At 43.6% G+C, this 71,896-nt stretch overlaps 3 protein-coding genes across 3 annotated transcripts; all 3 read right to left on the reverse strand.

Moving 5' to 3' along the window:
- Window positions 1-2,994: 2,994 nt before the first annotated feature.
- On the reverse strand, window positions 2,995-4,856 carry CCRL2 (C-C motif chemokine receptor like 2). The gene is made up of 2 exons (XM_082637120.1): window positions 4,642-4,856; window positions 2,995-4,073 (listed from the first exon to the last, which is right to left on the reverse strand). Exon 2 carries the CDS (start codon window positions 4,059-4,061, stop codon window positions 3,015-3,017), a length of 1,047 nt encoding a protein of 348 aa, XP_082493246.1. The 5' UTR covers window positions 4,062-4,073; window positions 4,642-4,856; the 3' UTR covers window positions 2,995-3,014.
- A 21,523-nt stretch (window positions 4,857-26,379) lies between these two features.
- On the reverse strand, window positions 26,380-31,312 carry CCR5 (C-C motif chemokine receptor 5). Its single transcript, XM_082637463.1, has 2 exons — window positions 31,272-31,312; window positions 26,380-29,489 (listed from the first exon to the last, which is right to left on the reverse strand). Exon 2 carries the CDS (start codon window positions 29,476-29,478, stop codon window positions 28,420-28,422), a length of 1,059 nt encoding a protein of 352 aa, XP_082493589.1. The 5' UTR covers window positions 29,479-29,489; window positions 31,272-31,312; the 3' UTR covers window positions 26,380-28,419.
- A 9,338-nt stretch (window positions 31,313-40,650) lies between these two features.
- Window positions 40,651-45,843, reverse strand: LOC309812975 (C-C chemokine receptor type 2-like; the record flags this gene model as incomplete). Its single annotated transcript, XM_082637462.1, has 2 exons — window positions 45,661-45,843; window positions 40,651-41,783 (listed from the first exon to the last, which is right to left on the reverse strand). The coding sequence occupies exon 2, from the start codon at window positions 41,770-41,772 to the stop codon at window positions 40,651-40,653; it is 1,122 nt and encodes a 373-aa protein (XP_082493588.1). The 5' UTR covers window positions 41,773-41,783; window positions 45,661-45,843.
- Window positions 45,844-71,896: the final 26,053 nt, after the last annotated feature.

Genomic DNA, 71,896 nt, shown 5'->3' on the forward strand with positions numbered 1-71,896 from the left:
GGTAAAGGATAAAGTCCTATTGAAATTCAGGCTTGGTGTGGGAGCCTAAGACCAGGGAAGGGTGAGCAGCTCTTAGGAGGGAGGATAACTTGGGCTGATGTGGCCACAGCACATTTGTAAAAAATAAAAAGAACAAGATTATTTGTTGCTTAACTGAAATTCAAAATTAACTGGGCATCCTGTATTTTTTTTTCAATTTCAGGTTTTATTGCTTTCTCATTTACTAAATCAGTCACGTTTACCATTTTAAAATTTGTTCCATTTGTACCCACAAATACATAAATTGAGATGAATCAGAGATTTCTCATGAGATTTCAGTCATTCTCTCAAATGTCCCAAGTCAGAATTATCTTGACCTGATAGGAAAATTTTTTTTGCATTAGAAAATAATTTACAGGCAAAAACAGAAACACTGTCAAATTTTCTTAAATATGCTAGCTACCTTCTTTTTGGCTTTTTACTGGTTGTTAGTTTTCTAATGCAGTAGTTTGTAGAAAAGTGGAAAAGCATGTGTTATTTTTTAAATTGAAATATTGTTGTTCGCAATATTATTAGTTTCAAGTGTATAGCATAGTGATTCAGTATTTTTTATAAATTTATTTATTTTATTTATTTTTGGCCGTGCTGGGTCTTCGTTGCTGTGCGTGGGCTTTCTCTAGTTCTGGCGAGCAGGGGCTACTCTTCGTTGCAGTGTGCGGGCTTCTCATTGCGGTGGCTTCTCTTGTCGCAGAGCATGGGCTCTAGGCACTCAGGCTTCAGTAGTTGTGGCTCGCGGGCTCTAGAGCGCAGGCTCAGTAGTTGTGGCACACGGGCTTTGTTGCTCTGCAGCGTGTGGGATCTTCCCAGACCAGGGAATGAACCCGTGTCCCCTGCATTGGCAGGCGGATTCTTGACCACTGAGCCACCAGGGAAACCCACACAAGTTTATTTTCTATATCCGTGAGTCTTTTTCTATTTTGCATGTACATTCATTTGTGTTATTTTCTCGATTCCACATATAAGTGATATCATACAGTATGTCTTTCTCTGTCTGACTTACTTCACGTAGTATAATATTCTGTAGACCATCCACGTTTCTGCAAATGTCAGAATTTCATTCTTCTTTATGGCTGAGTATTATTCCATTGTGTGTGTGTATCCATTCATCCGATTTGCACTTGATAGGCACTTGGGCTGCTTTTATTGTAAATAGTGCAAGCATGAATCATTTTTATCTTTAGGACAACTGTCTTCTTCTTCTGACAGGGGAAGAAGACCTTGCTGCATATACTACTTATGTGTGTGGGCTATTGTAGCTGGATCAGCCATCACAAACTTTTGATTTTCAATAACTATTTCACTCTCAGTCACTGTAAGAGTTTATTCTCTATATGCTCCATGTTTTCATTCTGAAAATTCTGAAAGGGTTTGTTCTGTGAATTCATCACTGTGTCTATAAACATCCAAAAACGATGTCATTTTGCCTGAGGTTTCTGTCCCGTATGTGGTAGAAGTGAATGGAGAGTCCAGACCTACTCATATCTGGTGAGTATGAGTGTGAAGAAGATATCTCTGTCCCTTCTTCTCTTCTTTTCATGTCTGCTGGGGTACTTTCAGCTGAAGTCTTGCTCTTGACTTGCCATGGTGTTTTTATTTGCTATTTAATGTCATTCAGGGTGAGCCCCGTCTTACTCAGCTAAGGCTGTCACAACAAAATACCATAGACTGGGTGGCTTAAATAGCAGAAATTTATTTCTCACAGTACTCGAGGCTGGGAAATCCAAGATCAAGGTGCCGGCATGGTGGGGTTTCTGGTGCAGGCTCTCTTCCTGGCTTGCAGATGGCTGCCTTCTTGCTGTGTCCTCACATGGCGCAGAGAGTGCGCAAGTTTTCTGGTGTCTCTTCTTATAAGGCACTAATCCCATCCTGAGGACTCCCTCTCATCTAAACCTAATTACCCCCCAAAGGTCCCATTTCCACATACCATCTCACTGGGGCTTGGGCTTCAACATATGAATGTTTTGCGGGACACAGTTCATCCATAGCACCCGGTGAGGACACGGAAGAGCCAGTGACTGGTATAGACTGTGCTCCCTACAGGGTCTCCCCCAGGTGCCACCTCCTCCTCCCTCCTCAGTGATGGAGGTGAGAGATTGTGGTCCACAGGCATCCTGTATTTCATCTGTCACCTCTCCTTCGGATATGTAACAGAAAATGGGCACTGGATCGCCCCAGGCAAACTCTTATTGTGATGTTTTGTAGTCACAGGCAGTGAGGCCTGAGGTATAAGTTACACTGAAAAGGACAAAACATGCCTTGTGTTAAACATTTCTAGACAGAATCATACATTTGCTATTGTTAAATAGCAGAAAGTGCTAGAAACCTTGGGAGGCTCAGAGGTTGGGGGTATCTGGGGGCCTTAGGGGTATCTGGGGACTTTGAGGGGTGTGGCGAATAGCCAAGAAAACCCAGAGAACTTTCCACAGAGCAAGTCCCTTTTTCTCTTTTTATCCAGAGCCTCCAGCTAGCCATCTCTTTCAATTACCTGAAAGAAAATGTGCCTGATAAATTAGTTTTGTGTGAATGGGTTGCTTCTAATTTGGAATGTGGTCCAGTTGGTTTTAAAAGTGCATATTTGCTTTATGTGTCTTCTTGCCTGAATTTTAGAAGTTTGGCATGCTGGACAAAGCATAGGTTCTGGAGTGAATGGCACCGGGTTTGTGTCCCAGCCTTGCCACTCTCTAGCTGTGTGATCTTAGACAAATTTCTGAGCCTCAATTTCCTCCCTCAGAGAAATGAGACTAATTCCACCTACACCATGAGCAGTCAGTGAGGCACGGAGGAGCTCACGTTTGTCAAGAACCTAGCACAGCACCTGAGACAAATTCAGCGCTTGGGGAATGTTTGTTCACCTCCGCCTTTTCTTCCTGGAGCCTATTTTATGTACAAATGTGTAAAAACTATTGCACAAAACAATGCAATGAGGGAGAAATTATTGTTTATTTATCCCGCCTTTGGTAGGAGCTAGTTTATATTTAAGTGGAAAGGTGATATTCTTCCCTTGATGTGCCTTGGGCAGGTTCCTCAGTGGGTTGAGGTGCAGTGTCATTGCACAGATGGCAAAGTTGGCAGAGGTGTTTCCTAAATGCCTTGTTGAGAAACACGTAGAGGAGAGGGTTGATGCAGCAGTGGGTGGTGGCGATGATTTTCATGATATGGACACTTCTCTTCAGGTTGTAACTACTCTCACAGCCATGCAGGGAGAAATGTTCGTTGAAAGCAGACAGGAAAAGCGCAATATTGTAGGGTCCCCACATCAGAAGGAAAACAACCATTATGCTGAAAACAAGCTTGAAAAGGTCACAGTTCCTCGCTCCACACTTTAGTGTTTTCCTCATTCGCACGTAGCAAAATACAAAAAAAAACAGTGGCAAAAGAAATCCCAAAATGTTCATCTTTAAGGTCAGAAAATGCTTCCAGAATGTCTCATCAGCTGGTAGGAAGTGAGGTCTGGTAAAGAAGCACTTGTATTTCTGGCTTTCCATCTGAGGTTTGTAAAAAGCAAGTTCAGGCAAAGTGACCAGAATGGCTATGACCCACGCCAGAGCACTTGTGAAGATGCTGCCAGCCACCATCCTGCAGGCTGAGAAGAGCCTTCTCATGCGGAAAAACTCCTGGTACCTTTGCACAGTCAGAAGGACGTTGAAAAATGCCTCACTGTACAGGCCTATGGAGTAGAGTGCCACAAGAATTTTACACAGGGGGTCACCAAGAACCCCCTCACGTGAGGCCGTGTGAGCCCAGAACGGCAGGGTGGGCAAGAAACACAAGTTAGAAATTGCCAAGTTGAGGAAATAGATATTTTCCACTTGCTTGAGTCCTTTGTATTTTACCAGGATAAACACAACCAAGATATTGTCCAGGAGGCCAGCCATGAACACCATGGTGTAGAGGTAAGGCACCAGCTGGGCTGAGAGAATCTTGGGCTCATATGGGGTGCATGGTTCTATTTCGTTGTTACTCAGATTGTCTTCTATGAGGACATCATAATCATCCTCTGGTGCTGACGTGTAATTAGCCATCTTCAGGCTGCCCTGTGGAGAAATGAAAGATGATTTTCCCTTCATACAGCTTCATACAGTGTGGTCCTGGAGGAAACGGCACACAGAGCTAGAGCCCAGGCAGCCGTACTTGCCCTTTTCTGGTGTCTGATTTTAGCCAGAGCAGGTCTACAACACAGAAGACTGAAAATAAACATTTCGTTAACACGCCCTATATCCTGAGAGCAGCTGCTATGATTCATCCCTTCATTAAGCACTTAGGTGTTTAGTAGTATGCGAGCTACCACAGGCAGACAAAAGTAAGCATTACCCTTCTTCATATAACTTCATTCTCTTGGTAGAAACAAGACTTGCCTACCTGAAGCCATGTAGGAAAAAACACAATTAAAGAGAACCAAGTACTGGGGTTTAGTTTCACAAAATTGGTGTCAGTCGCAATTTCTGTGCATTTAGAAAGTTTGCTCACCCTCCGTAACAGCTTCCTGTGACAGGCGGAGAGGTCTGAGTTCTTCCCTTGAAGGATATAAATAAATGTTTGCAAAAGCGAAACCACCCTAAGCATCAATATGGACATAACTGGTTAAATACATTGAAGACTTACCACTGGCCGAGTTCCTAGGCGGGGAGGGTATGGCCTCCTGACCTACCATCGGTGTTGCTGTGGGAACCGTTTGGGCCAGTTGAAAGGCTGGCTTCCTTTGGAACAGCTGGCCCCTGACCCTTAGGGGCAAGGGAAACCACTGTTTATCCCCTTGATGGCTGTGTTCCACCGGTCACGCATCTCAGGGACTAACCAAAATAAAGCAACTTGAAAGCTCCCCCAGACCCCCCAGAGAGTTTCTTAAGCTGCAAAGAGAAACTGGGAAGTTGTTTTCTCCTGCTGCTTCCACCCCCACCCTGTACCCCGCCTTTGATTTCCCTGTGGCCGTCCTGCTGGCTGCCCTAGATAAGGGAACTAAGTTACTGCTGCTTCTCAGTGATAGGGAGGGGTAGGAAAGTGCTCTGATGTGTAACTCTGAGCAGGTGGTGGCTAGCAGCAGAGGAGAGAAGTGTCACATACGATGACTGTGCGTCCAGGCCCAGGAGCCTGACGCTCCCATGTAGCATTTCATCAGCATTAGCATATGGGGCTTCAGGAACTTGCAGTGAGAACCACTGCTTGGGTTTTCATTGTCCCTTTTGAGAGACGCTGTGTGCTTTGGCTGAGGAGTGGGGCCCCAGTAGGGTCCGCTCTGGGGACAGTGGAAGCTACAGAGTGATGTCAGTTGGGAAGGGGGTGGTGCAGAGACGGAGCCTCAGTACCAGTGCCTGGGGGAAATAGATGTGAGGGAACCAAGGAGTTAGGCAAGATGTTAGGAGCTGACCCTGCTCCTAGAAGGAGGGCCCAGCACAGGAAAATTCCATGGTGAGGATGCAGAGGCTCCATCAAGTCACGTGCAGAGAATGTGAGGGGAACAAGTTCAACCCCTGTTTGAGGCTGGGGTGGGGTGACGTTTAAGGCCAGAGAGAAAGGAAGCTGAGAGTCCAGATTTGGAGTGGTGGGAGGAGGGCGTGGGGAGGAGGAAGGGGATGGGGGCGGTTTGGAAGAAAGATGAACTGAGAAAAAGAACTTGAAATAACTGGAAAATCTGTATGAACTCCTCCTGGATCAACTCTTTGTACCTGTGATGGACCTAATTTGAGGACCAGTCTTGCATGTTGGCTTAGCGTTCATTTTGCTGGGTAAACGACATCTGTTAATGCCAAAGATATGTTTGCGGTGGTAGTTGGTGCAGAGTGTGGACCTGCCAAAATAGAAGTAGAACTGAGGAAACTATTAAGGGAAAGGAAAAATAAACATTAAAAGGGCCTGGACAAATATGTGATCGAGCATTAAATTTAACTCAGAGGGAAACTCATGATGTTCCTCCATATGGAGGGGTTGGGAGGGGTTGGTGCTGGTGGGAACCTGGCTGTGAATGTTTCCCAGCAAGTCTTCCCCCACCGCCCCACAGTATGGCTTCTGTGAGTGAGTGAGGGCCACCGTGCCCTGCTCCTTCCTCCTGGGGCTCAGCCCCCTGCGGCTGGGCTATCTATCTGTAGCCACGCCAGTACCCCCAGAACTTTGACAGAGGAAGTGATGGTGGCTCGTGGTGCTTTATTGCCTGATAGCTCACTGGTCAGTCCCAGGCAGGGGACTGAGGGTCAAGTCAAACTTTGAAACTTGAAAAACCCCATGAACATACACACTGCATTATATGGTTTAGTGGAGGAAAATGGCAGCAAGCAGGCGCCTCACCTGTGTCACAGAATCATGTGAAATTTGAAGTTTCCTAAAGAAGGCACTGTTTGGTAAATTCAGGATCACCCTAACTTCCTGATATTTGTATGGCCTTCACTTTCTGAATTATTTTATTTTGGCTTGATTCCCAGCATTCTGCTTATACACACCCAGACCATGGGATTCTTTTTTTTTAAAATTGAGATATAATTGACAAATAACATTGTGTAAGTTTAAGGTGTACCGTATTGATTTGATACATTTATATTGCAATATGATTGCCATGATAGTGTTAGCTAACAAAATTATCAACTTTTCTGGTGGTGGGAACAATTAAGGTCTATTCTCTTAGCAATTTTAATGTTTATAATACAGTTTTGTTGTCTATAATCACTGTACTGTGTATTAGATCTCTAAGACTGGGATTCTTGGAAATTCTAAATTTGTAGGGAGGAATGGTTTAAAGGTCTGAAGTTGAGGCAAGAGGAAAGTTTTATTTACCATTCTAATATCTGGAACTGTAATAGGGTCATCATTATTGGTGAAACTTTACCACATGCTGTGGCTTTGGCATGTAGCTCACAAACCTTACCTTTGAGGGTCTGAGTTCCTCTTTATTACTATAATTAAATCCCAGTTTTTTAAAAAATTAAAGTATAGTTGATTTACAATATTATATTAGTTTCAGGTATATAACATAGTGATTCAGTATTTTTATAGATTACGCTCCATTTAAAGTTATTATAATGGCTATATTTCCCTGTGCTGTACAATATGTCCTTGTTGCTTGTTTATTTTATACGTAATAGTTTGTATCTTTTAATCCTTTACCCCTATCTTGCCCTTTCTCCCCTTTCCTCTCCTCACTGGTAACCACTAGTTTGTTCTCTACATCCGTGAGTACCTTTCTATTATATTCATTAGTTTGTTTTATTTTTTAGATTCCACATATAAGTGATATAGTATTTGTAATAAGATATAGTATTTGTCTTTCTCTGACTTATTTCACCAAGCATAATACTCTCTAGGTCTATCCATGTTGTTTCAAATTGCAAAATTTCATTCATTTTTATGGCTAATACTCCGTCGTATGTGTACACACCACATCTTCTTTATCCATTCATCTGTTTATGGACACTTAGGTTGCTTCCACATCTTAGCTAATGTAAATAATGCTGCTATGAACATTGGAGGGCATATATCTTTTCATATTAGTGGTTTCATTTTGTTCTACCCAGGAGTGTAATTGCTGGGTCATATGAAGTTTTATTTTTAGTTTTTTGAAGAACCTCCATACTCTTTTCCGCAGTGGTTGTACCAATTTACATTCCCACCAACAGTGTAGGAGGGTTCCCTTTTCTCCACATCCTCACCAACTTTAGTTTCTTGTGGCCTTTTTGATGATAGCCATTCTGACAGGTGTGAGGTGATGATAATTTTATTGTGGTTTTGATTTGCATTTCTCTGATGATTAATGATGTTGAGCAGCTTTTCACGTGCCTGTTGGCCATCTGTATGTCTTCTTTGGAAAAATGTCTATTCAAGTTCAATCCCAGTTTGATTCTAGGAAACTGTCATGTTATAACTCTCATTCCCCCATACATGTAGATCACGCATTTATTCAATTCATTTATTCAACAAATGTTTGTAAAGTGCCTAGCATGTGCCCAGCACTGTTCCAGGTGTTGGGGACACATCAGTAGGCAAACATCCTGACCTTCATGGGACTTACATTACAGACAAAAAGAAAATAAGTAAGTAAATTGTAGGGTAGTAGGAGAGAAGTTCTGTGGGGAAAAGCAAAGCAGGGAAGGAGACTAGGAAGGACCAGGGTGGTTTGGGGGTTCACATTTTACGTAGGATAGTCAGAGAAAGCTGTGCTGACAAGATGAGCTCTGACAAGATGAAGCAGCAAATGATTAGGCCCAATCATTTATACTCCATTATCTCATTTTTTCTTGTTACTAAGTTCTTATATTAGGGAGGTTGGAAAACACACTGGGTGATGACTTTATTAATAATTTTACAGGAGATGCAGAAATATTCTTCATGTTACATTGGCCCTCAGTAAAAAAAACAAGCAAAGGATGCGGTGCACCTGTTAGTAATTTATTGCCTTTCAGCTCCTAATCCATCCTTCCTTGCCTTGCTTTGTGATCCTTGAGCTGAACCCTATAAACATTTATCCTTTGCCAGCTGATGTAGAAGACTCTGAGAATCACAGGAAGAGGCAGGGGCTTCTCATTCTGGTTACAGAATTTTGTTATTGTTTGTTTGTTTGTTTTTGCTCCTTGGGATGACCTGACAGTGCTGTGTGGAGACCGAGTGGTGCCCACCCTCCTGTGGGTCTCACTGGTACCCCTGCAGGCAGTTTCCTGCTCACCAGCCCCCAAGGGCCTCCCCTTGACAGACTCCCTGACCATCCAGTGGGTTGCAGTCACCCTGTGTAACAGGTGTGAATCGCAGCCCTGGGAGGGAGGGTCTCTCCTATGTGTGCCTTCTCGGGTGCCCTGCCTCAGTCTAGAGGCCTCTTCCTGCCTCTGCTTCCTACTCCCTTAGACAGTTAATCCCCTTTGACTAGTTAATAATTCTTTGCAGTAAATGCTCTTTGGTCAAATTACTGGTATGATTCCTGTCTTTTGACTGGATGCTGATTGGTAGATACAACATTAAATTAGTTGAGCGAAGGGGTGGGAGGGTGCTAGAATGCTGAATGCTAGTGTGATGACATTTTCAGAGGTCTAACTTGTTATTGAGAAATGGGTATTCAGAACTTTAGAATTACAATAATTTATCTGTCCCTTAAAATGGCTTCATCAAATATCAGTGTTCTCAGATTATCTATCTAACTAATTTTTATTAGCAAATATTACATTACAGAAAATTTGGTAAGTATAGGAAAAAAATCTATGATAATGATATTCCCACATAGCAGCTATTATAATTTTTAAATAGCACTACTTTTTTTTTTAACATCTTTATTGAAGTATAATTGCTTTACAATGGTGTGTTAGTTTCTGCTGTGTAACAAAGTGAATCAGCTATACGTATACATACATCCCCATATCTCCTCCCTCTTGCCTGTCCCTCCCACCCTCCCCATCCCACCCCTCCACGTGGTCACAAAGCACCGAGCTGATCTCCCTGAACAGCACTACTTCTTAATGGAAAGTGTGTAAAACCTACTCTTAGAAAACAATTTTCCTCTGGATTTGTTGTTTGGTACTGAGCAGTAGATTGAAGGGGCCTATACCTACATGTTATCATTTTAGGGATTCTGAGAATGTCTCATCCTGCCCCCACATTTTCTCCCACATCTTGGGTAAGCCTAAAATGTCACCTTAGTGCTTAGTCCTCTCAATACCTGGGCTACCTGGGAGGGCAGCGAGGGGGAAATGATACTTCCAAAAAACAATTGTATTGATGACCAACCCTGAAATACAGATTTTATATGTACTTGCTGGAAGAAAAATAGTTAACTATATCCTTAAAAAACCTTTCTGAATTCATGTCCGGTTTATTCTGCTTTGTGCTGAAAGGTGTAAAAAAAAAAGTGGGGGTGGACTTCACTCAAGTAGGTTTGAAAAATAGGTGGACTGAAAATATAAAGCAAGTTTCTTTATTGCAGTGCTTCTCAGAACTCTTCAAGTGCTAATAAGCGTTAGGATCCTAGAGAAAGTATGCAGCATTTCCCAGTATTGTTTGATCATGGAATCCCCTTTTAATTCTTATGCAGTTACTTATGGACCAAGGACTCTGCAGGCTGTATTTCGAGAAATGTTGCCTCAGACATACAAATATTGCTGTGTTGTGTGGCGGCCATGGGAATGAGCATAACTGACTGAGGATCCCAACTTCCTCACTCTGAAATACGTCCTTGCATCCATGCTGAGGCCATGCCGGCCACGGGCTGCTCCCAGTCAGTGGCTGTATTAGGGGCACTGGGACAGGCCCATTCCTGGGAGATGGACTGGTACTTCTCCCTAACCTCACTTCCTCCTTCTCTCCTTCCCTTGTGGTCAGACCTGCATTGTGATCTGGCAGCTTTCCCAGCTTCTCCCACCTCCCTTTGCAATCTCTCTCAGAGACGTTTCCTCTAATACATTTCTTTTATGCCACGTCCCATCTTAGCGTCTATATTTTGAAGAACTTGGGCTAACGCAGCCTTGGAAGGGAGACACCAGTCTCTAGAGAGTCTTGAGTCCTTTGCTTACTGGAGAATGATACGTTCGGCAGCATCTTAATACTTCTCTCATCTTCTTAACCACCGTCTACCTGTGGTCTGCCGGGGTCAATCTTTTTGGAACACATAAGACCACTTGATGTCGTCGTGCCCCCATCCTCACCATCTTCAGTCAGAGCCTCAGGTCAGGTACCTTCTCACATTTCTCATTGCCATTCTCCTCTGTGCCTCCTCTGCCCCCACCTCACCTCACCTCCTAATGTTCCTACCATCTGTTGTCCCTTGAGGATGCTCCTTCTCTCTCTCACCCGCCTCACTCTTGGGGATCAGAAGGTGACGTCCCTGGCCCCAGTGCCACTTGGTGACCATTACTCCAATAAGATCTAATAGGTACGTATATAAGAGACTACTGTGGTCTCCAGCCACTACCCTCTACTCCACCTCATCATTACCACTGTCTTCCTGATTGTCCCCTTCTTTTATTAAGACTAGTGTACCTGGATAAGGAGCTTCTCTTCACCCCAGTTTTCTCCATCATCCTGGTGACTTAATTGCCCATGTTGACCCCCATGCAGGGCCCAGGGCTTTCAGCTCATTTACTCAGCCTCACTGGCCTTCAGTTTCACTCCACTATCGTCCACACTCATGGTCAGATTTCAGGTTTGTTAAATTGATCCACCACTGGACTTTCACAGTAAAATAGCTCACTCTTCTGATCACAACGTCTACCCCTTTGGTCTCTCTCCAAGGCTGTCGTAATTCTTCATCAAGCCCTCCAGCCTCTGCCTCTCAGCCCCTCCTGTGGTTGCATCCCCCTAGTCTAGCTGAGATCTAATAGTCTATCACGTAGTAATTCTCTGGTCAGTACCCTGAGCTACCTTGACCACCAGCCTTAGATCAATCCATTAATCTGCTACTCCCTGCCATTCTTTCTTTGAGAATGTATTTCTGAGAATAGCTGGTTAAAACCACTTAGCCATGAAGACAAGATCCATCACTCATTTATGGTCTCCCATCTCAACTGGCTTCCAGAGATTTTTCTAGTTTCCCTCATAACTCTTCTGAATATCTCAAATTGTCACTTTCTCTCATTTTCCATTGGCTACTCTGAGCAATTTAAAACTCTTCCTGTCTCTTCAAATGCCCACTCCCATCACCTGCATTTATGCTCAGGAGATGAGCTCACCTTCTACAGTTTTCAAACTCTCTCACCTCCCTGGTCCCCAGCTTCAAATTCTCCATTCTTCCTCTTCCACGGACAGAGTTACTCCTCTTATATTGAAGGCTGGCATCTCCTCCTGCACTCTGGATCTCATTCTGTCTATCCTCCGTTAGTTGTTTCCATGTTTTGCTTTAGCTACAGCCTCTCTTTCTCTATTGGATTCTCCAAAATTTTTAAATGCTCAGGTAGGGCTTCCCTGGTGCGCAGTGGTTGAGAGTCCACCTGCCGATGCACGGGACACGGGTTCGTGCCCCGGTCCGGGAAGATCCCACATGCTATGGAGCGGCTAGGCCTGTGAGCCATGGCCACTGAGCCTGCGCATCCGGAACCTGTGCTCCGCAACGGGAGAGACCAAAACAGTGAGAGGCCCACGTACTGCAAAAAAAAAAAAAAAAAAAAAAAAAAAAGGCTCAGGTATCTCTCTTAAATAAAGACTGTAAATCCACCCTTACCCTCACACATTGCTCTAACTACTTACTGTCCCTCTTCCCAGGCAGCCTTCATTAGTTGTCCAGCTGCTTCACGTTGTTTACTCCCTACTGAGTCCCCTCCGGCCTGGTTTCTGTACCCACCGTTCCCCTGAGATTGGTCTCCCAGGGTCACCAACAACATCGTGTGGTGAAATGTAATCAGTTGCTCTGCTGAGTTGGGGCAAATGCCCCATAAACGAGGTGTCCAGTATCTCCCTGCCGCCCAACTGTAAACACCAACCCCACCAACAAAATTCTGAAGTCAGCATACAAGCACAGCTACATCTAGGGCTGCCCAAGTTGAAGCAGTGCTTACCCCTATAGAATCTCAAAAACATTAGTGTGGGGCTTTCTAGTAAAGATGGCAGAGTGAAGTAGGGTCAAGGACTCTTCCTCCTCCACTGCCTTGTAAAATGACTGAAAAATAGTTTCAACAAAAATTCTAAAAATTTGCCAGTAGCGACTGAACAAGAAATAGGGTACAATCTTGTACCACAACTTTGAAATGTGGTACATTTGAGCTGTACCTAAACCTAATCCTACTACAGATATGGTACTGAAGAAAGAAGGGAAATCGTTAAGTCCTGAGAATTATTTCAGTACTCTTCAATTAGGAGACAAGGGGACTCAGAGGGTGAGTATGTATCCCTAGGAAAAGACAGGGGAAACACCTACTGAGTAAAAGCCGCCATATTCCAGAAGCGTTTCTAGGATTTTTCATACTCTAAGACAGTGTGCTGAGTTAGGGCAATAAGACAGATTCTGTTAGAGTGGAGTATACCTTTGTATACACTGAGTGGGTTCTGGTAATAATATTTTGTTCCTTTTTTAGGATTTTGATTCCTTATAAAAATACTTTTAATCAAATCATGATTTAATCAACTCTTTCAGAGTTCTAATCCTATAGTTGTTAGGCCTGCCAGCTGTCACTCATGGTGGTCCATTTCCTTGTGTGTTTTGTAGTCTCAATGTGAGTTCATCTTTATTGGGGATGATTTTCTCTGCAGCAGCTTTTTCGTGACCTGAAGTGGGAACACTCCCTTCCAGAGGAGTTTTGCATTTGTTTCAGCCAGGAGCACTAAGATATCAATGGCCTGAGATGAGGTTTCCTGGCCTGTTTTGGGGTCTCCCATTTTGAGGGTATTGTAAAATTGAACCTCAGATTTTCATGAGGTGCAGGTTTTGGATTCTCAGAGATTTTCCCCCTACCACGTAGAGCCTAGGCAAAAACAGGTAAGCTTACTTATTGTTATCTGCCTCTGGACAAATTTCTTCTGGTCCACCTTTTCCCAAGCGCTTGCTTTTTGTCAGGACTTCTCAGTTCCAGATGCCCATCTCACATAGCCTAAGGCCTTATTGTCTGCCCACAGGTTGGAGTTACACTTAGTGGCCTTTTTATGTGTACGGCCTTTGATTTATCTACATGAAGACAGTGATCAGAATGATAAATATCCACTGAGTAGTGTTTCAATGCGTATTTGTTGAAAAACATCATTCATTTATTCATTTCCCATGTACTTAGTGTCTACTGTCTCATAAATCTTCCTTTTGCTCTTCGGTATCTACTCTCTACTTTCCTCCACCTTGATTTATGTCCAGGGAGCCTTATCTTGTAATAGCAGACTCCTCTGTCCTCTGAGTTTCAGTTGCGTTTGGCCAATGGGGAGTTTTAGGCAGGAGATTAGAAAGTGAGGTCAAGGGATTTAGCTCCCTGGATACTTCCTGGTGGCTCTCAGGGGTCACCTTCCCGGCGGGGCTGATGTGTCTCGACCTGTGAGCAGCTTTTGTCAGACAGCAGCCCCTGCCCCCTCCTTTGCCCTGTGCTCTTTCTTCCTAGCAGCAGGAATGGCGGCCTGCTCTCACTAGCATCAGGTACTGCACTATGTCCTGTGGTTTCCCCATGCCCTGTCTAAATCTTTGTAAAGAGTCCTTTTACCAAACTGTCCTCGGTTGCCCTATTTGCATGTGCCATTTGTTTGCTGCCAGGACCCCGCAGGACACATCTCCCAAGTGCCAGGAACTTTGCCAGGTCCCTGGAGAAAATGGTGAGCAAAGTAGACCTCTTTTCCGCCGTCGTGACATTGACTTTCCGAAGGGAGATGGTCAGGTGCCTACCTGGTTATAATTCAGGGAGTCATGTGCTGTACTAGGGGAGAACACAGGAGCTGTGGGAGCTGTCAGCAGGGGCACCTGGCCCAGCCAGAGGGACCAGGCAGGGTTTCCCGGAGTGGGAGTCTTCTAAGCCCACAGTCTGAATGGGAGTTAGCCAGACGAGGCGTATGTAGGCCTCTTCCCCTCTCCTCCCTTTTCCTCCTAGTGTCTTTTTTTTCAGGTCCTTGAGGGACCATCTACTTGGATGTCAGAGATGGATCAGGGGAAGGGAAAGTAACACAATTCAAGGTAGAGACATTTTATTACTTACTGGCATCTGTGATTGAGTTTCTGTGGAAGAGAAAGTTGAAACCAAGAATCAGACTACCTTAGATTGCGTTCCTGGTAATCCAGAGCTCTCAGGGGCGGAGGTCTTATTGGGGCAGCTTCCAGGAGGCACGCGTGTAAGGGAGTGAGCGAGGCAGGACCGGGCAGAGGGAGGAGCCACCACGATGTGAGTACAGCACACACCTCAGCACAATGTGAGGTCTCAGCCGATCCTGTGTGGAGCTCCGGGGTGGTCCTTGAGCGCCATCCCCACAGTGAGAGAAGGGCCCCGGCCTCTGCAGTCCCACATCAGCCAGTCATCAGCCTCAGCCACCCCATGGGCAGGCGGGTCTTGGTGGCTGAGGGCGGTTCCCAGTGAGGGGGGCAGCGGCCCTGTCCCCAGGACTGAAGTGGACATCTGGGCAGAGTGCTGCACAGGCTGAGGGTTCTGGTTTTCTGCACCTTTCATTTACCCTGAATGACAAGAAATGGAAACTGAAACTTTCAACACCACCATGTTGTAAGACCGTGAAACCCATGTGTACGATGTACGGAGGAGGAGTCATGGGCACAGCGAGGCCACACTGCCCGCTCACTCCACTTGACCGTTCCCTTGGCTACTACTCACCGTTGTCATCAGGGTGTGAACAGAAGAGTGGAAGAGGAAGTGGCTCGTCCCTCCTGCCCCCCACCCCCAACATCCCCTTCTCCTCCTCTCCTTCCCCACCTCACTGGCCACACTCCAGCTTTCGTAGGGTCGGTCGTGTTGGACAGTCACTGATTGGATACTAACCGTATCTTAATTAGATAAGAATTTTTTTCTTATAAACAGTGGTAAAAGGTAATAAACTAAGTAGCGTCTCACTTTAAAAATAGTTCCTTTAACAGAATTAAATCATGGCAGATTTTAATTGCAGGACGGGGTTTGCCTTGGTCCTCAGCCTGGCTGGTTGCTCTGGGCCCCTCCAAGGGCCAAGGCCCATGTGAGCCTCACGTTTTGGAGACTGCAGGCTGTGCTCCCTCCTGCCCAGTGCTCCCCCAGGCTGGTCCTTGAGTCTCCTCAGAGGCTCTGCAGCCATTTCCTTCCAGGCCCTGGGGCCTCCGAGGACTCTATTTGAGGTGGCTCCTATCTCTGCCTCAGAGTCCATGGTCCCATCCCTTCCTGTCCCATAGGATTCAGCCACACTCTCTGGAAAGATCATTGGAAAGGCACTTCCCTCTACCAGTAAACGAGGACCTTCAGACTACAAAGGCCAGTCCTGTCCCCTCGGGAGAGTCCAAAACTTGGAGACAAAAATCATGTTTTTCGGGGGGAAGGAGGAAATATGATTCTATGTTCCTTTGCCATGAGTTGGTCCAGGAAGAGACAAGGCAGGAGCTACTAAGTTATTGTGCCTTTCTGATTGCATCATGGGGTCAGGAGATGTTTTTTCCGTTCTTATCTTGCTTGGCAGCATTAGACATCACTGACACTTCCTGTTCCTCCCAGAGCTCTCTTCTCTGCAGTTGGCTTTGCCCTGCCCACTTTCTCCTTCTCCTCCTCTCGGGCTCCTTTGCTGCCTGTGTTCCTCTGGGTTCTGTCTAGAACCACTTGTCCACCCCCAACAGTGTTCACTTCCTATGACCCCAAACGTGGATCTCCACCCATTTGCTCTGCTGGGTTCAAGGCCAGCACATCCAGCATCTCTCAACACTTCCACCTGAATGTCCTCCAGGATTTCTCACTCAACCTGTCCAAAAAATTGAACCCATCACCCCACATCCTGGAGCCAGTGCTCTCCATCCCTTTGGGCTGGGGCCCAAGCCTTGACCTCCGCCACTCACTCACTCCCTAAATCCAAATCTTAATGAGTGGTTCTCCCTCGTAGCTTTCAAATACATTAATTTCTCTCCACACAGTGCTCTTTATGTTGGTAGAGGCCCCCGTTGTGTCCCAGAAAGAGCACTGCCAAAACCTCCGCCTACGGTCCCTGCCTCCCTTCTCGTCTTCTTCCAGCACATCTGCCACTCGCCGGGCCATTCAGGGTCCAAAGTATGCATTTACTCCCTGGCTTCAAAGCCCCCTCCTCTCCCACTGGTCTGCACTCCTTTAGCAGGGTGTATGAGGCCCGTACTCATTTGTCCTCTACTCACCAGCCTTCAGTCCCAATTTTTTCCACTCCCTTCTCACCTTCCCCTGTCATGGAACCACTCACCATTTGTTCCCTGAAGCCACCTCTTCTCTGTGCCTCTGTGTTTTCTCATACACTGTTTCCATTGAAATTCTTCCATTCATCCCACATATATACACTTTTCCTTGTAATTTCTCCTCATATAATAGCCCCCTCCCCCCCAGCCCCATATGCACACAAACTGGATCACTGAGAAAGATATCTGGAACTGCTGTGTTCTAAGGTCACCTGGCCAAGGGGGCTTGGGGGGCACAGGGAACACACACTCACTAGGTCTGCACATGCTGTAGGGAAGCTGAGAGCATCTTTGGTGGGACCACTGTGGGCTTGTCCTGCATCATCAGGTGTGGAAAGGCTGTGGAAGTGGTGTAGTGACAGGAATGGTTGCCTGTGGATAGCCTGAGTCTCCTGTGGCCATGCAGAGTGTCCAGAATGTTCCGTGAGTCTGGAGTTAGCTGCAGCAGTCTGTGCGGGGCCTGATCCAGGGTCCTCCTTGCTGAGGCTGGAGGAGGGTTCTCAGCCTTGGCACTGCTGACAGCTGGGGTGGATACAGTTTTGTTGTGGGGGATTGTAGGATGCTGAGCAGCACCCCTAGTCTCTTCCCAAGCTGTAACAACTGGAATGTCTCCAGATGTGGCTGGGTGGCCCCTGGAGGAAAGTCATCCCCTGGTTGAGATCCACTACACTAGAAGAATCAACCATGGGAGTCAGGGGAAAGGGGAAAAATTTTTGGCAATGGAGCACCGAGCAGAAACTGAATTGTATGCATCCTGAATTTAGCTGAAAAATCACGGAGTTGGATTGAACGTGCTAGGAAGGATGGAATGGAACTTTGTGTTCTGAAACAAATGCAGCTCAGAATGAGGAAAAGTATGTCTGGTTATAAAATAGTTTCATTCATGCTTCTGAGCATGGGACCTGTTTTAACCCTGATTTGTCAGAAGGCCCTCCTTGGTTTTCAGGCTTTCGCTGAGCCATCATCACTGCCAGGAAGCCAACTCTGACAGCCCAGCACTGGGCTGGGAAGCCCTCCTCGGTGCTGGAGCATGCCTCACTCTATGCTGTACAATTGTCTGTTTACTTCTCTGGCTCCTGTCTCTAGACTCTTATATCATTCCTTGAACACAGGAACTCACGCCCCATTGTGACCCTAGCACCAGCACACTAGCTTCTCTATAAGTATTTTTGGATATATAAATGATTAACTTAAAATGCAAATCCCCCGAATTAGTGACACTTTTCCACTGTAATCTGTTAGTTACCCTGTGCTGGGTGAAAAATGGGAGAGGAGGTTTTGATAGAGGAGGAAAACTATGCGGTGGGGGACAGCACTTTAAGAGGGGCAGAAGGGTTCACTTTCCAAAAATGATATTATTTTGTAATTAATATAGATCCCTTAAAAAAGCAGTTTCCAAAAGGACAGAGAAACACTTTGGGGTCTTCCCTGGTGGTCCAGTGGGTAAGGCTCCGCACTCCTAATGCAGGGGGTCCGGGTTCGATCCCTGGTTGGGGAACTAGATCCTGCATGCATGCTGCAACTAAGAGTGCACATGCTGCAACCAAGGAGTCTGCGTGCTGCAACTAAGAGTCTGCGTGCCACAACTAAGAGCCCGCATGCCACAACGGAGAGCCTGTGTGCTGCAACTAAGACCTGGCACAGCCAAAATAGATAGATAGACAGATAGATAGATAGAAACACTTTGTAGTGAAATGCCTGGTGTCTTGGTCACCTTGGGTTGGCTGTAACCAATCATTGTAGACGGGGTGGCTTAAACAATAGGCATTTATTTCTCACACTTCTGGAGGCTGGGAAGTCCAAGATCAAGGTGCCAGCAGGTCTGGTGTCTGGTGAAAGCCTCCAGATGTCCATCTTCTCCTTGTGTCCTCACAGGGGAAGAGCAGAGAAAGAGCAAGCTCTCCTGTCTCTTTTATAAGGGCACTAATGCCAATCATGAGGGCTCCACCCTCATGACCTAATTACCTCCCAAAGGCCTCACCTCCAAATACATTGGAGTTAGGATTTCACATTGGGGTTACATTGGGGTTAGGATTTCAACAAATGAATGGGAGGGGGATGGTGGTGGTCACAGACATTCAGTTCACAATAGCTGGTGAACAAATATCTGTGCATCTGTGGATGAAACCTTCCACTCAACTGGAAAAAGAAGGGAGCCGCTGGAAAGTGTGGTGTGGAGAAGTGCTTCTGCTGCACGTGTGGGGGAAGCAGGGACTTCTATGACTGTATTGTCTGTATTCCTGAAGGCGCCCTATGTGCAAACAGAGAGCCACTCAGGCTTACCCAGCAATGAAGGGAAGTGCTGGCAGATTCTTGGGGATTGATCACAGGAGAGGAGGAATTGCCAAGCATCTGGCCCTGGGAAACATGTGACCTGGGGCAGTTCTGTGTTGGGACAGCCTCCCCCTGCACCCGCAGTTATTGGTACTCTCTCCAGGTCACTGCCTGCTGAGCTTCTGGGAGCAGGATCTGACTGGCTCACCTGGGTATCATACACCCAGACTTCAGTGTAGGCAGGTCGCTTCTCTAATTTGTGTCCACTGCAGTGCCCTTGAAAGACCACCAAAGGCTGGCAGGGGTCTCTCTAACTGATATGACTGCCCTGAGCCCAGTGCTCAACACTGACATCACAGTAATGGTGACAGTGCACCCCCTGTGTGGAGCGATGGAAGAGCTTGCCCCAGCCATGAGGTGTCTCCCCAGGGAATCACATCTGCAGCTCAAGAGGCCTCCAGATGTAACAACCAATTTGAAGAAAATACAGGGCACAGAGAAACGTGTTAAATGGCACCCCAGGATGCAGTCATTTAACTGAAAGTACAGAAGTAGAGCCAGACATTGAGGGGCATTTAAAATATTAGAGAGGGCCTCCCTGGTGGCGCAGTGGTTGAGAGTCCGCCTGCCGATGCAGGGGACACGGGTTCGTGCCCCGGTCTGGGAGGATCCCATATGCCGCGGAGCGGCTGGGCCCGTGAGCCATGGCCGCTGAGCCTGCGCGTCCGGAGCCTGTGCTCCGCAACGGGAGAGGCCACAGCAGTGAGAGGCCCGCATACGCAAAAAGAAAAAAAAAAATAAATAAATAAAATATTAGAGAGATGGCATTTTAAGTTAGTAGGAAAATTGTTTAACAAATGGTCTTGGATGATTGTGTGCCCCCTGGGGGGGGGAAATGTCTTAGATCCCCTCATCACTCCATACTCCAAGATAAATCCCAGAGAGAGCAGTAAAAATTATATCTAAAAAAAAATGAAGCCAAGAAAACACAGAGTCTTTTGCAATCTCAGAGTGGGAAAGGCTTTTCTGAACATGCCACAAAACCCAGAATCCAAAGAAAAAGTAAGTTCACTTGCATACAAATAAAATCTTTCTGAATGGCAGACAACAACAATAGCTAAAATTCTCTGAGTGGCTGTCATGGGACAGTTAGTACATGTCACATATTGCCATATGCCAGTTAATATATTTATTTACTCCTTAGAACAATCTGTGGGGTTGGTATTATCCCTATTTCACAGATAGAGAAAGTGAGGCACAGAGAGCTTAAGTAAGTTGCCCAAGATCATAAAGTGAAAAGAACCAAGGTGTAGTATATTGTACTAGCATTTGTGTAAAAGTAGGAGATAGGGATGCAGAATTTGCTTATATATGCAGGAAATATCTCCTGAATGATAAGAATCTGGTAACTTCATTGCCTCTAGGATAGGAAACTGGGGAACTGGAGATAGGAGTGGGAAGGAGACTTTTAAATTATTCCCTTTGGTACCTGCAAACTAGAGCAAGAGGAGAGACAGGGTAGTTACAAAACCAGATCCAAGAATTCGGAGAGCCTGGGGCCTTGTCTGCAGGTGCAGACATGTCCCCACCCCTCCACGACCTGTGCTCAGGACGGTGATGCTGGACAGTAAGGAATAAGTACATTCTGTTCAGTGTAATCTACTTAAGGAGGCGTAGATACAAGCAGAAGGTGGTAGACAGGCTCTCCTTATTAAATGACCATGATAAAAACACTGGCACTAAAAGCAGAGAGCTTTAGATGTCTGGAAATAACTCTGCTTCCATGGAAACCTCATTCCCTGGGGCCCATGTGATCCTTGGCTTTTCTCACCCTACCACCTCTGGTTTGTGACGTTCCCTGAGTCTCTCCTTTTGACCTACAGACAGACTTTTTCTGAAAAGCAAAGCTGGTGGGGTCTAACGGTGTCAGGGGTTTCCCGTGGCCAGCAGAAAGGAATCCACACCTGAGAGCTGGACACAGACATTTCACAAGTAGGCACTCAGTAAATGTTGAATTAATGAGTAATTGGGGAATGTGGAATCATAAATAGCTAATGCACTTGGGTAGTATGTTGGGGAGACTCCCGGCTCCCCATCACCTTGTGTTTTGCTTCTGCTCAAAGGCAGGGCAGAGGGTTTGCCCAGGGGAAGCCTGGCGGGGACACTTCCTGGTCCTGCCCTCTCTGTACTGGCCACCACTCCTGACCTCCCTTGGGAGGAATGCCCACTCCCCCCACACTCACATAGTCTGTATATCTGTCTATCCATCTACCTATCTCATTGGCCGTGCCACTTGAGGCCCCTGGCCTGTGCCTTGCTCTCGGTCACCTCTGCACACTTGTTCCCTCTCCCATGACCACCTAAGGAGCTTCTCAGCAGCCCTTGCTCAAGTACACATTGCCCCTTCCCCGGGCCCTTGTACTCGGGCTGGGAGAGCTCACTCTCCTCCCTGTACCTCGTTCACAGCGCACTCTTCAAACACCAGGCCACTTTGTTTATTTGCCTGCCTTTCTCTCTTAACAGCGAATCTCGTGAGGACAGACTCCCTTTCATGGAATGGTTACTGTCTTGCACGTAGTAGGCCCTCCACAGATGTTTGTTGAATGAATGAATGAATGTTGAGCTGCAGACAGTTAATGCACAGCTGAATGGGACTAGAGAGACCTCCCTCACTTCCCATTTCCCCAGGTTTCTGCTTCTGCTCTACGGAGGGCAGAGCCTCTGCCCAAGTCCCCTCTCCCTCTCAGGGAAGGGCTGACGGGGACACTTGTCATCCCTCTCCCACCCCTGACTGTCTCAGCTTCCATGGGAGGAGAGTGGGCCAAGGGTCTCTTGATTGCTCCCCTTTCCCCGGGCTCACCTGGGGGTGAGGTCCCAGATCTAGATGGAGGAGAGTGGTGATAAACCCCATTGCCTTCCTGTCTAAGCCACATCTGCCCATGTTACTTTGCCAGAGCTCATTGTACATTCAATATTTAACCTAGTTCTTGATTCTCCTTGTGTGTAAGCTTCTGTCAGAATCCCAGAGGCAGGGGAGGGGAGTTGGCCTGCCACCCACACCTCCATCTCCCATTTTGCTTTGAGCTACAGGGTCTGCATCCAGCCAGTTACATTTTCAGGTTAATTACCCTTGAAAGGCTTTTCAAAGGAGATCCATAAGGTCGAATGGATTGAACACAATGCCATAAAGTTGGGAGGCCATTTCCCTCTATTCCTGTAAATCCATGGTGTTTGATTTCACACTCAAAGAGCCCTCTCAGGTCTGCAGTGCTTCTATTCCACTACAGAAAGTGAGCTGGATTGCCCACCATGTTGAAGAGCATTCTTTGGGGGTGGGGTGGGGGGGGTCCTAGTGTAAAGAGCAAACAGCCATTATTAGGAAAGCAGCCGATAGTTACAAGAGAGTCTTTCTGTTTGCCAGGTACTGCGCTAAGCCATTAATGTGCAATTTCTGTTTAATCCTCTGAACCAATCTGTGAGGTAGGTATTATTATTAGCCACATATTACAGATGAGGAAACAGGCTTAGAAGCATTTAGTAATGTGCCTAGGAATTTAAACATAGGAATCCTTGATGCCAGTCCAAGTGTTACTGATATTTATGAGTATCTGTTGTATGCCAGACTTGCACTGTCCATTAATACAGCCATTGGCCATATTAAAATTAAATTAATTAAAATAAAAAAAAAACCTAGTTCCCCAGTCACATTAGCCACATTTTGCACTAGTCTGGTGGCCGCTGTATTGGACAATGCAGATACAGAGCATTTCCATCATTACAGAAAATCCTACTGGATAGTGCTGGTCTAGACACCATATCCCAGCATAATTCACTGGTGGATATTAACAGTACCCCAAATTACAGGAAAGGAATCTGAGATCCAGAGTCTTTAAAAAGTCACTTCCACAAGCTCCCACAGTCTCAAGGCTGGAGCTCAGGTCAGTCTGATTTTTTTTCCTTAAATATTTATTTACTTATTTATTTGGTTGCATTGGGTCTTAGTTGCAGCAGGCAGGGTCCTTAGTTGTGGCTCGCTGGCTTCCTAATTGCATCATGTGGGCTCCTTAATTGTGGCAGGTGGGCTCCTTACTTGTGGCATGGGAACTCTTAGTTGCAGCATTCATGTGGGATCTAGTTCCTGGACCATGGATCAAACCCGGGCCCCCTGCATTGGGAATGTGGAGTCTTAACCATTGTACCAACAGGGAAGTCCCAGTCTGATTTTTAAATACCTGCTCTTTCGTCTACCAGGGTCTACTTTGTACCCTGCATGAAGGAGTGAGTTAACCAATCAACAGAGCCCTGATTTGATTATATGTTAGAAAAAGTCATAATTTTCTTAAAAGGAATTTTTGAAGAATATTAGGTAAGTGGCAGTAAACACAAGTAGAGGAATTTTAGACTAAATAGGAACAACTGCTGTTTTAAAACTGTTGATTTCTCTGCAGAATTATCATTGCCTCAGGGTTGACAGGGACTCCCAGAGTTATCTGGTTCTTTGGATATAATGCTTTTTACTGGTCATGGTTAAAGGTGGGGCTCACTGGAGGGAGGAGGAAATGAGGGGAGTATTCTTTTGCCAACAGAAGCAAAATCTATATTCACTTGTAAACCATCTCAGCCAGACCTTTTGTACATGATGGACTTGTTCTCTGTTGAAATTGAAGCCGTCAAGCTCAGCATGGGCACCAGACATCCCACTTTCATTTACTTTTCACTTGGAATGGATGGGTGAAAACATACTCCAAAACCAGAAATGAAAGCGAAATATTTGGAGCCTCAAATACAGATACTTTATATTGCCAATTAAGTCTAAATTTACATGCTTTTAAAACCAGCTTGGGGGAGGACAGAGTCAACGCGCCGTTATGAGAATTGAGGATCTGAATCCAGAGTCTACCGGGCCCACATGCCACCCACTTCCAGGCCAGGCAGCATCCTTCTCAGACATCAGCCGTCTCTCGAACCTGCTTTCGGTTTGACGGGCTGTAAGCAAGTGGTTTTCAAACTTGGTGACACTTAGAATCACCTGGGGAATTTCTGAAAGTCAAAACCACAGGCCTCATTGCAGACTGATCAAATCAGAATCCCAGAGATTGGCCAGATCTGTAGGGATTGGCCCTGGGCAGCTGGGACCTTCCCTGCAGGCATCAGTGTGGCCTCCACTGATGCTCCTCTTGTTCTTCACAAATAACAAGAATGAGTTGTGCATCATCCACCCCGAGCTGCTGTGGAAATACTTCTTGTCCACAACAGGAGTGGTGCCAGCAGAGACAGATTAAACGGCTGAGTTTGTAAAAATGCCCCCTGTCTACATTCTCTGTGGTCAAAGATGACTGCTGGCCGCCCTGTTGGTTTACTGAGTGGCCACAGGGGGGCAGTATAGCCCAAGGTTCTTAATGGCTTTGAAGGGCTTCCCATTGAATTTAATGTGAAAAACATGTTTAAGTGTGTGCTTTAAAAAACTAGTTATCCACTTTAAGAAAGGAGACAAAAAGAAGTTCCTGAAACATGACAGAATCACAGTGACACAACTTATTCTCAAAGTAGTAACAATATGGAGCCAAATATAAGTAAGATTTGTAAATATGCTTACAACAAATTAAGGAAAATGGAAAATGTGGCACAATTATGACATATACATAATGCAATATATTAAAGTTTGACAGTATTTTGGAAAAACACAAGCAAGACTTTTATAGTGAATTTTATTTAATTGCAAAGGAGCTATGGAAATGCCTCTTTTTGCCTCTTCTGTCCACCCTCGCCCCTGAGGGTTATAGGAGCTCTTTGCAAACCCTGAACTGTAGGTAAAAGATATGTTATCAGACTATGAGCCAGAGCAGTTAGGAAGTTCAGGACTTGTTCTATGGCTCACATCTCACTTCAGTGGTGTCTGATGTCTTCATTAGAAGGGTTAACATTTGAATGTTGATGTTCATGTTGGGGAGTCTGTCCTTCCTTCAGATAGAAAGTAAATGACTTATTAATTTAATCAGTAGAAATGCCAGTACATTTTAGTTTAGTCAGAGCTGCTTCTACTGAGAACCCTTGGAATATAGATGTCAACAGAATCCTAGTTTATGAATTTGCACATTATTGCTCCCTGCTAAGGACGTTTACTTTTTCTTTGACTTTCTCCATGGCACATACAAAACCCCCTCCTTGATGGGGCCTCTGAGTTGAGGCAGTGAATGGAGTCAGAACCTGCAGGCCATAATGAGTTCACACTTGTTTGTGGATCTAAGGGATGGGCAGAGAAGAGGTGGACAGAGGAGGGGCCTGCAGAGCAAGGGGCATGGAGGATCCAGGCAAACGAGGGGTGAGCATGGGGTATGCACCCTGGAAAGGCTGCAGACACTTTGGGTAGCTTTTTCTTCATGTTAACGTTGGATTCATTTTTTCAGAGGGAAAGAGGATAAGAAGTGCATGCGTATCAGCCATAAAAACGGATACTTTCCAGTCTCCCTGTGGCAGCTGCCTTTGTCATATGGGGCAGGCCTGCCTTCTCCCTGGCCCTTCCCTCTGCTCTCAGCCCTCTTCCAGCCTTCATTGGTTCATGCCTCCTTGTATCCTATGAGTTGGAAGGAAGGGAGAAGGGAGAAGCTGTCCTAAGGACCAGCTCCAGCTGTCCTTGTCTGCTGCTCATTTCACAGACCTGCATGTAGGACGCTGGCCAACTCTAGAGTCCACTCTGGAAGGGGAAAGGAGAGCGGGGGGAAAACCAGTGTGAATGTGCCTGGCCAGGTCACCTCCACATGGAGCACCTGTCCTCCTTGAGGGTGAGAGACACGTTCACAGAAGTTCACATGGGCACCGTTGCCATCGCTGAAATTACAGCCAAGCTTTGGGAAGAGATTTTAAATGAAAGAAAAGTAATCTTTATAGCCACCAACCTCTTCCTCCTGCATTATGTATCTGTAACTCAAGACTGCAGATAAATGACCAGGTTATGACATTATATGTCTTCTTCATTTTCAAGCATAGACAGCTGGCATATGCTGAATCACACATTGATTTTTTTAAAAAAAAGTCAGTTCTTTTGCTTGAGTAGAATTAAATTTGAAATTTAAAAGTTTTCAGGGTCAATTGTTCAGAATCACCACTCTGGGAAGTAGCATCTTTAAAAACAAATTATTCTGGCAATTTGAGCCAGGGAGACGGTTAACTTTTAAAAATAATTAGAAAAATAATTCTCAATATATGTGTTTGTGTGTGTGTATGAAATTTTCCAAAACAGCTACACAAAATGCTCTCACAAGTTTATGTGCTATTTTCTAAATGTAAACTTGGCTGAAAAAACAAGAATACAATCAGTTATTTTACAGGGTTTTTATTAGATACATATTTTCTTCTAAGCAGTTTGTAACTTTCTATATATGTAAGAATGTCATATACATGTATATGTATATGTGTATATATACATACATATGTTTATATGTATATACACACACAAAGATATCAGAATGTTTGAATTGACTCATAGGTGAGGGTCATGTGTCATATATGCACTCTCAACAACCTTAAGGGCAAAAGAAAAGGTCCTTCCAGTCACTTCCCATTGACAGCCACAACCCTCAAGATTCACATTTTAGAGCTGGAGAAAAATCAGTAGTACCTCTTATTTTGACACCTTAATCTCCTGAGGGATTCTCACTCCTTTACATTTTCCCACCTAATCTTTACAACTATAGTCTTAGCTACCCCTGAATTCAAAACAATCTTAGGCATATACAAAATAACATAAGTAGCAACTGCAAAAAAATGTTAATTCTCCCTTTGAAATGAATAAGTCTCTTAGTGTTTGGATATGCTTTGTTTGGAGATGGTGCCTGGAAGGTGTATCTAAAGCCTCCACACTCAGCCTGAAACACAGAGGTTAGTAAATTGCACGTTTTGTGGCTTATAAAGCATGAGGCAGCCTGTTTCCAAATGAGTGTGTCCTTCTTCCCTTTGTCTATTGATAGTTAAATCCGGAAAACCGTAAATAGTGGTGCGCCTGGCAGGCAGAAAGTCATTCAGTCTTCCTGCAGCTCTTGGGGACCTCTTTACTCAGTGCTTAGAAAGCTCTGGATTTTTATTAACTATGTAATCAGTCCTCACCTAGATGTCATATCTGACCTAAAAGTGTTCCTGGACCTCAGGCTCGTGCATTCGTAAATCTGGTGTTTCAAAGCCCCCTGGAGATGCCTCATGATTCAAGCCTGGATGGGATGGACTGCTCTGGGGGCAGGAGCAGTCAGTGACAGGCAGCCCAGGGTCTGTGTGCCTAGGGCTGTGTTCAGCTCACAGACCACCAACTTTCTCTTCCACCAACTCCTGTTTTGACCTAAACCACCTCCTCCTTCTTGGTGTCTCTTTTAGGGCATCTCTGATGCTTGCATGGAATCTAGGGGTTCACTCTGACTCTTCTCTGCTCCTCACCGCCAAGCCAAATCTGCCCCAACTATTGCTAACTCTCATCCTAAATGCTGTGAGAATACACTCTTCCTTCCCATCTCCTGCGCCTCGACCTGAGTGGAGCCTCCTCACTCGATCAGATTGTTTTGGTCTCCTTGCCCTGAATGCTCACCTTTCCAGGCCATCCTTTGGCTGTGGAATGAGCCTTCTGCAACACTGGCAAGGGCTCCCTGCTCTGCTCTTGGACTTTGATGAGCAGCGCTGTCCAGGTTCCTCATGCTCTCACCTCATCCTTCCTCCCCTGGGGTTCCCCCAACCAGCGCACATCTCCCCACAGCCAGTCTTTGCCAGTGTGGTGCCTGCAGCCTGGACCTCATCTTCCCCTCCACCAACAGACCATCCACCTCCAATCCCTTCTCTGCGAAGAAACCTTCCCAGCTCTTAACAGGCCACAGGGCTCTCCCCTGGTGTGAATGTCTGTGGAACTTATTAACCACACCTTGGAGGGGAGATCCCACATGGAAGTTGTCATTTCTTAACTTTTCTCCATGTCTTTTCTCCCCATGGCAAGAGAAAGATCTATTTTAAGCACATTTGCAACCTGGATGTTGCCCTACACCGATAAGAAACTATACAATACTTTCCTCAGTTCATTTTGTTATTCCCGTTCAGGTAACCAAACTCAGGAATTAGCAATTCTCTGAGGGTTTTTTTTTTTTAAATATTGAACTTTTGCAGTGAAGGGAGAGTTTGCCAATAAATTGATGTATGTGGAGGGGAGGTGAGAAGGTTGCTATTTCATCACGTGTTTTGATTTGGCTTTCTAGAACTGATGAGCTTGAAATATCTAATACACTTAGAGCTGATGCCAAATAAATGGATGAAACTTAGACCCTCTATGGCAGTAACTTCCTCTTTAAAAAAACCGCTCCCGCCCCTAGTTTGCATATAAAAACTGAGTCAGGTCACAAGCCAACAGAGATTTCCTGCTCCCCCGTGGATCTTGTATAAACGGAGCTCGTTCGCTCTGGAGCGTCTCCCTGGAAGACTGGACAGCCTTTGCAGAAGCGTCTGGCAATGTGCTTTCGGAAGAACTGTAAGAGATAGCTTCGGAACTTCTCCCCGACGAAGGCGTAGATGATGGGGTTAATGCAGCAGTGTGTCATCCCCAGGGTCTCTGTCACCTGCATGGCTTGGTCCAGCCTATTAGAGTCACTGCAGTTATTCAGGCCAAAGAATTCCTGGAAGGTGCTCAGAAGAAGGACGATGTTGTAGGGAGCCCAGAAGAGAAAGTAGACAATCATGATGGCAAAGATGAGCCTCACGGCCTTGTGCCTCTTCTTCTCGTTGCGACACCGAAGCAGGGTTTTTAGGATTCCCGAGTAGCAGACGATCATGACAAGCAGTGGCAGCACCAGGCCCAAGATGACTGTCTTTAAAGTTTGGAAATTCTTCCAGAAATGATACTGACTGGATGGAAAATGAGGGCTGCATGTATAACGAGAACCCTCTTTTTGGGATTTGGTAAAGATGATTCCTGGGAGAGAGGTGAACACAGCCACCACCCAGGTGACCCCGCTTGTCACCACCCCAAAGGTGACCGTCCTGGCTTTCAAAGCAAACACAGCATGGACGATAGCCAGGTACCTATCAATTGTCAAGAGGATGATGAAGAAGATTCCAGAGAAAAAGCCAATGAAATAGAAGCCCGTGAAAAACTGGCACATTATAGTCCCAAAGTCCCACTGGTCTGCAGCATAGTGAGCCCAGAACGGGATGGTGAGGATGAAAAGCAGGTCAGAGATGGCCAAGTTGAGCAGGTAGATGTCAGTCATGCTCTTCAGCTTTTTGCAGTTGATCAGGATGAGGACGACCAGAATGTTCCCCACAAAACCAAAGATGAACACCAGCGAGTAGAGCAGGGGCAGGAGCTGGGCTGCAGTTTGTCTCACATTGACTTTTTGGCAGGGCTCTGACACCCCATAATCAATGTCGTAGAGGGGACTTGATGTTTGATAATCCATTTTGCTCGACTCTGTGAATAAAGAAGAGATCTTTTATAAAGTCCTAGAATGTCCTTAACAGTCTGTCATGAATGCAAACTATCTTAAACACCAGTAGATTTTTTTTTTTTTTTTTTTTTTTTGCAGTACGTGGGCTTCTCACTGTCGTGGCCTCTCCCGTTGTGGAGCACAGGCTCCGGACGCGCAGGCTCAGCGGCCATGGTGCATGCGCCCAGCCACTCCGCGGCATGTGGGATCTTCCCGGACTGGGGCACGAACCCGTGTCCCCTGCATCGGCAGGCGGACTCTCAACCACTGCGCCACCAGGGAAGCCCACACCAGTAGATTTTAAAAGTTGATATATAGATTTCTACATTTAACTTAAGTCCCTTTTTTGGTCAAACAGTGAACTTCTGTAGTAAGGGATGTTTGTTGCCTGCTTCTCTGCTTACTAGATGGAGAGTATCATCTCACCAAATAAAATCTGATGTTGCATAGCCATGTGGAGTGAATGAAGCTGTGATAACAATGTCCAGAAACTGGGTCAGGCACCGTCCGACACTGTCTTACAATCTGTTCTGAAGCTGCCATTCCCAGGAGTTAGTTGACACACAGCATCACTACGAGCGTGCTGGTGGTAATGAACAGTTCCCCAGGGCGCTCTGCCTGCCAAACACCGTTCCAAGCTTCACTTCCATTCATTCAGTTAATCCTCAAGGTGACCCAGTGAGGCAGGTCAGGTTATTGTCCCCATTTTGCAAATAAGGACCTCAGAGCACAGAGAGGTTGAGTAACTTCGCCAAAGACACACAGTGAGGAAGCAACTAATTTTGAATGCAGGCAGCCTGTATTCTTATCCGTCGTGGTCCCCTGTCTTTCACTCTTTGGTGAGAGAACTAAAAACAGGACTGTCAGCCTGGTGCCTCAGTGTAGTCAAAATGAAACAGGCTGATGCCGGAGTCCCCTGAGAAGGTCATAGGAACCAGCAGCCAGTTGTGAAATCCAGACTGCCATTCTCACATTTTCTCTGAAGTTTGTGTTTGTAGTTTCTGAGCTGCTATAATTAAGAGCTCCCACACATACATAAGAAACGGCCAAGGGGACAGTGTTTCATCTCCCATCATACATCCTGGGTTAGCTCAGTCCCTTCACAACCCACTGACTTGCCTGGTCTATTTAAGTTCCACTGCTTGATTGAGAGTTTTCCCTAATTAGTCCTTGTGAGTCTCAAGCTCCTGGTACCTCAGATTAGGCAGCTGAGAGAAGCACACAGAAAATCTCACCTTTAAATTCTGAGCCAGAAAAAGAATCATACACTGAATATGCCGTGAAACTTCATTTGATATTTGTAACTTGTTATTAATTTGGACAATTTTCAGGCTTCCTTCTTTTCTTGGCCAAAAAAAAAAAAAAAAAAAAAGAATAAGACTTAGACGCAGCTTCTGGTTAGGCCTGTGTTCAGAGGGCATCCTGATGAGGAGGTTTTAGTTCTCCTTACCAGAAGATAATCTCTGTCAAGGTTTTGGCCAATAATCATCATCTCTCTGAAAAATCTTTCTTATGAAAGGTGAGGGCTTTTTAAAGTAATATTGCTCCCTTTAAAGTCTTTCATTCATAATCATGTTTTGTATCTTTGATGTTATCACAGTCTGAAACCATTCTGAATTCTAACTTTTTCCTTAAAGATAATATTTTAAGATAGTTCAGCGAGCACCTGGTGTTTTTCTAATGTCTTCCATGGTTTCCTGCAAAGGCTTTTACTCATCACACAAGCTGAGCTAAGTAATAGGCAAAGTGGCTGAGAGATGACTTACCGAGAGAGATTCTTGCAGGGGGACAGATGTCTCAGTTCCTCTGACCAGTTGAGCTGTGCAGATCAAACATACAGCATAAAAGTAGGAAATGCACAGTTTCTTCTGACTTGGGGGCGGAGTTTTAATGAATAAGTATGTGGCAGTGCAGAAAATCATCAGAGAACAGTCCTTTTTTCTAAAAGAAAGAAAAATTGAGCTTGAAATAGACTAGAAAATAGATAGCTGGTCTGAAAGCTTATTCATGGGCTTCCCTGATTACAGTTTCTTTTTGGTTCTCAGTTCATCCAACCACAGTCTGTTAGAAAACAGAAAGAATTGAAGGGAAAACAGAAAGAATTGAAGGGTAATAGAACTAGAAGAACATTCATGTCCATCTAGTCAAAAGCCCTCATTTTACTGAAAGAAACTGCTCTCCAAGAAGCAAATGATTAGGAGGGCTTAAGACCGCAGGGCTTATCAATAGGGAGGCTCAAAGGGTGAGAGATTCTGACCCCCTTGCCATTTGTTTTCCATGAAAGCCGGCTGAAACCAACTTTGAAGTGAAGGGAACATCACCTTAACCCTGTGCTCCCCTTTATCTGCTCTCCCCTCACCCCCCTTGCCTGCCACAACTCACACACATATGCTCATTACCCGATACTGTTTTCCTCTGCAAACTAAAATAACTGGTTGCTTAAGGGTTTTTACTATACCTTTACCTGTGAGCTAAACATGTTGCCCATCTTTCTCCGGATCAAGCATCTTGGGAGCATGTCATTATGAATTTTCGCTCTCCCTATCCACTGTTTTGCAGCCCTCCAAGCCAGCAGGCATTTGTGAGTGCCTGTATTCTGCCAGGGATGTAGGCAGCAGAGTTCCTCACTCCAAGATACAGTCTATCTGGAATTTCTGTGAGAATTTTTCAACACGAAACAGGCAACAAATGGCAGAAGAATAGGGTCAAGTTCAAGATTCTATTTCAATATTATATGCAGTCACCTCAGGCTTCCTTGGTGGTTGGTTACTTATCTATAAACCTTAATTGTAGACCACAAAACCAAGAACATAGTGGAGAGCCAGCGCCACAGAATAAGAAGCACTGGCTTGTGATCTGAGGAGACCCCAAACCTGTGAAAGTGGCCTCTACAGTCAGGTTGCCTGAGCTCGAAGCCTCGCCCTACCCTCAGCTTTCTTATCTGTGGAGTGGGCTGAATAATGGTAGTTGCTTCATGGGTTTGTTGGGAAGATTACATGAGGCATCCATGTCCAGAATTTAGCACATAATATACACTCAGTAAACATCAGACTCTTAGTTATCATTCAGTGATCCTTTCTTAGAGAGATTTATTATATAAAATTCTAAAAAAATTGGTTCCCTGTGGGGTCCTTGTCTAGAGCATATTAGTATCACCAAAATAGAAGCTGAAAGGGAGAAGCTAATGGCTGGTGCTTACAGAATGGAAGGATATGACTGCTGGGAAAAGCCAGAAAAGCACAGAAGGACCCAGCAACTGGTAATCACAACCAGGACAGTGAGTTATGAAGAAGATGTTCAAGTTCATACAAGAGGCAGCAATTGAGAACTGGACTCTAGTCATGAGGCTGGACTTAACACCCGGCTTCACTCTTTACTACTTGATTTGTACAAGTTACTGAAACTCTCCAGGCCTTAGTTTTCTTACCTGTAAAATGGGGGGGAAAAGCCCCAAACACAAACCTACTCGACAGATCTGTGGTTGAGATCAAACGACAGAACGAGTTGTAGTCTTTTGTAGGTACTGGCTCTCTGTGGGCTAGTTAAGCAGCGACGTACAAAGTATGCTTGAGAAAGCGTTCACAAAATGTGTAGCAAATAAATTAATACAGAATTTCACAGGAAATGGGGAATATAGTTTTGGCTGGTGGAAGAGAAGCCTTACGTTCACTGGTAATACACTGGGTAGAACTCTCAGATGCTGCCAGACAAATGTTGCTTTTCTGTGTGTGGCATTGGTTGCTTTGTATTGTATTGCTACTTCACCATGTGGAGCTGGGGCTTTGCCCTGTGTTCTGTGGGTCTTGTCATCGGGGTGGCTGTGGAGTTGAGGGCACACTCACCCCCAGAGGGCAGCATGGAGTAGTGGAGCAGGCTCGAAGCTGCCCATACTGTGCTTCTGGCTCACTGTGTGCCCTTGGCAAGATACTTCCCTTCTCTGAGCTTCTATTTCCCCATTCTGTGAAATGATGTGCTAGACTTGGGGGCCCCAAGGGGCCTCTCCCCTTAAATACAAAATGACTCCATGGCCAAGTTGGTTTGGAAAATACCACATTTGGGCAATACAGGGTGAGGATTCACAGGCTGAAACAAGGAAGCACAGCTTAGCAGGGTGCGTGACCCCCTTTTAGGGGGACATTCAGGTCACCTCTTGGGGTAGGGGTTCATCCCAGGGATGCACAAGGAAGGGAGGACCCATGGGAACGTCTTCAGCATTTAATCAATGAAACATTGCTCTGGATACAATAGCAACAGTAAACCAGCAGTTTATCATGCTGTGACTTAGTTTTGCCATCTCCGCTTCTTTTTTTTACCTTGGCCCTCCCAGTTTCCCAGTTTGCAGGGCTCTGGTTCTGTTATGTATGTATGGCCTTCAGACTCTCCATGAGAAATGATCTTCTGACTGGTTTGCTACTCTGGACTTGATGCCCAGCCCTCCTTGTGGGGTGCTGGCTAGGCTTCCAGTAGCTGCTCCACTTTGAGTCATTACACCCGAGTTCCGAGGGCTGCTTCTCTCTCTGGACTCAGAGCTTCATTCACAAGATGGGGAGGACATTGAATCTCTTCCTTGGGTTCAAAGGGCCAACTGCATGAGCTCAATGAGCTGAAACCCTGCCACACAGCAGCTCACACAAACAGACGGGCTCACGCTGACTCTAGGTCAATGTCAACAGTGAGATGGACTGAAAAAATAGCAAATGAATCTTTTAGTTTTTAAAACAGGTGTCTGATTCTAAAACCAACACATACTTATTGTATCAAGTTAGGAAAAACAGAAAAATAGAAAGTATGGAAAAAATTAGACATTCTCACAATCTCAAAACAGTCCCTCTTAACACATGATGTGTTTTAATCCACACCTTTTCCCTTGCATACTTTCTGATTAATTGTTCTCACACACATTCCAGTTCTTTATGCTGCTTTTTTTTTGCTAAAGATTACTGTATAGGCATGTCCTCATGTTATTAAAAATTCTTTATAAATGCAGCTCTTTAATTGTTATTTTTATTGAGGTATAACTTATGTGCAGCAAAGCGCACTAGACCTAGGTGTACATCTTGGTGAAGTTTTGATATGCATACACCCTGTAGCCAGATGATAGGGAGTAGCCTTGTCACCCCAGAAAGTGCCCTTGTACCCCACCCAGAGGCAGGGGCCACTCTGACTTCTGTGCATGGATTAGATGTGCCTCTTCTTTGACTTCATATAAATGGCATCACAGACTCTGTCCTCTTTCTGGTTTCTTTCGTTCAACAGAATGCAGTAACTGTATGTGACAGAGCTCTGTTAATAGACGGTTGAGCCCTTTCCCTGGTTCACTCACATGGACAGCATGTTTTGAGTGTTGCTGTCAGTGCTCTGGTATCTCCACCAAGGAGGAAGCTCCCGGTGTCTCCAAAGCCCCCTTCACCAGGAGAGCCAGAGAATCCCCACGGTCCTCGAAGAAGTAGGAAGAATCCCTCGCTCCCCCAACCAGTGTTACATTTTGCACTCATGTGCCTCAGCAGTGATGCTGGGGTCCCATGACTCCCAGCGCCCCTTCACCTTCTACCCCAGACACCCTTCGTGGCGAGTGGGGCTGGGAGGCCACCATGCTGTTCTCTCCACTCCCACTGTGTCTGTTCACTAGACCCTTCCCAGTATGACCCCTTTTCCCAGCCCACGCACCATGTCCCCCTCACCCTGTGCAAATCATCAAACCAAGTAGACACTTACAGGCTGTCCACCTCATCACTTTATTAGATATGTCCAGACCTGGTGGAAACCCCTTAACTCTGCTGGGAAGTCTGCTCTATGCATTTTGGGTATTTCTTTCTGATCACTGCCCAGACATGGCGCTGATGTAACCTTATGTGCGGTAACAGAAGTCTAAGATGCTGATTAAGGTGTATACTAGACCCACTGTGGTCTTCAGTGGGTCAAGTCATACCTGCAGCTATGTGTTCAGCTCTCTACATAAGAGGATATGTGGGACTTTTCCTGTTGTCCCAGAGCTGGCAACTATGGCCTGAGGCTGAGGGCAAAGAGGTGTTATGTACCCAGCAGTTCTACAAAAAAACCACTGACACCTAGGATCACACACCTCCCCCAGGGCTTACTAAGAGTAACAGAATCAGCCCTGTGCCCCTAATCACCATGACAACCCTTCTCACCCCATCCTGTGTAAGGAGACAAGTTTGGGCAGGAAAGGGTTATAGAAGTGGGTGGGGGTGTTGGGAAGGAGGGTGGGGTTCCTCTCCCCAAAGCCAAAGGAGGGGCCTCTGAAAGAACCATGTGAGGAATGGGGGCTTGCAGGAAGGGGAGGCCAGTGCCTCATTCCTGGGTGGGGCATCCACTGGGCAGCAAACCAGCTGAGTGGGAAGAGGAGATTCGAGACAGGTGATGGTGGAGATGGTGTGGCCGTGAGGCAGCAAGGATATCCCAAGGATGTCAAATTAAAAACATGGTGCTAGACGGGTGGCGTCTGAAGAAGTTTCCAATCTCAGTCACTCACCACACCCAGGGCCAGCCTTCCCCTGAATTCATGGGCTGCCTTGTAGAGGTCAGCTCACCAGCCCAGACACCTCTTCACTCGTGTTGAGTTTCCTCTTGGCAGCCCTTGGTGGCCTTTGCTGCTGGCTAATCTCACCTGAGGCCATTTCAGTTTGTCAGGGAAATTTTAAACTTTTTTTTTTTTAATATTTATTTGGTTGCATCAGGTCTTAGTTGCAGCAGGCGGGCTCCTTAGTTGCAGCCTGAGGGCTCCTTAGTTGTGGCTCACAGTCTCCTTAGTTGGGCATGCAAACTCTTAGTTGTGGCATGCATGTGGGATCTAGTCCTCGGACCAGGGATCGAACCCAGGCCCCCTGCCTTGGGAGCGCGGAGTGTTAACCACTGCACCACCAGGGAATTCCCAGGGAAATTTTAATAATGAGAAAAAGTGAAAGTGGAAAGATAGGGTCTTGATGGCTTACTCCCAGGAGGCTGCAGGGCCTCTCTGAAAAAGTGCTCCAACTGCCCCAGTTGCCACAGATGGAAGAGGATAGCATGGGGTGGACTGTGTCAAGCCCCAGCTCCACCAAAAGTCTTAAGATACCCATCCTCTGGAATGATCATCTTTCCTGACATTTGCTTAACTCAGCCCACTTCGAACGTTCTCCCTAGAATAAAGGAGACTTGAGGTTTCTTCCACTTCTAGATATGGAGATGGTTGGCAACTTTCAAGTGGCAGTTTCTTTGGAGGCAATAAAATCCTACTGTAGCTATTATAACAGTGATGCAGGACTGTCACCGGGTTAGTCACCTCCTCGGGGCTTTCAACAAACTACACGTGCACCTCTGTTTCTGTGCTTTGCACAGTGCATTGTGATTATTAATACTCTGTTCTCCCCCGTGCCTCCCCATCAGCCATCCCTGGACTAGGAGGTCTAAGGGCGTGGGAATAACATATCCGTCGTTATGAACCCGCGCCAGTCTGGCACACGGTAGATCCTCAGGTGTGCTTGTCACATTGAATTCCATGATGGAAAAACAAATAGACACTTTTCCAAATTTTACCTCTGAGGGCACCAGCTGCCATATGTATCCGTTACCTTTTCTGCTTCTTAGCAGGCAACCTCCACGAGTCAGGGGCGTACCACAGTGAACATGGACCTCTTACTCCTGTGACGTGGGGCCGCTGTATGGCCGGGGCCCTGGCTCTGCTCTCTGCGTCTTCCCACTCACTCACCAGGCACCTGGGCTGAACTTGTGTTCTGGGACGGGCCTTCCTGTGGCTGAGCAGAGAGAGCCAGAGGCTCCACCCAGTCACTCGACACTGTCAGTTCTGCTCACTTTCTGGCTGTGGCTTGGGGCAGGGGGGTCCCTCTTGTAGGGGCGCTGCAAGTCACACGGCAAGGACTGGCATGTGTAATGACGGGGAATGGAGTGAAAAGCTGTGAATCATAAGACAGTCTGTCGCACCACAGCATAACAAAGCAGGCAGTTTAAAGACTTTTTTATTGTGGTAGGAATACAGTATGAGATTTACCCTTTTAACAGATCTTTAAGTGTACAATACAGTATTGTAGGCACACTATTGTAAAACAGATATTAAGAACTTATTCATCCTGTATAACTGAAATTCTATGCATGTTGATAAATGGATAAAGAAAATGTGGTCAATACATCTAAGGAATCTTATTTCATCTTAAAAAAGAGGGAAATCCTGCAATATGCAACATCATGGATGTACCTGGAGGACAGGATGCCAAGTGAAATAAGTCAATCACAGAAAGATAGGAACTGCATAATTCCACTTATATGAGGAATCTAAAATCATCAAACTCATAGATGGAAAGAATAGAATGGTGGTTGTCAGAGTTTTGGGAGAAGAAGGACAGGGTAGTTGGTAATCAGACAGTTTTTCTTTTAAAACAATATAGAGTATTGATTCATTTTCCAAGTCATAGTTTTTTCAAACAATATTTATGTTTCATCATCATCAAAACAAAGTTTAATGCATTCATTAGGATAATATAAATATCTGCAGGTGAAGCATCCCCCCCCCAACCCCTGGCAACACACACACATCTTTCTGAAACCTTCTCTAGCCACGAGGCAAGAAAGTAAAACCTTAGTAACTTCCAGTGCCCCAGTTGCCAGGTTCCAGGAGCCTTGTGTTTCTTGCCTGCATCAGATAGGAAATGCACTAACATATATTTGTATTCTTAGCTCAGCCAAGATGAAAATCTTTGCTTATTTAAGTGAGCTTCTCCAATTCCTCTCCTTTACAAATAGGATTTAAAAGCTTTGATTAGGAGTCAGCTTGAATTAGAAGTTCCCACCGGCCAAAGAGGGGACCATTTGAGCATCAATAAGGACACTGGCAAAGCATGAAGCATTCAAATAGGACTAAATCCACGACTTCCTAGACTTCCTAACGAGGCAAAAAGATTTTTGGTAGCAAGTCAGAATAAAGACAGTTGAGATGACAGTTGTGGAGTGTGTGCTGTGATCCGAGTGAGATTATTTAGATGCTACATCACCGTAAGCTAGTAAATCCACGGATCAGAGACCTCCAACTCCCTAATCAACATTTACTTATGAACTGGTGGTCTCCCAAACATACCACGTGCTCCACCAACACCAGAACTGTCTCTATGACTAATACAGTATTTTTAGGCATGGCATAATAGTAACTCTTAAAATGATACTTTACCACAATTGCAAGTTGCAGTTTTCAGCTTTTATTTAATTTTTACTTTACATTAAAAAAAATGTGTGTGTGTGTATATCTGAACTCTTTGCCTGTATGCAAAAATGAGGTGCTGGAAGGTAATTTGGAAGACATTTTTTTCCACCCTATCTAGCGTATTCCTCATCTAGGCCTGCCCTGCCTGGTAATAGACCCTGAGGTTACAGGCCGATGTTTGATTTCCAAGACAGGCCCCTTCTCTGCTCTGAGCACACACCCCAGTATCCTCACCGATTGTCTTCCCTCTCCCGGGCCCAACAGGGGGTTCTTGTTGCACAGTTTCCTTCACATTCTCCCCAAAGCTACTCTCCTGGACCTCTACAAACTGGCTTTTGGAGTAGGGTAATCCTCCAGGCAGAGTTATGTGATAAAGGCTGCAGGGGGACAGGTGGGCAGCGGCAGCAGGAAAGCAGGAAGAGCCACAAGGAAACAGACACCATCAGATCCAGAGACACGAGGCTTATTAAGTGTTCTGACATCCTTCCTGGCTTCTGCTCTTAGCTGATTCTGGAAACATTCCTGCACATCCTGCTGCGAGCTTGCCCCTCCACTCGGGATGGAGGAACTCACTAGTGCCTACCCCTTTCTCATAATCATGACCTCCAACCCTCCCGTTTCCAAGCGAGGGCTTTTATTTTTTCATCTCATTAAAGTTATGCATATTTTTTTTTTTTTTTTTGCGGTGCGTGGGCCTCTCACTGTTGTGGCCTCTCCCATTACGGAGCACAGGCTCCGGATGCGCAGGCTCAGCGGCCATGGCTCACGGGCCCAGCCGCTCCGCGGCATGTGGGATCCTCCCGGACCGGGGCACGAACCCGTGTCCCCTGCATCGGCAGGCGGACTCTCAACCACTGCGCCACCAGGGAAGCCCTGTTATGCATATTTTTATAAACAAACACTTCAGTAAAATTTTTTAAAAGATTTATTCATTTTATATTTTATTATTGCTGTGTTGGGTCTTTGTTGCTGCACATGGGCTTTCTGTAGTTGCGGTGAGCGGGGGCTACTCTTCGTTGCAGTGTGTGGACTTCACATCGCGGTGGCTTCTCTTGTTGCAGAGCATGGGCTTCAGTAGTTGTGGCACACGGGCTTAGTTGCTCCGCGGCATGTGGGATCTTCCCGGACCAGGGCTTGAACCCATGTCCCCTGCATTGGCAGGCGGATTCTTAACCACTGCACCACCAGGGAAGTCCTTTAGTAAATTTTTGTATAGGGGAATGAGGCCTAAGAAGCATGTGAACAATGGAGCAAGATACTGAATAGATTTCAACGTAGGGTGCGTGATTGTCATAGCTAAACCATAATAAAGCAGAAATGTGTCATGCACTTAGCAGAAGGGGGATCATGGACCCAACCAAAGCTTCTAGAAAGTTCTTACAGTTCCTAAGCTCTCCATGAGCTGGGGAAGCCTCCAAAGTTAAATACAGTAGGAGATGGCGCTAAGGGAGAGCGAAGCCCTTACCTGCATCCTCGTCCAGCCTGCATCCTCGTCCAGGCTCAGCCTTGTTGACACTTTCTCCTCCTCCTCCTTGGTCCTGACCCCACTCCCCCTTGTTCCATTCACCTGTGCCTATCTCGTTCTCTTCCCAACCTCTAGCTGATTAAAGAGATTGATAGAATAAGAGAGTGAGCAAAGTGGTGACGAGCGGGGAAAGAGCAAAAGCACAAGGCAAAGTGACATTTGCCAGGAACTGCGATGAGCTCATTGGAGAGTCCGGGTCTCTGCCCACAGTTGTTCTGGAATATCCCCTGAGCACATGTTGGCTCTACAAGGAATGACACAAGTCTGTCTTGGTTCACAAAACCCTGAGGTTCCTGGGCAGTTGCTTTAGAGACTTAAGAGTTCTCTATTCTTCAACAAACCGTGGAGGCTTATCATCCTATATAGATTGCTGTCTCCCTTTGAAAATAACAAGCAAATTGCTACTCCTCTACAAAACAGCTGAGACTTCCTGCTCCCCAGTGGAAGGGGTATATGTTGAACTCACTCGATCTCCTGTCTCCCCGTAGAAGACTGGGCATTGTTTGCAGAGGTGTTTGGCAATGTGCTTTCGGAAAAACACAGAGAGATACCTTCTGAACTTCTCCCCGACGAAGGCATAGATGATGGGGTTGATGCAGCAGTGCATCAGCCCCAGGGTCTCAGTCACCTGCATTGCTTGGTCCAGCTGACTGCTGTTCTTACAGTTACTCAGGCCAAAGAATACCTGGAAGGTGCTTAGGAGAAGGACGACGTTGTAGGGAGCCCAGAAGAGAAAGTAGACAATCATGATCACGAAGATGAGCCTCACGGCCTTGTGCTTCTTCTTCTCGTTGCGACACCGAAGCAGGGTTTTTAGAATTCCCGAGTAGCAGACGATCATGACAAGCAGTGGCAGCACCAGGCCCAAGATGCTTCTCGTTATTGTATGGAAATTCTTCCATCCTAGTGGAAAATAAGGGGCGCAGGCATAACCAGAATGTTCTTCTTGGGATTTGATAAAGATGATTCCTGGGAGAGAGGCGAACACAGCCACCACCCAGGTGACCCCACTTGTCACCACCCCAAAGGTGACCGTCCTGGCTTTTAAAGCAAACACAGCATGGACGATAGCCAGGTACCTATCGATTGTCAAGAGGATGATGAAGAAGATTCCACCAAAATAACCAATGTGATACAGCCCTGTGAAAAATTTACACATCACGTCCCCAAAGACCCACTGGTCTGCAGCATAGTGAGCCCAGAACGGGATGGTGAGGAGGAACAGCAGGTCAGAGGTGGCCAAGTTGAGCAGGTAGATGTCAGTCATGCTTTTCAGCTTTTTGCAGTTGATCAGGATGAGGACGACCAGCAAGTTGCCCACAAAACCAAAGATGAACACCAGCGAGTAGAGCGGGGGCAGGAGCCGGGCTTCAATGTGTCCCACAGCGGTCTTTTGGCAGGGCTCACTGTAATCATAGTCATAACTGGTGGTGAGTTCTTCATCGTTCCCCTTGATATTCGTTGTGAACAGAGAATGAGATGTGGAAAGCACATCGTGGCTGAACTGGGGAAACGTATCATTGCCATCCATCTTCCTTTGTCCTGTAAACAAGAGGGCTAGACGATGACACACAACACAACAGCTGCAATCCCCAATCTTACCAAGGTCCCTGCTCCACTTAAGCAACGTCCTAGGCTTTGTCTCTGCTTCACAGCCATCTCCTTGAAAGCGTGTGTGCTAGTCCATCACTTCCCCTTATTCCTGGTTGCAGACACCAGTCATCTCCGCACAGCCATTTCCCAACACCCTTGGCCTTCCCAGAGAGCCCGACTTTCGTGATAAAGGCCGACCATATTGGACACTTGCTTTCTCTAGCTCCTCTGCAGTGGCACAAGGCCTGTGACCCATTCCTGGATGATAGTATTTAAGGGGACTCCACTGGGGGCTTCTGGGGATGCTCATAATGAGCCACTATGAGTTGCATTTTCTGTTACCTGCCACCCAGAGTGTTCTGTTATCTCTCTCAACTTTCTGTCTCCATCAGAAAACTGCTCTTGCCAGAGTTGCAATGACAACCCAGTTTTTAAACACGCTGGCTTTCAGTTTCTTTTTCATCAAGCATTTGATCCTTCTGCTGACTTTTTCCATGTAAAACTTTTGGCTTGGGAATTCCCTGGCTGTCCAGTGGTTAGGACTCCATGCTTTCACTGTTGAGGGTGTGGGTTCGATCCCTGGTCAGGGAACTAAGATCAAAATATCTTGATATTACAGTGAATATCAAGGCCAAAAAAAAAAAAGTTAAAAAACAAACAAACAAAAAAACTTTTGGCTTCCAGGAGAAAAAGTGGCTCACCACTTCTTTTTCATTTTCTTTGTTGGTGTCTCTTCCCTCTGCCCACACTGTAAGAGTCCCAGGCACCATCCTTGGCTCCCACTTCTTTACCATTTACCTCATTACCCTTGCTCCAAAGTTCTTCCTGAACTGTGTTGTCTAATCTCAAGGTTCTAAGTTTCCTGTAGGCTAATGCTTCCCAAAGCTCTGCCTTCCAGTCCCACCTCAGAGTTGAATTTTCCATTGCCGACTGCATATCTCCCCATGGATTTATTCATTTAACCAGTATTTATTGAGCACCTGCCAGGAGCCATACTCTATTTTAGGCACTGGAGATACAGCAGAGAGCAAAGTGGGTATCATATAGCTACCTCAAATTCAACCCACCCCAAACTGAACACCCCTGGGAAGTTGCTTCAACTTGTGGATTCTTTATCTTGGCTATTGTCATTTACTCCATTACTTAAGAAGTAAGTTTTGACATTGTCCTGGGTCCCCTCTTCTTCAGAAGATTAGGAGCTAGTCCTTTGGAGCCAAAAAGACCTAGATTTGAATTCTGCTTCCAAACTACAGTTGTGTAATTCGGGGCTAATTACTTCTTCAACTATCAGTTTCTTCATGTATAAAATAATAATAAGCTGAGTTGCTATGGAAACAAAGACGTAGTGCAGCATCTGATACAGAGAAATGCTTTGTATTATTATAACTAAGTCTTATGAATTCTCCCTCATAAACACCTCTGAGTCATCCCCTCTGCACCTCTTTCAACTGACACTCTCTTGCCTCCTATACTTCTCACTTCTGGCTTTGCTGAGCTTTTTCATTTGTTCATGCCTTATTCTTAGCCATGCTCCCATTCAGTCTGTCTTCTCTGAAGCTGAAATTGGATCATGCACTTCTCAGTTTAAAACTGGAGTAGCCCCACGCTGTGTATGTGGCGGGGCCTCAAAGGCAGTGCCCAGACTACACATCATGGCTTTTCTAAGCTCACTTCTTCTCAGCTTCATCTCTAATGACTTCTCAAATCCCAGATCCTGTGCTCCAGCCATACCCATCTTTTTTCCATTTCCCCCAGACTCATCATTTCCTTCAGGCTTTAGTGGTTTTGCACATGCTTGCCCCTCTGCTTAAAATGGCTAGTGAGCTCCTATTCATCCTGCAGTACATCCTGCTCAAATTCCCCTTCTCCGTGAAGCCCAACCCACCTCCTCCGTCAAATCATTCTTATCTCATAACACTGTGTGTACCTCTAAATAAGCACATTATCTTCTACACATTGTGTGCTCCTTGAGAGCAAGGACTAGGTCATGTTTCTGTCTTCAGCTCTTATGATGGCACCTGGCTAAAGGAGGCATCAATAAATGTTCATGGACAAAATACAGAAAACTCGTAATAAGTGTGACAGCTAACATTGTTAGAATTGGTTCTTAAGAATATTCATTTTTTCCTGGCAATGACTGTGACTTTGTTTTTATCTGTGTATACACCTTATTCTTCAGTTTCTCTTGTGATTGATACATTTCACAGATTTTGAATTTCATAGCACTGAACTAGATTCTTTAAATCAGCAGCAACTAAATAATACCTCTCATCAAACTTGGGGAAAAAATGTATCCACCTAAAGAATTAAAACTATAGTAATTAATTGAGTGTTCCTTAAGCTCCAAGTGCTGTGCTAAATACTTTGCATACATTAATTAATTTAATCCTTGCAACAGTTTTGTGAGATCAGTATACATTTTACAAGTGAAGAAATAGAAGCATGGGTGGATTAAATGATTTTTCCAAAACTCACAAAGCAAGTAATGGCGGAGCTGGAATTTGAACCTTGGACTATACAATTTCAAAGGCCCTCAGGGGTTTTCATCTTCAGGCTCTGAGAGCAGAGATGGATGTAGAAGAACAAGTAACAGATTTTCTAGTTATTCTTCCATGCCTTGAACAGAACTTCTTTGGCATTTTAGCCTTAAAATCCACACACTTTCCCATATAAGCGTGCCCCACCCATACATACACAAGCACACACACACACTCAGAGACATTTCCGCCAGAAGATAAGCTCCATGAAGGCAGAGAGATTTGTTTTGCAATGAGCTATCTTGGTGCCCTAGAAGCCAGCCTAGCACATAGAAGCTGCTAAATAAATATCAGTTGAAAAAGTGAATAACAGCGAACTAGCAGGCTACAAGCTTCTGAGAAACAAAGGGCTACCCTGTGGACTAGGCTCCCAGGTAATCCAGTGGGAGATCTTATAAAGACTAAAATATTGGAGATCCTTGCACACAGCCTTTTAGCTGCAGCAAGCCCTCTGGGCTGTTCTGTAGGTTAGTCTCATCTGTACAGGAAAGTGTGGACTGGATCAGTGATTCTGAAATGCTGGCTTTCACTATCACACAGGAAGCCTGTCAGTCAGAAATATACAGCCCAGACCCTCACTCTGGTGATTCATATTGTGGGTGAACTGCCCCAGCCACATCCACAATGTGTTTCCTATGCTTTGCTCTTCACCTGCCCTGGCCTCTCAAGTGCCAGCCACCTTCTCCTTTTTATTACCTATTCCCATGTCACCCCAGTACACCTAGCTCCTACCACAGCCGACACGTAGCAAGGGAACTGAAGGGCACTGGTTAATGTGTCACTTTCAGGTGTCAAGACACATCATCCAGAATTGATTAAAAGCTGCCTCCCAGAAAAGTGAATCCCTCACTTCAGCCTCTGAATTGAGGCAAGAGGTGCATTTTGGTGCAGGGCCTGGACTATCACATATATGGACTGGAGAGGGGGAAAATCTGAGGTAGAAAGCTCCAGCTCTTCACAGTCCTTGGCGGCTGGGAGGGGCAGAGTGAGAGGAGCAGTAGTTGAGAAACCTGATTGTCCCTCTTTCTTAATTGTCTTCTTTTAGCCCACTCTATCCTACCACCTGAGCCCTGAGGGGGGTTTCCACTTTGCGCTTCCTCACTGCCATTGGGGTCTCTCTGACATTCCTGGTACAGATGCTGCCCTCCACCCGTTTGTCCTATCTTGATCATCTCCCAAGTTCCTGGGCTGTGGAGACCCTCAGGATGCTCCCAGTCCCTGCATCTCTAGCACTGAGGTGCTTTGAGCCTTTGGTTCATAAAGTGATAGAAAAAGCACCCCCAACTCACCGGTAGATGGCTTCTTCCAAGTGGCACTGGTGTGTCAGGCTTCTCAGCAACTGAACCAAACAGATCTGGAGGTAGAAACTTGGTGTGCAGAAGTAGGAAATAAAGTTTCCTGCAGAAAGAGAAGGCGGAGATACAAGGGCAAGAGTAATGGTAAAGATTTGAAAAAAAGAATGATATAGTTCTTCTTTTCCAGCCAGGAACATTGTATACTAGGTTGAAGTCTCCAGAGTAGAATTAATTTTGAAATCTTGCTTATGCAACCTTGAGGGTAAGTTAGGCACACCCTGTGTCTGCTCCTGGGTCTAACAGCTCTGGGCTTCTTTATCTTGTGGGTCTCTATATCTGGAAATCTTCCACTCTCTTCTGCCAGTAATAATTTGCATGAAATGAGCACATCAGTATTTCATTTCCCGAGAAGATAAATGCTAATGGGGGCTGTTGGTGATGGTGGAGGAAATATAATTACATTTTGTGTGACCATATGCACTGATTTCAGTGGCATCAAGGATTTGGGACTTCGTTAGAAATGTTATTTAGATACAGCTTCTTAATGAAAAGGGAAGGCTAAGTGGTCTCTTGTGTCAGAGATGTCCTTAGTAAGAAAGTGCTTAGCTGTTATAGGTTCCACTTCTCAGAAAGAAGTTTTGCTAAAAGAAAACACCGTTGAGATTCTGCGAAGATGGTGTTGTAGGAAGTACCAGCAATCTCTCTCCTCACCTAGACAGCAATTCTACTCTGATCTAACTCTTTTGGAACTCTGGAGTCTATTTTTTTTTAATTAATTAATTTATTTTTGGTTGGGTCTTCGTTGCTGTGGGCGGACTTTCTCTAGTTGTGGGGAGTGGGGGCCACTCTTCCTTGCAGCGCATGGGCTTCTCATTGCAGTGGCTTCTCTTGTTGTGGAGCACAGGCTCTAGGCGCACGGGCTTCAGTAGCTGTGGCACGCGGGCTTCAGTAGTTGTGGCTCACGGGCTCCAGTAGTTGTGGCTCACGGGCCCTAGAGCGCAGGCTCAGTAGTTGTGGCACACAGGCTTAGTTGTTCCATGGCTTGGGGGCTCAAACCCATGTCCCCTACATTGGCAGGTGGATTCTTTTTTTGTTTTTTGTTTTTTGGTTTTTGGGTTTTTTTTTGCCGTACGCGGGCCTCTCACTGTTGTGGCCTCTCCTGTTGCGGAGCACAGGTTCCGGATGCGCAGGCTCAGTGGCCATGGCTCATGGGCCCAGCCACTCCGCGGCATGTGGGATCTTCCTGGACTGGGGCACGAACCCGTGTCCCCTGCATCAGCAGGCGGACTCTCAACCGCTGTGCCACCAGGGAAGCCCCTGGCAGGTGGATTCTTAACCACTGTGCCACCAGGGAAGTCCTAGAACTCTGGAGTCTATTGAGGGTCTGCAACTTTTAGGGGAAGGCTTGGATGACCAATTGCAGTAAACTTTGGCCAATTTCAGCTCTTAGCACAGTAGCAGCCACCCATCCCCCATCCCAGGCACCTTGGCAGGCAGCTGTGCACATGTTCCTGGAGCAGCTTGCACATAGCTTGCAGGAGCCAGGGTGGGTACAAATTGAACCCTGTCCTCCAAATATCAGGGATCTGTGCTCTGATCACTGATGACTACTTCTAATCTTAGAAGTGCAGACAAAGAGAAGGGCAGCCATTGTTGTTGCATTTCCCTCCACTGCTGCAAGCCCCTACCCCTCTGGCTGAAGTGACTTTCAGGGGATTTAAAGAGCCAATGCCCTTTATTTTTCTCCCTTTCATTTTTCTCTTTTTCCTTTTTTGGAAGCCACACATTAAAGACTGGGACCTTCAAACGCAGGTGCATTTCCAGGGAAAATTAGAAAGTGACCACACATACCCAGGGAAAAGCACAGGCTCAGAAACAACCTCCTGAGAAGACCTTAAGTTCACACTTCCGGCTGATGCTTGGCACAGAGAGAGATTATAGCAATCAAAACAAAAACAAACAAACAAAAAACAATTATATAAGAAAAGCAGAAAACCCTGGAGAAGGGGGAGAATCTGATTTCCAGAATTATCATGTTATTAGATTCAAGTGTCGAGCAGGAAAGTATGGTCCGTTCAAAGGGAAAAAATAAATCAACAGAAACTGTTCCTGAAAAAGATGTGATGGCAGATTTATTAGATAAAGACTTAAAGATTCTCAAAGACTTAAAGGGAGATGTGGAGAAAATCAAGAAAACCATCTATGATCAAAATGCAGTTATCAGTAAAGAGATAGAAAACCTAAAAAGAAGCCAAAAATAAATTCTGGAACTGAAAAATACAATAACTGAAATGCAGAATTCAGTAAAGGGATTCAAAAGTAGATGTGAACAGGCAGGAGAAAGAATCAACAAACTTGAAAATAGAACAATGGAAGTTGTTGAGTCTGAGGAACAGAAAGAAAAGATTGAAGAAAAATGAGCAGAGATTAAGGGACTTGTGGGAGTCCCAGCAGAAAAGAGAGAGAGGGGCAGAGAGAATAATTAAAGAAATAATATCTGAAAACTTCCCAAATTTGCACAAAGATGTTAATATATACATCCAAGAAGCTCAATGAACTCCAAGTGAGATAAATTCAAACCCACACCAGGCACATTATTATCAAACTTTCAAAAGGGAAAGACACAGAGAGGATCTTGAAAGCAGCAGGAGAGAAGCAAATTGTCACATACAAGGGATTCTCAATAAGATAAATGTTTTTCCTATAACCGGCAAAACTATCCTTCAAGAGTGAGTGAGAAATTAGGACATTCCCAGATAAAAGAGTTTTTGTATGTTATTGAAGTTAAGCTATATATTTAAATTAAAACTTCAGGAGGTTAAATGTGACCCTCATTGTACCCACAAAGAAAACAGCTATAGAACATATACAAAAGAAAATAAAAAACAATATAAACATTCCACTACAAAAAAAATCAACTAAACACAAAGACAGTAATGCAGGAAATGAAGGACAAAAAAGCTATAAGGCACATAGAAAACAAATAGCAAAATGACAGAATGAAGTCCTTCCTTATCAGTAACTACTTGAAATGTAAGTGGATTAAACCCTCCAATCAAAAGATAGAGAATGATAGAATGAATTGACAAAACAAAAACATGGTCTAATTATACACTGTCAGTAAGAGACTTTAGATCCAAAGACAAAAATAGATTGACAGTGAAGGATATTCCGTGCAAACCTTAACCAAAAGAGAGCAGAGGTAACTATGCTGATATCAGACAAAATAGACATTAAGTTTGCAAGAGATAATGTTTGCAAGCGATAATGAAGAAGGACACGATAAATAAAAGGTTCCATACAGCAAGAAGATATGACAATTATAAACATTTACACCTAATGACAGATCATCAAAATATATGAAGCCCAAACTGACAGAACTAAAGACAGTTGTACAGCAATCATTGGCAACTTCAGTACCCCACTTTCAGTAATGGATAAAACCACCATATAGAAGTAAGGGAATAGAGCACTTGAACAACACAATGAACCAACCAGATTTAACAGATGTGTATACACAACTCTACCAAACAACAGCATACGCGTTCTTCCCAAATGCACACGGGACATTTTCCAGGATAGGCCATATAGAAAGAAGGATCTCATGCTGTAGGCTAGGCAAATTTCTAAGCTTTGATTTCCCTAGCTATGAAACAAATAATAAGGCCTCTGGGGTCTGTGAGGTTTAAATAAATGTAAAGCAGCTAGTACAGTGCCTGGTGTGTGGTAGGCTCTATGTAAATCGTAGTGAATAACAATAAAACACTCAGGGAAGTTCAGGTGTCCTTTCTAGATTTCAGTAAGCTGTGACCATGTATCCTGCATAAGACCTGTTTTTCGTGCTAAGCAAAAGGGCCTCAGGTTGTTCCTTAGAAGCAATTCCTTGCTTGAACAGGAACAGGGAAAGTTCCCCAATTATCTCCTAATGTGGTCTCTGGGCAGGGATCAGAAGAGTCTTTCTGAGGTTTCAATAACAAAATGGGTGATACTCACCCCAGCGTTACTGGGTCCACTTCCACTTAGGGACTCTCCTGATTCCAGCATCTCGCTCCTAGTTCCTTTGAGTCAGTCTGGGATGGGGAAGGTCAAGACCCAGGACTTTTGATGTTGCTGATTAGGACTACTCTACATTTCTGTCTACATACAAGACATCATTGATTCCAGCTCTGTAATTTTATAAACAGAGAGAAGCGTAGAGGTAGTTAGTGGTAGAGCCAGGATTCAAATCTTTGTCTTATCTCTAGGGCAGGGAACAGAAGACACACTCAGCTGAGACTTTGAAGACTCGATAAGGATGAGAATGTGTACAGAGGGGTTGGCGGGGTTTAAAGGACCAACAGGGATGTTGAGGTGCCCAGAGATGCTAGCAAAAGTGGGAGCTGTTAAGAGTCAAAAGAAAAAACAGTATCACCTGAGCCCTGTTGATAGCTGAAGATTGAAGGATACAGGCACTACTAGAAGTTACGCCAGGCAGGAGAGCAGGATCAGAAAGTACCCTAACCTCCTGCTGCCACTCTGACCTCCTGCCAGTGCTTCCTGGTGATTGAACCCAACTAGAAGAGGGAGCAGCAGGGAGTCTAGGTGATGTAACCCATAGAAGTCAGCTTCCCAGGGCTCAGTGGATCTGGGGAGAATGGCAAATACCCACACAGCTATCGAGTCAAACATTTTTTTTCTTGTCACTTTGTTTTCACATGGTCCATATGGACAGTCATAAAACTGGAAACTGAAGTAAGTACACCTTAGAATTCTTTATGCACATGGAAAGAATTAGGAAAGATACTTTTCCTTGAGCTTGAGAACCCCACATCTACTTGTTGGCACTGGGTTCATGGTTTCTGAAATTCTCAGTCTGGCAAAGTAGTATGACCTTTTGAGCAGACCTTGGGGAAAACACACCACCAGCCTCCTGTCTCTAGTGTGACTGCTGAGTAAGCAGGGTCACATGGAAGGCATGGCCATGGTCATCTCAGGGTGACCTGAGCCAGCGATGAAGAGATGCTCAATTCTTCTGTAAACCAATGAAATAAAAATAGTTCAGGACTTCCCTGGTAGCACAGTGGTTAAGAATCCACCTGCCAATGCAGGGGACATGGGTTCTATCCCTGGTCTGGGAAGATCCCACGTGCCATGGAGCAACTAAGCCTGGGCACCACAACGATTGAGCCTGCGCTCTAGAGCCCACAAGCCATAACTATGGAGCCCGCGTGCCTAGAGCCCGTGCTCTGCAATGAAGAGTAGCTCCCACTCGCCGCAACTAGAGAAAGCCCATGTGCAACAACGAAGACCCAATGCAACCAAAAATAAATAAATAAATTTATTTTTTTTAAAAAAGTTCATGCTCCCTGAACGAAGAGGGAAGAACCAGACCAACACTGGCCATGAGAAGTTTAAGATTCTTGTTTATTCATACTCTGAAGGTCAGCAGCTGAGTTGGGGGTTAGACCATTGAAGCTGAAAGTTAGGTGTGTTCCAAGAACCTCTCTGCCCCTCCATGGATGGCATTACTCAACCAAATGAAAACATGGGGAAAAGCATGGCTGGAGAGAATGCTGCTGGGGCAAGGAGATAGGAAAGTTTTATCAACAACCTGAGGGAACTTTGAGGATGGCCCCTTGACATCGTCAGTTGGATTTGTTCAGTTGACACCTTTAGAAGATAAACTCTTGCTGGTTTTTCAACAACGATGCTTTTGGTTGATTGTGGTTTCTATAGTTTGCCTGCTTCCTGTGACCTACTAAAATAGATTAGTGAGTTCTAGGATTTTACATCTTCAGTTTTGGTTAAAAACAATGATCTGGACTAATAACCATAGCAGAAGCACAGTTATATGTTCCTACATGTTCTGATCATGTCTTCATAATAAAAACTGTGCAAACTTTTTCTACTGTTTTTGTTCCAAGTGACAAAGCAACACAACAGGGCATATAGTCACAGCAGGAAAGCCCAGAAACTACACACGATTTTTGGAAAGGAAAAGTGTCAAGTAACAGACAGAGGCGAGACATGAATTTCTCCTTTGTTCTTCAAGTTCACTACCATCTCCAAGTGAACCAAGAACAGACTAGAATATGTGATGAAAAATAGAAATAAAAATGTCATCAAAAATGGTAATTTAAGTATTTATTAATTTAAGAGTGTAAGGGTAGCAGATTGGATGTTTCCATACTTTCGGGCCAAATAAACTTTGGGGAAATAGATGTGAAGTCAGAATCTTGAATACATTCACTTGCTGTGAAGCCCCCTCAAGTGACTTAAGGTGATGTCACTTGAACCGTGTAGTAGGGAGATAATGCTGTGTTCTTCCGTAGCCCAGATACTTGGAACTACTCTGTGACTAGAATCAGATCTTAGTCTAGATGCCTCAGAAGTGGCCTGCTCTGGGGAGGAAGCCTTGGCTGGGGATGGGTCAGAACAGAGTACTTAGAAGGCATTTTTAGCTGCCTCTCAGTACATGACAGCAGTGGGTTGGGGACTGGTTCTAGGGAATGAGAAGCTAGAATTCACTCTCACCACCATTACCTGCCCCCCACCCCAAGGCATGGTGAGTAGGAGGAGGATGGGGCGAGTACCTACAGAATGAGGTTTCATACATGGCATTAAGGGCCATAGCTACTCCTCTCCTACCGCTGACATCATCTACTATTTGCCTTTGTCTTCTGAGGTGTCCCAGGGAAGGGCATTATGCTGTACCCAACTGCAAGAAACCCAGATAATGCTCTTTGCAGGCACAAGTGGCATGAGAAGAAACCCATAAAGCTTGACGTGGCAGATTCTGATTGGAGGACATGACTGAGGCCTCATCCTGGGTTGCTGGGTGGGCAGTAGGTGACGGAAGATAGTAAGAGAGACCCTGATCAAGTGTGGGCTAGTTGGAGATATATACATATCCATGCTTTCAGCATGATATATATATATATATATCATGCTGAAAGCAAAAGTTGGTTCTTTGAAAAGATCAACAAAGTTGACAAACCTCTAGCAACACTTATTAAAAAGAAAAAATACAAATAACTAAAATCAGGTGAAAGTGTTTGTTACTACCAACTTTACAGAAATAAAAAAAGATTATAAGAGAAAACTATGAGCAACGTCCACCAATAAATTAAATAACCTAGATAAAATGGAAAAATTTCTAGAAACACGTAAATTACCCAAGACTGACTCAAGAAGAAATAGAAAATCTGAAAAGATCTTTTAAAAAATAAAGAGATTGAATCAGAAATCAAAAACTTCCCAAGAGAAAACATCCAGGACCAGGTGGCTTCACTGGTGATCTCTACCAAATGTTTCAAGAAAAATTAACATCAATCCTTCTCAAACTCTTCCTAGAAATAGAAGAGGAGGGAACATTTTCTAATTTATACTGTGAAACCGGTATTACCGTGATAGCAAAGCCAGACAGAGACACCACAAGGAAACTGCAGGTCAGTATCCCTTATGAATACAAATGCAAAACTCACAACGAAGTACTAGCAAACTGAATTCAACAGCACATTAAAAAGATTGTACTCTGTTGTCAACTGGGATTTATCCAAAGAATGCAAGCATGGTTCAATAAAAGAAAACCAGTGTAATACACAACATTAACAGAATGAAAGAAAAAAATATGATCATCTCAATTAACACAGAAAAAGCATTTGACAAAATCCAACGCCCTTTCATAACAAAAACACTCAAAAAAGTACAAATAATGAGGAAACTTCCTCAACGTGATAAAGGGCATATGTGAAACCTCACAGTATCATACTCAGTGGTAAAAGACTAAAAGCTTTCTCTCCAAAGTCAAAAACAAGACAAGAATACCCACTTTCACCACTGCTATTCAGCACTATACTGAAAGTTCTAGCAGAGCAATCAGGCAAGAAAAGGAAATAAAAGTAATCCAAATTGGAAAGAAAGAAGTAAAACTATCTCTATTCACAGATGACATGATCCTATATGCAGAAAACCCTGAAGAGTTCACAAAAACCCTGCTAGGGCTAATAAACAAATTTAACAAAGTTGCAGGAAACAAAATCAGTGCACAAAATCAGTTATGTTTTTATACACCAGCAGTGAACAATCCAAAAAGGAAATTAAGAAAACAGTTCTACTTATAATAGCATAAAAAAGAATAAAATGTCTAGGAATAAGTGTAACTAAGGAGGTGAAAGATTTGTACACCCTAACTACAAAGCACTGTTGAAAGAAATTAAAGAAGATCTAAATAAATGGAAGGATGGCACATGTCCATGTATTGGAAGACTTAAATTGTTGAGATGGCAGTATTTCCCAAAGCTATCTAAAGATTTAATGCAATCCCTGTCAAAATTCCAGTGGCATTTTGCAGAAATGGAAAAACTGATCCTCAGGTTCATATGAAATTGCAAGGGACGCTGAATAGTCAAAACAATCGAAACAGCAACAGCAACAACAAAGCAACTTTGGAGGACTTCAACTTCCCAATTTCATAACTTACTGCAAAGCTACAGTAATTTATGCCAGTTCATCCTGGCATAAGAATAAACATATCAGTGGACTATAACTGAGAGTCTAGAAATAAACTTCTACACCTATTGCCAACTGATGTTCAACAGAGGTGCCAAGATCATGGAATGGAGAAAGAATATTCTCTTCAACAAATGGTGCTGGCACAACTGTATATCCACATGCAAAAGAATGAAGTTGGACCTCTTCCTCTCTTCATTTATAAAAACTAAATCAAATGAATCAATAATGTAAATATAAGAGCTAAAACAATAAAATTCTTAGAAGAAAATATAGAGGTAAATCTTGATGACCTTTGATTTTTGAATGAAATCTTAGATATGAGACCAAAAGCAAGAGTAACAAATGAAAAAAATAGATACATTGGACTTCATCAAAATTGAAAACATTTGTGTGTCAAAAAGACATTACCAGTAAAGTGAAAAGACAGCCTATAGAAAAAGAGAAGATATTTGCAAATCATGTATCTGTTAAGGGTCTAGTGTCCAGAAAATATAAAAAGTGCCTACATCTCAACAACAAAGAGGCAAACAACCCAATTTAAAAATGGACAAAGCACTTGAAGACACATTTCTCCAAAGATATACAAATGCTCAACAAGCACATGAAAAGGTACTCAGTATCATTAGTTATGAAGGAAATGCAAATCAAAACTACACTGAGATATCACTTTACACCTACTAAGATGGCTATAATTTTTTTAAAAGGAAATAATATATGTTGGTGAGGATGTGGAGAAATTGGAACTCTTAACGTTGCTGTTGTGAATGTGTAATGATACATATCAGATTTGGAAAGCAGTTTGACAATTCCTTAAAAAAAAAAAAACTAAACATAGAATTATCATATGACCTTGTGATTCCAGTCCTAGATATATACCCCACCCCGCAAATGAAAACATAATCAAATGCTAGTACATGAATGTTCATAGCAGCACTATTTACAATAACCAAAAGATGGAAACAACCCAAATGTTCATCAAAGGATGAATAGATAAATAAATTGTGGCTTATACATATAATTATCCATAAAAGGAATGAAGTACTGATACATGTTACAATGTAGATGGACCTCACTAGCATCATGCTAAGTGAAGGAAACCAGACATAACAAGTCCCATATTGTGTGACTTCATTTATATGGAATGTCCAGGATAAGTAAATCCATAGAGACAGAAAACAAATTGGTGGTAGCTGGGGCTGGGGGAGGGGAGAATTAGGAGTAACAACCTAATGGGCACAGGGTTTTATTTGGTGGTGCTGAAAATGTTTTGGAAGTAGATAAAGGTGGTGATTTCACAACAAAGTGAATGTACATCTCCCCTATTTTCCCCCAATTTATAGGTTTGTTTTTGTTGTTATTTGTATGGCATTGTAGTCATCATATTTATAATTTTGTACCTTTTAGTTTTTCCACTGAGCAAACCAAAAGTTTTTCCGTGTTGTAAGTCCTTCATAAACATAATTTCAGTGGCTGCATACTGGTCAAATGATAAAATGATTCATGTATTTACTCATGTAACAAGTAGTCAGAATCTATACCGTTATTATTCATCGTCCAGCCTAGACTGGACAATGTATATAAAAAAGTGAATAAAACACACCCAGCCTTGGCCCTCAAGAACTTTTGTGTTCAAATGTGGTAGAGAGATGTTAAGCAAATTAAAACACATATAAATATGTAATTATAAATTCTAATAAGTGCATGGACAAAAAAGGACAGGGTCCTATGAAATCTAATTTATATTGTGGAGTAAGGGTAGACTTCTTTGAAAAGTAATATTTTAACTGATACCTAAAATATGAAGGACAAATGGGAGTTGACTAGACAAAGACATTTAATAGTGATGTGGTGATGATAGTGATGATGGTGATGATGATAGTAATGATGGTGATGGTGGTGATGGTAATGGCAGACATTTATTAAATGCTTGTAGGCACTGTTACAGTGCTTTACATATACTGGCCACATTTAATCCTTGTAACAACCCTATGAGGTCAATACTATTATTATACCCAATTTTCAAAAGAGAAATTGAGGAACTAAGAGGTTAAGAATCTCCCTAAATCAACTCAGCACTGGGACTCAAGCGCAGGCAATCTGACTCTTTCCTCCACTCTCAACCACCGCATAAAGAATTCAGGCAGAGGGAGCCATACTGGTAAAGGCCAGAAAGTAGAAAAGAGCTAGTTAAAAAAAATTACGTGTGTTCTTATTTTTTAAATGGACTTTAAATATACAGAAGTATTCAAAAAATGATAGAAATCTTGTGTACTTACTGCCCAAATTTAACAAATCTTATTTTGCCATATTCAGTCTGCTTTTAAAAAGTAAAAATTTAGAGCTACCACTGAAATTACTTTATCTTCCCGTAGTCCCCATTTATCATTCTCCTCTTTCCCTTCCCAGTGTCAACACTGTTCTGAATTGGGTGATTATTATTCTCATGCATAATTTATTTATTTTTACTATATATGTAGTATTGTTTTATACATTTTAAAATTAAAAAATAATATACTGCTTGTATTGTCTGCAGCTTACTTTATGATTTTAAGATTTATCTCACTTGTATAATTGTCTCTTTTGGGCAAATTGCCAAAAGTAGGGTTACGAGATCAAAGAATATGTTCACTTTAAATTTTCGTGCGTAATAGAGAAACTCAGTGTTCAGACCATGGTTGGAATGATTATAGTGTAGAAGGTTTTCATCTGGTGAAATAAAACACCAATTAATTCATGAAATATTCCATTGCATGAATAAACCACAATTTAAAAAAATCTTCTCCTGCTGTTGGATATATTAACTGAGTTCAGTTTTTCACTATTCAAGCAATACAACAATGAACCCTCTTTGGATATTTAGCAGAATTCTCTAGGCAACATGCCCAGGAATGGAATTGTTGGGCCAGCTCAGTACCAGGTGTTATCAGACTTAAATGTACTTGCCAGTCTGATGGGCCATAGTGTTTCACTGTGATTTTTATTTGCATTTCCCAGATTACTAGTAAAGTTTGTTGGAGATGTTTACAAATTCTGGATACTAATCTTTTTGGTTTTTATTATCAGTGGCAAATATATTCTTACAGTTTGTGGTTTGTTTTAATTTTATTCATGGTGTCTTTTGACGGACAGAGGTTTTTATTGTAATGCAACTTATTAAAATATTTCTTGGTGAGTAGTGTTTTTTGGTATCTTGTCAGAAAAATCCTTTTCTACCTTAAAGTCATAAAGCTTATCTTCAAAAAGCACTAAATTTTTGCTTTTCACATTTAGGTATATGATTCACCTGAAATTTATTTTATTTTATTTTACTTTACTTTTACTTTACGTAACTTTACGCCGCGCTGCATGTGGGATCTTAGTTCCCCAGACCAGGGATCGAACTGGCAACCCCTGTGTTGGCAGCACAGGGTCTTAACCACTGGACTGCCAGGAAAGTCCCTGAAATTTATTTTTGTATATAGTGTGCAGTAAGGCTCTAATATTTTCCTGTATGCTAATCAGTTAACTGTGTCATTAATGAATAGTCCATTTCCCCTGATTTTTAAAAACAGTTTTATTGAGATATAATTCATAAAATCTACCCATTTAAAGTGTAAATTTAATGTTTTTTTAGTATATTCACAGTTGTGCAACCATCATCATAAGCTAATTTTAAAATATTTTCATCACTCCAAAAAGAAACCCTGTACCCATTATCAGTCACTCTCCATTAGCTCTCCTACTCCCTGTCCCTCTGCCATGCCCAGAACTAGGCAAACACTATCCTACTTCTGTTTCTATAAACTTGTCTCTTCTGGACATTTCATATGAATGGGATCATACAATATGTGGTTTTTCATGACTGGCTTCTTTCATATAGCATAATGTTTTCAAGCTTCATCCATGTTATAGTATGTATCAGTACTTCATACCTTTTGTGGCTGAATAGTATTGTATAGATAAACCACATTTTATTTATCCACTCATTAGTTATTTGGGTTGTTTTCACTTTTTGGCTATTATGAATAAAGCTGTTATGAACATTTGTATACAAGTTTTTGTGTGGACATATGTTTTCATTTCCCTTGCATATATACCTAGGAGTTGGATGGCTAGCTCATAGAGCAAGTCTGTGTTTAAGTTTTTGAGAAGCTGCCAAACTGTTTTCAAAGCTGCTGCTGTACATGTTACATTCCTACCAGCAATGTATTAGAGTTTCAATTTCTCTACATCCTTGCCGACAATAGTTATCTGTGTTTTTGATTATAACCACATGGGTAAGTGTGAATTGGCATCACATTGTGGTTGTGATTTGCATTTCCCCAATAGATAATGATATTGAGCATCTTTTCATGTGCTTATTGGCCATTTTTATATCTTCTTTGGAGGAATATCTATTCATATCCTTGGCCTACTTTTTGGTTGGGTTATTTATGTTTTCAGTATTGAGATGTAAGCATTCTTTGTATATTCTGGATACAAGTCTCTTATTAGATATATTTTGTGCTAATATTTTCTCCCATTCTCTGGGTTGTTTTTTCACTTTCTTGATGGTATCATTTGCAGCACAAAGGTTCTTTTAATTTTGATGAAGTCCAGTTCATCTGTTTTTTCTTTTGTTCTTGGTGCTTTTGGTGTCATATCTAAGAAACCATTGCCTAACCCAAGGTCATGAAGATTTACTCCTGTTTCCTTCTAGGAGTTTTATAGTTTTAGGTGTTACATTTAGTTTGGGTTAATTTTTGCATATAGTATGAGATAAGCATTCAAATTTATTTGTTTTTTGAGGGGAGATTTGTAAACTGTCACATTGCTGGCACAGCCCTGGGTAACAGAGCATCAGTAGTCTCACTGGACCCACAGCCCAGTTGGCTGCAGGTTGGGGCTCAGATTCATTCTTTTGCACGTGGCTATTCAGTTATCCCAGCAGCATTTGTTGCAAAGACTATTCTTTCCCCCACTGAATCATCTTGGCACCCTTGTTGAAAATCAATTGACCATAAATAAAAAGTTTTATTTCTAGACTCTCAGTTCCATTCCCTAGATCTATATGTCTATTCTTATACCAGTAACTCACTGTCTTGATTACTGTAGCTTTGTAATAAGTTTTGAAATCAGCAAGTATGAATCTTCCAACTTCGTTTATTCTTTTCAAGATTGTTTTGGCCATTCTGGGTCCCTTGCATTTCCATATCGATTTTATGATCAGTGTGTCAGTTTCTGCAAAAACCAGCTGGAATTTAATAGGGATTGAGTTGAATCTGTAGATCGGTTTGGGGAATATTGCCATCTCAACAATATCGAGGCTTATTATTACCTCTGTTTTTGCTACCCCACCATCTCTAGTACAGAACTGCTATCCTCAAGGTCAGTTGGTGGTCTAAAATGACCCCAGGGCTTCCCTGGTGGCGCAGGGGTTGGGAGTCCTCCTGCCGATGCAGGGGACGCGGGTCAGTGCCCCGGTGGCCCCTGAGCCATGGCCGTTGAGCCTGCGCATCTGGAGCCTGTGCTCCACAACGGGAGAGGCCACAACAGTGAGAGGCCCATGTACCACAAAAAAAAAAGTTTAAAATGACCGCAGCCATCTTGCCCACATTCAGACAGCAGAAAAGAGCAAGTGAGGAAGAAAAAAATAGGAACTCATCCCTTTGCTTTTAAGGTTAATTTGCAGAAATTCTTCGCAACAGTTCTGTTCACTTCTCATTGGCCAAAACTCAGTGATACTTAGTAGCAAGGGAAGCTGAGAAAAGTCATCTTTTGACTGGCTATAATTGCCTTCTGCAGGATTTTGTTACTCAGTAAGATAGGGTTACTATGAAAGAAGAGCTATTAGAAGGCAACCAACAGTCTCTATTAGAGTCAGACATTTGAATGTATTTCTGCCTCCTCCCCCATGCTTCTATCAGGCATGGTAGAACCCTTTCCTCTGACTTAAGAGACTCTTAAGACAGAGAATCCTCTGACTTTAAGCTTTGAGCATTGGGTGTGTTAATTACCATTTGATTTCTTTACAAACTGTGGAATTTTGACTTGTAGTCTCATTTTGAATAAAAGAACATTTGGTCTTCTTCCTCCTTTTATGCTTCTCTCTCCCTATTCAGATGTTTTGTGGTTGTCTTTGTCTAGTTCCCCAAGCCAGAACCAGGCTTCATGCGTTGGTTCAGAGTGCTTGCCCTGAGAGGATATTGGGGCTGTAACAGCAGGTGATGTGTTTCGCGCCCAGTTTCCAAGCGATGTCTGGGTCCTCTTGCCTCCGTAGGCCTGCCGCTCTGTATAAGCTGTATACCTGGGAAAGGGCGGCAACAGCTGCCAGCCTTCGTTCAGGAGTTGTAGAAACTCATCCTGCCTTTGATTTTAAGACTCAGCCTGGCTCCAATCTCCATCTCAAGCATGCATTTTTTTAGTACCTATTACCCATCAGATGCCATACTCCTGGCTGCCATCACCCACTTTTGGACCTGGGCTCATGGTTTAGCTCTACTCACCGCATTGGTTTTCTGCTCCACTTCTGGTTCCAAGATACTTGTTTTAGAACTGGGATTTGTCATATATATATATATTTTTTCTTTTTCTTTTGTTTCTCTCTCTTTTTTTTTAACCACTGCCATATCTTCACAATAGAAACAGCAAAACCAAAGATGAAGTTACTAAGCCATAGATGAAAAATCAGTGTTTTCAAGGAACTGAAAGAAGGCCAGTGTGGCCAGAGCACAGTCAGTCTGGTAGAAAGTGTGTGAATGTTTACGGGGTTAGAAGCAACCAGACTGTATAATGCCTTGTCAAGGAGTTTAAGTATAGTATAAGATAGTAAAGGCTTTGGATCAGGAGCGTATAGAAGGGAAGCAAGAAATTACATTTTCCAGAATCCCTCTCCTTGTATGGACTTTACATGGCTTCCCTTCTCTGTATGGTTAGAGGTCTCCAGTTGGAAGAATTTACCTATGGTTTGGAAGGCAGAAGGGAGGAAAGGCCGTTATTCTTAGAAGTTTGTGGTCGCCATATACAAGGATCATTCAGACTTCTCTCTCATTTCTTGCTTTACTGTCAAGCACTTTTACTGTTCATGAAATATTATCATAGGGACTCAGTTTATTACCTGGGGCTCTAGGGATTGTGGGAGCTTTTCATTATATTTTACTGTCTTTTCCTCTAGACTCATTAACTTGGCCAATATTTAGCTGGCTTCAGGTAGATGAGCATTGCAATGTGTAATGATTAGCCCTTAGAATTTTTCAATAAATTGTCCTTAATGTTTGTTAATGAATTTGCACTGACCTTTATTATTTATTCTTTAGATCCCTATGAGGGGAAACTGATGGTTCACTTGAAATATATACAAATATGACTAGAAACAGAACATATGCGTTCATTCATCAAATGCTGACTGAGCGTCAGAAGTGTTTTGGGTACTGTGCTGATGAAATACAAAGATGCATAAAGCATGGTAAGGTGTCTGCCCTTAAGCGAATGACAGTGTGGCAAGATGGAGAAATTTTAATACAAGGCAACATAAGATAATGGCCACCAATGTAGACCTCTGTGTTTTGGAGACCTCAGAGGAGGAAGAACCTCCCGCTGGGGGTTTCCATGAAAGACTTCATAAAAGGAAGGTCATTTGAGATGAGTTCTGAAGAATTTAAATCTGGGGAGATGGGGAGGGAGAACATTTCAAGTATGCCATAAACAAAGTTACAGAGAGAGAAAGAGTGACAAAGCATGTGGTGAAGACATATCACTGGAGATAAAGCTAAAATGTTAGGTTGACTCATGGAAGTCATGGAAAACCTTAAATTATAAGTTCAGGAGTTTTAGGCCTTACATGAATTGATTGGTGCTCTGACAGGGTAAATCTGATGGAGGTGGGCAGTATGGATTGAGGCCAAAGAAACCTACTGGTTGGTGAGCTAGGAGGCCATTATAAGAGTTACCTGGTGTGAGGTAACTGGACAGAAGGCAATGGAAGGGAAAGGAGGGATGGATGTAGATGAGAAGCTAAAGGGAAAATGCATGGGATTGTGTGTACGTTACTGATTAGCACTGGCAGTGAAGATATTAGACTCAGAACTTTGGTTCTTATTCATTTGCTGCATCAGCCTGATCATTCTTCAAGTTAGGGTGTCTAGAGCCTCTCTACTCAAAGTGTGGTCCACAGGGCTTCCCTGGTGGCGCAGTGGTTGAGAGTCCGCCTGCTGATGCAGGGGACACGGGTTCGTGCCCCGGTCCGGGAAGATCCCACATGCCGCAGAGCAGCTGGGCCCGTGAGCCATGGCCGCTGAGCCTGCGCGTCCGGAGACTGTGCTCCGCAACGGGAGAGGCCACAACAGTGAGAGGCCCGTGTACCGCAAAAAAAAAAAAAAAAAAAAAAAAAAAAAAAGTGTGGTCCACAGACTGGCAGCATCAGCATTACCTGGGAGCTTGTTAGAAGTGCAGATCCATTGGCCCCACTCCAGCCTATGCAATCAGAAGCTCTTGAGGTGGAGTAATCTGTGTTTAAACCAGCCTCACAGGTGATTCTTCTGATGGACGTTACGTTTGAAAGCCATTGGTCTAGGGAGAAGAGGTTTTCTGTAGGTAGACAGGGCACTGTATATGCAGTTGAGAGCACTGAGTGTGGGGCCAGTGCTGCCCCCTAATTCTCTGGATGACCAAGTACAATCCATGTGGCCTACGTGGGCAGGCAGGCTCTAGAGACAAACACCTACATTCTGATGCCAGCTCCTCCAGGCCCACCTGGTGATCCGAGTGGACAATGTTGTCTCTCTGAGACCCTGCTTCCTACCTGACAGGATCCTATATAAGGCCTCAGAAAATGGGAGCACTTAGTATTATCATTTCTTCATCTGTACCATGACACAATTGACCTAGCATTCTATGTTTCTGAGAATGTTCTGAAAGGTGGCCGTAGTTGACACCATTTTATCTAGAAGTGATAAGTAGTAAGTTTTATCTAGGAGTGCCTTGGGGCAACTATGCTGATTTTTCAAGGCAGAAGACTCCCTTGCAGTTTTGGCCCTATCCTCTCTAGACCAGCCATCTCAGCACCACTTACCCTCCTTTAACTTCACCTTTGAGATCATAAAATAGGTGTGTCAGTACCTAACTTTCTATTGTCACAGAGATTTTTAAGAGGCCGATCTCTCCCGAAAACCAAAGTAAGAAAGAATGCATATTAAAAGCTCTTCTGTAAATTGTGAAGTACATGTTCATTATTATGCATATTATTATAATGAATAAAAGTGATTTATTTCTTGGACCAGCAGTTCTCAAACTTTAATGCATCAGAAATTCCCATTGGGCTTGTTGAGACTGGTCCCCACTCCCAGAGTCTCTGATTCCATAGGTGTGGATTGGGGCTGAGAATGTTCATTTCTGACAAGTTCTCAGGTGATGCTAGTGCTGCTGACAGGGGACCCTACTCTGAGAACCACAGACTTAGATGTCAACCTGGTCCTGAGGAAAAGTCAAGGGAGAGATTCCAGTTCAATGAGTACATCAAACTGCTATGGGTGTCCAGAGAAAAGAGCACAGGACAATGTCAGAAAATGACTTTCCAGCCTGTCTCTGACCCTAGTTAGTTAGCTCTGTGACCCTGGGAGAGATCAGAGGCTTCTCAGCCTCAGTTCCTTCTCTGAGGTGGGAGGGATGGATGTTTTTAAGAAAAGCCCTTTCAGTTCAAACACACCTTTAGTCAAGAAATTGCCTAACTCTTCAGTTCAGGTTGTTTGAATTCTCAACTGTAATGGTGCAGAGACTTATTTTTCTCAGAGCTGTTTCCATTGACTATTTTTTCCCCTTTTTTGATGGAGTAGTCAGGGAAGAGGGGGAAGCTTCTGGACTTTCTTTGTAAGAAAATTCAATTTCCATTCCTCTTTTTTTGTAAGTAGAATTTTACCTTCCTCTTTTTGTTTCTTGCTCCTGAGCCCTGCCTTCTCTGAAATGTTTCAGTTCCCTCTCTTATATTTTTAGACAAACTTACCATCTGTCAGTAAATGTGGCCGGGGTTGTTTATGCATAGCTTGTTAGGGGCCAGGACCCCAGAGGGAGACCCCTTCTGGCCCTTCTGGAATAGACACGGAGTGGTCCCCCAATTCCTTCTTCATTCTTTCAAGGCTTCTGGTTTTAGGTGCTGGGTTTGTTGTTGTCTGTTTGTTGGTTTAGCTTACAATCAAGGCTGGAGTCTTCTTGGGAAGTCATTCATGGAAATAAAGGCAAAGCCATTTCATTTAGTGATGCTCAGTCAACTTTAAGACTTTTGCCTCTCCTACTACGTTGCTTCATTTTTCATTCTTTCTTTTGCAATCTGTTTAATACCTATAGAAAATTAGAAGTATATGCAGCCCACTCAACCCTTTATACTCACCAGATACTTCTCACCCTTTCTCTTTCTTTTCTGATCTCTCAGCATTGTTGCCCATTGGGTTAATAAAGTGGTCTCTTACTTAGCAAACTTTTGAAGTTCTTTAACCCCAAGAATAGATTAAGGGCAGTGGTGCAGTGGATGAGAATCTGCCTGCCAATGAAGGGGACACGGGTTCGAGCCCTGGTCTGGGAAGATCCCACATGCCGCGGAGCAACTAAGCCCGTGTGCCACAACTACTGAGCCTGCACTCTACAGCCCGCGAGCCACAACTACTGAGCCCGTGTGCCACAACTACTGAAGCCCACGCGCCTAGAGACGGTGCTCCGCAACAAGAGAAGCCACTGCAATGAGAAGCCCGCGCACCACAACAAAGAGTAGCCCGCACTCGCCGCAACTAGAGAAAGCCTGCACGCAGCAAGGAAGACCCAGTGCAACTAAAAAAAAAAACTCTTTCAGACCATGAAAGACCAAAATCTTTCCCTCCAGGATCAGGGATGAGACAAGGAAGTCTGTTTTCACCACTTCTATTCAACATGTAGTGGAAGACCTAGCCAGGGAAATTAGACAAGGAAAAGAAATAAAAGCATCAAAACTGGAAAGAAAGAAGTAAAATTATCTCTGTTTGCAGATGACATGATCTTATAGGTGGAAAATCCCAAAGATTCTACAAAAAAATCTGTTGGAACTAATAAATGAATTCAGCAAAGTTGCAGGATACAAAATCAATACGTGAAAATCAGTTGCATTTCTATACACTAACAATGAGGAAACCAGAAAGGAAATTAAGAAAATAATTCCATTTAAAATAGCATCAGAAAGAATAAAATACTTAGGAGTGAACTTAACCAAGGAGGTGAAAAACTTGTACACTGAAAGTACAAAACATTGCTGAAAGAAATTAAAGAAGACAAAATAAATGAACGATTCTATATTCATGGATTGGATGACTTAATTTTGTTAAGATGTCAGTATTTACTAAAGTGATCTGCAGATTCAGTGCAATCCTCATAAAAATCCCAGCAACATTTTTTTTTTTTGCAGAAAAAGAAAAAATCCATCCTAAAATTCATATGGACTTTCAGAGGATCCTAAATAGTCAATCTTAAAAGAGAACAAAATTAAAGGTCTCACATTTCCTGATTTCAAACTTATATAAAGCTACAGTAATCAAAACAGTGGTTCTGGCATAAAGACAAATAAATGGCATAAAATAGAGAGCTCAAAAATAAACCCTCACATATGTGGTCAAATGATTTTTGACAAGGGCTCCAATATCACTCAGTAGGGAAAGGACACTTTTCAGCATGGTGTTAGGAAAACTGGATATCCAAATGCAAAAGAATTAAGTTGGACCCTTATGGTACCCCATATACACAGATTAACTCAAAATGGATCAAAGACCCAAATGTAAGAGCTAAAACTGTAAAAATCTTGGAGGAAAACATTAGGGGGAAAACCTCATGACATTGGATTTGGCAGTGACTTCTTGGATCTGACATCAAAGAAACAGGCGACAAAAGTAAAAACAGATTAGACTTCATCAAAATTAAAAACACCTGTTCATCAAAGGATATTATCAACAGAATGAAAAAGCACCCCACTGAATGGAAAACAATTTGTAAATCATGTATGTGATAAGGGATTAATATCTAAAATATATAAAGAACTCCTATAGCTGAACAATGAAAAAGCAAACAACCCAATTCAAAAATGGGCAAAGGGCTTGAATAGCTTAAAAGTCCAAAGAAGAAAATGGCCAATAAGCACATGAAAAGCTGTTCTACATTACTAATCATTAGGGAAATATAAATCAAAATCACAATGAGATACCACTCCACACCCATTAGGATGGTATTATCAAAAAGCCAGAAAATAACAGGTGTTGATGAAGTTTGGGGAAATTGGAACCCTTGTGCAGTGCTTGTGAGAATGTAAAATGCTGTAGTAGCCACTGTGGAAAACAGTTTTGGCAGTGCCTCAAAAAATTAAATATAGAATTACCATATGATCCAGTGGTTCTTCTTCTAGGTATATTCTCAAAAGAATTGAAAGCAGGACTTTCCCTAAACATATGTTTGTACACTCATCTTTATAGTAGCATTATTCTCAATAGCCAAAAGGTAGACGCAACCGAAGTGTTTGTCAAGAGATGAATAGATGAACAAAATGTGGTATATACATTCAATAGAAGGAAATTCTGACACAAGCTTCAGTAAGGATGAACCTTGAAGGCATTATGTTAAGTGAAATAAGCCAGTCACAAATGAATAAATACTCTATGATTCCACTTGTATGAGGTACTAGAATAGTCAAATTCATAGAGCCAGAAAGCAGAATAGTGGTTGCCAGGGGCTAGGAGGAGGAGGAAATGGGGAGTTAGTGTTTAATGGGTGCAGAGTTTCAGCTGAGGAAGATAAAAATGTTCTGAAGATGGATCGTGGCGGTGGTGGTTGCGCAACAATGTGGATGTACTTCATAACACTGAACTGTATACTTAAAAATGGTTAAAATGGTAAACTTTACGTTATGTGTATTTTACCACAATTAAAAAAAATCAGACTAAATTTCACCACATCATGAGCTCGTAGCGCTGAGAATGATCTTTCTGGTTATATGGTGCAACCCGCCTACGTTACAGATGAAGAGACTGAGGCCCTGGGAAATGGCATGACTCAATGGAGGCTGCATAGCAACGAGCAGCAGAACCAAGTCATGACAGTTGTCTTTCTGTTTCTCTGCATAAGGCTTCTCTAACTAGTCTTCTTTCACTCGACTCTCATGCCCTCAGCCCCACCCCCATCTTACCACACATCCTCTGCAAAACGTCCAGACTCCTCATTTGATACTCAAGTTCAGATCTGCATTCCCAATTAAAATCTCCATACCGCCCTCCTGCACCCCTTTATGTGATTAAGACCAACTTCTCTAGTGTGGCATAGCTGATTTCTGAAATCTGGCCCTCTGCCTCACCATCCTCTCCTCCTGACGCCACCCTGCACGAGCTCCGGCCACACTAAATTCACTCTAGTTCCCCAAAGGTGGTATGAAGCTTCACACCGTGTCTCCTGCCTGCGTATCTTTCTTCCTCTCATTTACCTACAAAACATTTCAGCCGTTCTCTCCTCCAGCCAGCCTCCTGGCTGTCCTGTCCAGGATCAGCCCACCCATGTTGATGTCAACACTTTACTGAGTACCGCACCTCCCACCTCATGCTGTCATTGCCTTCACACCCTGCTTGGCTGGGCCATGAGTGTCCAGAAGACAGGGGTCATGTCTCTGATCTTGTTAACAAGTGTTTCTCAGTCATGGCTGTGCATCAGCTTTACAAAAATATGTTGCTCAGGCCTCTTCCTAGACCTGCTGAAACAGATTCCAGGAGCAAAGCGCTTGGCACATTTAAAGGACAGTCCAGCTTCAGGGGTTGGTAGGTCTATATAGGAAAATTCTGGGAGATAGGCCAGCAAATAAAGAAGGTTGGCACCCTAAGAGCATCTGGTCCAAGGGAGTGACACTGAAATACATATTCTGAGGTTAGTCTGGTGCAGCAGGCAGTGTGAACTGGGAGGACGAGAGGCTGTGGGCAGAGGCTTGAGCAACAATCTGAAGCGTTGTTTCACATTTGTATTTGTGGTGCCTGCTACAAAATCGATGCTCAATGAATGAATGAGTGAATGAATGAACTAGAGTCATGATAGCAGGAATGGAGCAGAAAACTGTCCTGGATGTATCTCAGCTGCAGAGAGTGAGCTCAAAGGTCTGTACAAAATTTCCTTCAGCATCTTTTAGAATTTTGACTGTTTTTCTTTTTTTAAACATCTAAGATAGCGTCCATTACGCTCTGGCTCAATGGTGCTCTGACAGGAATGGAACAACATGTGCACTACCCCCCCATCCCCCACCCGCTGTCCTCAAGTGTAAATAGTGGTTGTAGCTGAGCTCAGCAGATTTCTGCCCCACTTCCCCTGCTTCTCTGTGTCAACCACAGGGAGGGAAGAGTCATGCCTTTTCCTGGACACACATAGGTTTTGTTTAGGTCAGAGAGGAGTTGGAGTTCAAGGTTAGGGTTGTTAAAACTAGTGTTTCTCAGTCTTTCATTGGCACACAAATCTTCTGGAGATCTTGTTAGAATGCTGCTTCAGGGGTCTGGGGAGGGCCTGAGATATGCATTTTTAACAAGCCCTTGGTTGATGCTGAAGCTGTTTGTCCCCAGACCACTGTTTGAATATCAGGGTTCTGCAGCATGTTCCAACTGGTGTTTCCAGTGAACGAAAAGATCATCAGTGGGCCAAGAGTTTGAGTCCCCTGGCTACAAGTAGCTTCATCTTGTTTACTCCAATATGCTCAATACGTATCATGCTCTGTGATGGTTCAACATGAAAAAGGTTGATAAGCATTGCACAAAAGCGTGAGTTCTCCGGTTTGGGTTGGTATTAGAATCACCTGGGGGACTTAGTAAAACTACAAAGGCCTAACTTAGTAAAACTACAAAGGCCTAGGCCCTCTGGTACATCAAAGAACCTGGGCCTCTAGGTGATTCTGATACACACCAATTTGAGAACCACCGCACTAATAGATAACTTTAGATGCCCTAGGCGTTGAGCTCTAGGCTGCGGGAAAATAGCAAAGCAGCTGATCCACTGTCAGAAACAGGGAGGCTCATTCCCCCCCTCCCCAGCTTTATTGAGGTATAATTGATAAATAAAATTTAGGGAGGCTTTTGTTGTTCATTCATGCACATGTGCATTCAAGTCATTCAGCAAACTCATACTGAGTGCTTACTCTGTTTTGAATACAGGGAGCAGGGGGGACCAAGATAAATCAGACACGGATTTCACTCTCAGGAAGTTCACAGTTCAGTGAGGGAGGCAGGTGCTCAACAGATCATAGGAATACTGTTATCCGTACCTGGAGCTTATACTCTGGAAGAAATAGGATGAGACATGCATGTTTATAATTCACCAAATTTTGAGGGAACAGCTCTTCCGGGTCAGTTGCTAAGGTTACAGAATGAATAGGACAGAGTCTTGCCACCCCCCACCGCCTTCCAGAAACTCCTAGGCTAGTGGCAAAAAAAGGAATCCAGAAAGGTTAATGTGTTGGGGTTCCCTGGAGTCCTGGACAATAACTTGGAGAAGACAAGGACTCTTCTGACTCATGGATTTTTAGAATCAATACCCAGTGGGTCACCATGGAAATAGGATGGGTTCTCATTCAGAGAAGCTAGCTCTCACAAATATTTTAAAATGCCTAGTTGATAATATTTTCTCCAGCTCCATCCCAGTTATGCTCCATCAATGATTGTAATCCACATCCCACAGGAAACTGGAAGAGGGGAGGGTTTTGATGTTTAATCTTACCAGGGTTTCACCTTTTGACATTCCATGGCCTACCATACCACCAGAGTTGTCCCCAACCACTCCAGCTCCAATGCTTGATATTTCAAATCCATATAGGTCCTAAGTCCTAAATTACAAAGACTTTACATACTAGGAGAGGGAGATGTGCATCTTGCTTTTCCTCATTAGAAGCTTTCAACTTGCATCAAGCAGAAATGAGTCACTTCCTCTGGCCGCCCTCTGCTTTGATGTTAAGGTCCAGAACTACAAAGCCAAAGTCAAGACTGTGAGAAAAATTCTGCTGGTAGGACCTGGTGTCTTCAGCTGTAATCACTCTTGTGTTGAGCCCAGGAGAAAGGTCATGCACCTGAAATAGAATGTGTTTGCATCTCAGCCTTTGAATTGTTTCACCAAATATAATCAGATGAAAAGAGGAAATTATCATCTCCAGCCTTAGGAATGAGGAGCCAGTGTATAGTTTGCATTCAATAAAGCATTACCATTAAAAATTAGAATAGTTGTCATTTTCAAAAAAAGAATGAAATTATTGCATTTGTGTGTACCAACGACACTATTTCACATACTCCTTCTTTTCACATGTGTAATTTTCCCTTGGCCCCATCTGTACAAAACCCACAAGAATTTCCTCTCTCTTCTCTTGTACAAAAATCCCTTTCTCCTCTTGCTTTTTCTCTAAAATAATTTGTGGATGTACTCAATGTCTTATCTGTGTAGTGATGGGTCAGCAAGTGCTGAGGACCGTGGGAGGTGCTATGAGGAGACAAATGTTGAGGCTTCTGTCCTCAAGAAGGATGCCTTCTGATGAAAAAGGCAGGACTTAACAGACCTGGAAGGGCAGCCAACAATGCTGAGTTGCTTGTATTTGTAGGACAGTGTGAAGTCTTAATTTATGCATGGGTAGCTTGTATCTCATTTATGTTCATGGAGGATATGGACCTGTTGTTTTCTTACACTGTCTTTGTATGATTTTGGTGTCAGGGTAATGCTAGTCTCATAAAATGAGTTGGGAAGTATTTTTTCCTTTCAGCTTTTTTTCCAATTTTATAAAAGAGTTTGTTAGAGATGGTATTGTTTCTTCTTTAAATGTCTAGTAGAATTGAAGCTTTCTGGAGTTTTCTTTATGGGTTCTTTTTTTTTTAACCTACAATTTCAATTTCTCTAATAGCTCTTGGGCTATTCAGTTTATCTGTTTCTTTTGGGGGTGATCTTGGTTGTGTCTTTCAAGTAATTTGTTTTATTTTAACTGCCTAATTTATTTGTATAAAATTGTTCATAGTATTCCCTTAGTATCTTTAGGATCTGTAGTGATGTTATCTTCCTCACTTTTGGTAATTTGTGTGTCTTCTCCTTTTTTTGACTTTTTGACAGTCTGGCTAGATTTTATTAATTTTGTTGATCTCCAAGAACTAGCTTTTCATTGATTTTTCTCTATTTTTTTTAGTTTGTTCTTTTCTGTTGTATTGATTTATGCTCTTTATTATTTTCTTATGTTTACTTTGGGTTTAGGTTGTCCTACTTTTTCTAGTTTTCTAAAGCATAGGCTGAGGTCATTGATTTGTGACTTTTCTTCTTTTTTAATATAGGAATTTAGGGCTATCAACTTCCCTCTAAGCATTGTTAGCTGCATCCCACAAATAGATTGCAATGTAGAGCAAAGCAAAATCTAAATAAAAGCAAAAAAATATTATTGAAAATCCTTAGAAAGACTAAAAAGAAAAACTCCTGTTTTTCCTGTACTCTGCTCATAACACTTCAACTAAAGGAAAACCCTGTTTCCTCCCCCCCACAGAATACTTCTGATGCCAAATAATGTGGGAGTTTTCCCCACATCAACCAATCATCAATATATATATTCTCATCATATCACAATATTGTGGAAGACAAACGTAGGAGACTGACGACTTGTTGGTAAGTACAGCACAGCCATTCAGGACCCGTGAGAATGATGTGATTGGGGTGCTGTTGGGTGCTGAGATGCAGCCCAGCCTCTGCTCTAACTGAATATGCCAAATGTGGCTCCTTAGAAGGAATACATTTTTCT

The sequence above is a fragment of the Mesoplodon mirus genome (assembly GCF_964341445.2).
Source record: "Mesoplodon mirus genome assembly, chromosome: 12".
In the NCBI taxonomy this organism is placed as follows: Eukaryota; Metazoa; Chordata; class Mammalia; order Artiodactyla; family Ziphiidae; genus Mesoplodon; species Mesoplodon mirus.

Coding starts and splice junctions, on each gene's coding strand:
- CCRL2 (XM_082637120.1), bottom strand. CDS start 4,061: ATGGCTAATTACACGTCAGCACCAGAGGATGATTATGATGTCCTCATA.
- CCR5 (XM_082637463.1), bottom strand. CDS start 29,478: ATGGATTATCAAACATCAAGTCCCCTCTACGACATTGATTATGGGGTG.